The 72089-nt window shown below is 41.4% G+C and overlaps 1 protein-coding gene and 1 long non-coding RNA gene across 3 annotated transcripts; both read right to left on the reverse strand.

The window, feature by feature from the left end:
• Window positions 1–1126: 1126 nt before the first annotated feature.
• On the reverse strand, window positions 1127–24771 carry LOC120497600. Of its 2 annotated transcripts, none has more exons than XR_005626537.1 (4): window positions 24605–24771; window positions 4967–5067; window positions 2580–2614; window positions 1127–2005 (listed from the first exon to the last, which is right to left on the reverse strand). It is a non-coding gene; the product is annotated as an uncharacterized LOC120497600 (long non-coding RNA). The 2 variants fall into 2 exon arrangements; XR_005626538.1 differs by having other exon boundaries at window positions 2580–2666.
• Window positions 24772–66339: 41568 nt separating this feature from the next.
• On the reverse strand, window positions 66340–69244 carry RGS2 (regulator of G protein signaling 2). The gene is made up of 5 exons (XM_039699316.1): window positions 69134–69244; window positions 68872–68973; window positions 68709–68770; window positions 67694–67860; window positions 66340–67310 (listed from the first exon to the last, which is right to left on the reverse strand). Exons 1-5 carry the CDS (start codon window positions 69196–69198, stop codon window positions 67116–67118), a joined length of 591 nt encoding a protein of 196 aa, XP_039555250.1. The 5' UTR covers window positions 69199–69244; the 3' UTR covers window positions 66340–67115.
• Window positions 69245–72089: the final 2845 nt, after the last annotated feature.

Genomic DNA, 72089 nt, shown 5'->3' on the forward strand with positions numbered 1-72089 from the left:
TGGTTAACTGATAGCTGAATATTAAAATATGAGGCTGTCTTGATAACCTCCCTTGAATTAGAGCTGAGAGTGACAAATGTACAAAGCCCTGCCCAGTTTCTCTACAGGGTCCCAGAGGAAGAATTAATACATGACTGCACAGAGGTCATATAGCTACAAACAAAAACACGCCCATACCTAGGAGAACAGGAACTACAAACAGGAGAAAATTTATTTATAGATGAAATAAATGGGCAGGAGATCTTTCTCCTTTTTAATGCCTTTATTAAGAAGAATCAGCCTTTTTCTTTGGCAGCTAAACCAAAGGAGTCTGACCCGGTCTGACTTGGTTTTTTTAACTCTGAAACTCAAAAAAAAATACAACTTTCTATTCATAACAATAGACAGATCATCTCGATTGATAGATGGGAAAAGAAAATCTGGGTATGCCATAATTAGTGGAGAAAAACTAGAAGTAAAAGAATCTGGTCCCCTTAGTCTGTCCTGGTCAGCACAAGCCTGTGAACTTTATGCATTATTCTGTTCATTATTATTATTAAAGGATCAGGAAGGAACCATTTACACAGACTTGAAATACACTTTTGGAGTAGTGCACACTTTTGGAAAAAATTGCAGAGAAAGGGGACTCATAAGCACTCAAGGAAAAGGATTGATACATCAGGAATTGGTAATTCAAATACTCAAAGCTTTGAAAGGTCCAAAAAAGATAGCAGTAGTTCGGGCATCAGAGAGGGAGAGATATTAAAACAAGAGGAAACAATTTGGCTGATGATGAAGCTAAAAAAGCTGCCCTGAGGGAAAATAACAGTGTAATTATGACTTTTCAGGAAGAAGAAACACAGAATGAAACACCATACTTTTCCTTAGCAGATGTAGAAGCCATAAAGAAGCTAGGGGCAACTCTAAAAGGGGGTAATGGATTCTCCCTGATGGTAGGAATATAGTACCAAAACCCTTAGCCTGACAGATCTAGACAACTTACATTGACAGACTCACTGGAGAACAAGGGCACTTTGTGATCACTTTCTAAAATTTTATGGGTGTATAGGAATATTTGAAATTACTCAGGGAAGCTAATTACTCAGTGTCATGGTTTGACCCTAGCACAATGCCAGGGCCTCCATGATGAGGGATGTCTCACTTCTCAAAAAGTGAACAAAAAGGTGTTGAGTAGTCCTCCCTCTGGAAGCCACTGGACAGTCTACAGGCTGTTTGAAAAGATCCAAGTTGATTTTACCAAATTACCGAGAGTGGGCCAGTGGAAATATCTATTAGTTATAGTAGATCAAATGACTCAGTGAGTAGTAGCATACCCTGCTGCTCAGGCTACAGCTCAAACAGTAGCCAAGATTTTGTTGGAGCTTATTATTCCAAGATTCAGATTAGTGCAGGCTATTGATTCGGATCAGGGTACTAATTTTACCTCAGGAATAATTAAAAATTTAAGTCAAACATTAGGAATTTCTTGGGATATCATAGCTCATGGCATCCTGAAAGCTCAGGACGAGCTGAAAGGATGAATCAAACTATTAAACAGCAACTAAGTTAATGATAGAAACCAAATTGCCTTGGACCAGATGCCTTCCCTTAGCCCTGTTAGATATTAGAACCAAGCCCCACTCTGAAACTAGGATCTCACCATATGAGATGTTATATAGACTGCCTTACCCTCAAGGGATGATAATGGATCCCTCACTAATCGGGGACAAAACCACCCAGGGGTATATTACAACTATCGCAAAAAATTTGAGGGAGCTAAGAGAGAGGCATTTTAGCTCAGACAACTCCCATTGATTTTTCGATACATTCTGTTTGACCAGGACAGTACATGTTGATAAAATGCTGGATTGGAGAAGGTTTAGAACCTTGGTGGGAAGGACCATTTCTTGTTCTTTTAACCACAGAAACCACAGTTCAAATGGCAGAAAGAGGTTGGACTCATGGTTCACGGGTAAAAGGACCGATACCCAATAAAGACTGGAAAATGATTCCAACACCAGGACACCTGAAAGTAAAATTTAAAAGGACTTTAAATTGATTAAACCTTTTTCACTAAGGTCCAAAAGCACAGTATAAAGTGAAATTGTAATTAATCCACGACATGACTGAAGAGAATACTTGGCGCCCAGAGGCTACAGCTCATATGGAAAATCGTTTTCAGCTGTGGATTTCACATAATCCTGCAATAAGTTTGCCACCCACATGTCAAAAGAATAACACAACCCCAGGATATCCAAGATATCGTTAGAACAGAAAGGTCAAAGACTGTCATCCTGCAGAGAGTGGTGTCCTTGTTTCAACAGGGTTGAAAACATGGTCATCGGTGTGCCTCTTATTGTACAGTAAAATGTGAATGGTGTAAAGTAGTGAAAATGAAGGGATTAAGACAACAATATTGGCACAGAACAGCTGTACCTTGGGACCAAATAGATGTAGTTTTCATTATTAATTGTATGCAATGTTTTAGTATAGTAGAGCAAGACTTTAGAATGCACAATTGGGTTTTAGCACCAGCATTGATACTTACATGCAACAATTTCTAAGAGAAGATAAAGCACAAAGAGCATTTATTTACTTACCATATCACACGGAATGATTAGTGGCTTTGAGAACACTGCAAGAACAACAAAGAGTAATAGAAGTGAGATGTGGACACAGTAGGATACCTAGAAACAACAGAAAAAGACAATTGTCTCGCTTAATCTGTTTAAATTACAGACCATATAACTCCTTTGATAATTAACCATTAAAGATTTGTGTTTTGTAATCACAACTAACTTTAATACATTAGAAAAATTAGGCATTCTGGATTGCCTAATTGCAGCTGCCGAGCGCAACTCTGTTGAGTCCGGAGGCAGATGCTGATGAGAGAGAATTCAGCACTTCCTTGATCAGTGGGAACTGCCCAGATGGACTGAAAATTTTCTCAGAGGCCTCCAGCAATTAACACTAACAGATTTTATTGAGGAGCTGCAATTCCAGAAAAAGAGACTGTTATTAAGAGGGTCCAAAACCAATTAACACACTGGGAGTGTATTAAGCATGGCTTAGAGTGTCACCCATGGATTTGTGTTATTTGTATGCTTTGCTTTAATTTGTGGTGGAGAGTGACCAGAGCAGAAAAAAAGAGAGGCAATTGATTTGTTTAGCTTGCTTGGATCGCGTGCATGAACAGCTAACCTTAGAAAGCCTTTTTAGTGATTTTATTGGAACACCTTTGAGATGGAAAGATGGAACCTTTTATGCAGCAGTTTGACTAATAGAGAATTTAGACCAACGAATCCTTGCTGTATTAGTAAGTGGGGTAAGTGGCCAAATGATCCATAATATTATAGACCAGTGTATCATAATTAACAGTTGCTGTGGAGAAGGAATCTGTGTGCCACACTATAGACACATTCCTGATGCAGACTGGCATCGTGAGCATTTCTATTGGTGGTGACGAAGACACTTAATAACCAATCCCAACTTCAGAGCAAAAAACGCCAAACAAGGTGGATTTTTAGCTGAAGTAGTGTGAAAGCAAATCATATTGTGGTTGGCACATCTCTGGAGCTTTGGTGATTTCGATTAAAAAAAATTAAAAAAAAAAAAAAAAAAAAAGAAAAATGAAAAAAAGGAAGTAGCTGACTAACCCAGGGAGAGAGATAGGGAGATAGGGCAGTGCCACGAAACTGTAAGTAATTTGTGCCATTTTTGAAACAAAAAGAATTAAAATGGCTCATACAAACTTTATGAGGCTAAAGGTACCAGGGAGATCAAATGTACCAGTGACTAGATCCCAGGAGATAAACTTTGCTGCCAAGAAGATTGGCATCTCAGCCCTTGGCTGCAACCCCAAGGGGCCTTGAGGAAGGCAGAAAGTCAGAACTCCTGAGGATTGTTTTCACTGTGCTTATTATGATACCCTTGGCAACTGGCCAAAACCATAAAGCTGCATGGGACCGAGTCCAATAAATAAGAAGGGAACAAACAATGTAGGAACAATCGATGATAAAACAAGCAGCGCAAAAGCAAGCAATGAGAAAACAAACAATGCAAAAACAAAGTCCCAATACTTCCCATACCTGTGGCAAATGCAATCACTCTATGTGGGTCAGGGACAAGATGGAACCTGTGTTTGTGGCATATCCATATGTTAGTGCTGCCTGTTACAACTGCAGCAGTTTTATGGATGTTTACGTTAAAAATAGAAAAATGTATTGGGTAGGGAAAAACTTCGGATTCAATGGACAAGCTCCTTATCCTTACAGTGATCAAATTTGTCCTCGATATGAAACATTTTTTGTGTTTTGAGAAAGATGAGAATGGAAACAACCTAAGTACAAATGTAAGAGGTATAGCATTAAAGGAGAAAATAGAAGAAAACCAAAAGGAAACAAAATGGGATATGAAAAGAATCAAAAGAAAAGAATTAGAGGAACTGAATGAATTGTATAAACAGTTAAAACAGCAGTATAGTGACTGGGATTTGCCAACCTCAACTAAATGCTGGATTTGTGGGGGACTTAGAATGGCTGAAAGATGGCCGTGGAGAGGTGAGAGTCTACCTCCAGAACAATTTTGGAAATGGAATCATACTCAAATTTCCAAGACATTAAAATGACCTGAGGGATGGATTTTGAGTCATCAATTAATTGGAACAGTTTGTATAACTCAAGAAGAAAGGAAATACAATGAAATGGTAGGATATACTCCTTTTATATCTACTTTAGTAGTAAATTCAGATAATAATACCAAGACCTGGAGACCCAGAATTCCTACTGGATATTGGGGAATAACAAAAGAAATTGATTGCCAGCATAATCAAACTGATTTGTGCTGGCATAGAAGTCCTGGAGCTAACCCCTACCAATCCATAAACAACCTAAAATCATATTGGGAACAACCAGATAAAACAGATAACAAATGGAAACCCCTGATGGAATATATTTGATTTGTGGGCAACGAGCATACAGTGAATTACCTTGAAAGTGGGAAGGAACCTGTATCTTAGGAGTGATACAACTCTCCTTCATCGTACCAAGGTCCAGGAGCAATATACTAGGAACACCACTTGATGAAACCCTAGAAAGGAATAAAAGACACTTGATGTTGTATTGTGTTCTGTATGTATATTGGTTCGTCCAATGTACCCCTATATTTGTAATGCTTCTGCACTGGCTGTCTCTCCCCTCACTCAACCTTAAACCTCAACTTTCCAAAAGTAGGAGGAAACCAGAAATGGCAGGGAGATGAATGGCCTGAGAAAGAATTATAGCCTATTATGTCCCAGCTACTTGGGCTGAGGATGGATCTTGGACATATAGAACCCAAATTTATCTATTGAATCGGTTGATAAGGCTTCAGGCAGTTAGTTGAGGTTGTTTCAAATCATACTTCTGATGCCCTAAAACTGCTGGCCAAGCAGCATTCATAAATGTGAGCATTTGTGTATCAAAACAGAATTGCTGTAGACTATATGTTATTAGAAGAAGGGGGAGTATGTGGAAGATTTAACGAATGTGAGTGCTGTGTGGAGATAGATGATCATGGAGAAGCCATCACAAAACTTGCTGAAGAAATTAGAAGAGTGGCATACGTACCAGTTCAAAAGTGGAATTCTATTCTGAAAGCTGATTGGTGGGATAACCTCTTCGGAGGTGCTAGTGGAAGGAGTTGGGATTTAGGCTATTATGTTCTGGTTTAGGATTGTTTTTACCTTGTATGATTCCATGCATTATTAGACTAATGCACTCAGTAATTCAAGGAATGCAAATTACAGCAATGCCCATTGATCCAGAATTGGCAGGAAAAAATAAACTAAATTCTTTGATGATATTAAAAGCAAGATCTACTCACACTCAAGGGAAAGGAACTAAAAATAGGTTGACCAAATGCAAAGAGAATAGACTAGCACAAGAAATGTTAACCAAATTTGAGAAAGAGTGCCAAAATCTTGACGCAGCATGGAAGATGTTAGAAAAATTAGAAGCTGAAATGAGGAAATGTGAAAACCTGGATTATTGGGAATATAGAAGATACCAAGATTCAGTTTTTTAATAAAAAGCACAAATCAATATGATCAAAAAGATAAATGGGGGAAATTGTGTAAATGGATATGATTCGTGCTAATTAAATTGTAACCATATAAATATTTTAGAAAATAATTGTTATAAAGTAATAAAGGAAAAGTATCTGTGATTAGTGTTACAAAGCAGATGCACCCCTTTGCAGATGTTACATGTGAAAAAAAGGATACAGGATTTAGTATGGAGATAAGCTCGATCCCAAAACAGAATCGGCCTTGGAATGAACAAAGTTGGGACGATTCCAGGTATGGAATCTAAGTTGTGGTTTTATCTATGAAATAATAAAGCTTATTTTTGGAACACAATGCTTACTTACATAACACAAAGCTCAGTGCACATGCACAACCTGTAAGATTGTTGAGAGGACAGTGAGGAAGACAGCGAGCCTTCCTCTGAAAAGACCACCAAAAAGCCAGGAGACCCCCCTAACACCAAGCGGAGCATGCACTATGCAGTATAGTGATGTGGATTTTAAGAATCAAAAATAGGAGGAGTTTACAGAAAAATATTGATGAATATGTGTTAGCATACAGTACATAAGTTTAGTTTGGATTACCTTGTTTCTTACATGAGGCAGGGTGAGCAGTTCTCCCCTTACCCTGGCCGGTTTTACTTATGCTTTATATGATCCTTAATCATACTTAATTGTTCACTGCCAAAAATTTTGTATATGCTTGATAATATTTATTATACTTGATTTTATTCATTTATATACAATTTCTGTTCAATTAAAATTGCTGCTAAATTTAATTTTGTTGTTTATTAGACATATAGAACATCATTCATAACAAAGAGATTAAAAAAGACATTCTCCAAAACTCATCAATACAGATCAGAAGTTCTAGTACCAAACACAAATGTCCCCCAAATAAAGATAAAAAGTACACCCCACAAGCTGAGCTGTAGTTCTTCCTGCATGATTGTACATAAAACATGAAGAGATGAGATAGAAAATCTACTACTGCTCTAGCACAACATGTGCTTGAATTGAAAAACAGCAAGGAAAAAAGTTCCACCAAAAAAAAGTTGCTTCAATAGTCCATATCCAAACTGCCAAATATAACGATGATGACGATATGTCCAATCCCCTTAAGAAACTCTTCAAACATATGCCCAAAAAACCCCAAAACCAAGCTTAGAGGGGCCCTGCCTCCAGCCAAGTAGAGGCTAGAGAAAACCGTGGTTTTTAGACTGTGTGAGTTCATTAGCCTAGCACATCAGAACCACAGAAATATGAAGCCTTAGTCAACATTGGTGTGCAGTACGCATTAATCCCATCAAGATGTAAAGACAAAATCTATTTCAATTGCTAGCACGACAAGAAGATTACAAGATTTTACTTTAGTAAAAGGTAATGTAAACCTGACTAAAAATAAGTAGAAGAAACACCCTATTGTAACTAGCCCAAAAGTCCCATACATTTTAAGCATAAACTTCCTCCAAAGCAAATATTTCAAAAACCCAAAAAACCTCAAGTAAGCATTTAAAATACTAGCTATAAAACCTGAAAATATCAAACAATTAAACACCTTACCTAAACTATCAAAAAACCCATCTACAATAAAACTCCTAAAAATAAAAAAACAACAAATAGCAATTATCACTTCAACAATACCACACCAATACAAAACAGCTCAAAATACTATAATGCTCATCCATAAAATAATCCATCAACTAAAAACCCAAAAAGTAATCAACAAAACCCTTCAACAATCCGGTTTAGCCTATGCACAAATATAAAAAACAAATTAACTGTAGACTACCATACCTTAAATGAAGTAACTCCACTATTAAGTACTACTGTACTAAACATATTAAAACTCCAATAAAAACTAAAATCCAAGACAACAAAGTAGTTCACCACTATTAACATTACCAATACATTTTTCTCCATTCCTTTAACAATGAAAGACAAGACTCAATTTGCCTTCTTGTGAAAAACAGTGCAATACACCTAAAACCAACTACCCCAAAAATAACAACACTAGCCCACCATCTACCATAAACTAATCTAAACTACACTAAAAAAAAGTAAAGCTCCAAAACATCTGCAATGCATCAATGATTGTGTAAAAAACACAACAGAAGGATTTTTTTTTAAATAATCCAAATTCTCCTAAAAGTCAATTTCGCCATCAAAAAAAAGTCAAAAACCCTACTGAAAAAAATCCAATTCCTAAGAATAAAATAACAAAATAAACAACATTAAATTCCCACCAATATCATCAACAAAATCACATTATCTCCATCAACAAAAACAAAAACCCCATAAGCTTCTTAAGTACCATAAGCTTTTAGAGAATACATATTCCTAAATACAACCAAACTGTAAGCCCTCTCTACCTAGTTACCCACAAAAAACCTCTTTACAAGAGAGCCCTAAATAACAACAAACTTTGCCCAAATTAAACTAGAAATCACTCATACCATAACCCTTAACCCAGTCAAGACAAGATCAAATATAAAAACCATACTCTACAACCAAAAACCGTAATCTGTCTTAAAGCCTTTAACAAAAAATACCTAATAAAATTCAAAACCAACCGTTAAGATTTTAGAATCAAAATTTTAAAAAACCAAAAGCCAACTACACTCCAACAAAATAAAATTGTAGCAGCTTATAAAAAAATCCAAACCTCCTCAAAAATAATAAGCACTTAAACACAACTCCTCCTAATACCCCAACTCCAATACTAAAGTACATATTCAGAACAAAAATTCCCTCTACCCACCATACCACCCATCCCACATAGAGCAAGTAGATTGCTCTCATCACACAACTCACCCATATTAAAAAACTAATCACCCTAAGATTTTAGAAATAATTAACAATTAGCCTGAAAGTAAAAACTTTAGTCTCACTGCCAAAAAAACCCCAAGAAGTAGCATGTACTAAAGAAGCTCCACCATACAACCATCAGCAAAAAAACCACATTTCGCTCTTTTCACTGGCAGTTCTTGTTGCATTGTAGAAATAAAACAAAAGTAGAAAACAGCCATATAAAACCCAACACAACAAGCTGCAAAAGCTACTTAAAAAATCAAACCAACTTGCTAAACTCACAACTGTTCAATTAGCCCTAAACATTTCTAAAAAAAGAAGAGTAGCCAAAGCTCTATCTCTACACTAATTTGTAGATAGTAACAAATGCTCTATAGAGATAGCTAAAAAAAATTCAAAAAGCTAATTAACAGCATTTAAAAAACCAGTTTAGGCTGCTAAAGAGTAAAAAACATCACTACCAGAGTAGAAAAGCTACCTATAAAAATCCACCATATAAATACCTATGTGCCCAGGAAAAAACCTAATAAAAACCACCAAAACAATAAACAAGTAAACTACAAAAATAGAAGTGTCAAAAATGAGCATAGATTAGCAACACAAAAAAAGTTATTCCTAGCTCAATAAGTCCATGATGCCTCAAGTCATCAAGGTAGAAATGCCAGTTACAAATAAGCATGAGACCGAAAAATAGATTTAACCATAAACAATATTTCTCAAATTATCCATGACTATAAGACATGTGCTGTGATCAAGCAAGCCAAGCAGTTAAAACCCCTATAGTTAGTAAGCGATAGTCCAAATATAAGAATAAAGAAGCCTAACAAATTAACTACATCACACTACCTCCAACCCAAGGTAAGCACTATGTACTTACAATAGTCAAAACTGACACAAAATAGCTAGAAACCTACTCTGTGCCTCATGCTACAGCCCATAACACCATCCTAACCCTTAAAACCCAAATCCTTTAAAAGCATAGTACCCCTAAAAAATTAAATCAAATTATAAGACTCACTCATTTCAAGAACATTGTTATCAACACCTAAGCTAGAAAACATAGCATTGAGTATACCATATCCTCTACCATATCCTCTACCATATACAAGCTACAAGCAAAATAGAAAAATACAATAAATTAGTAAATTATTAAATGAGAGATCTACTTAAAAATATTAAATGAGAGATCTACTAAAAATTAAGAACAACATTTAGCAAAAGCCACCTAGTTAACACTCAAAATTCCACCAAACTAAGCCCCACCCAATCTAAACCCTTACATACAATAAACAAAACAAAGTCCCAATAATATATATCAAAAGCTTATTAAGAAAAACTATTTAGATTAATTCTGCCTCAAGTACAGACAAACCCATTAGTGGGATTTTCTTTGCTCAGAAACCAAATTGCACATAATAAGTAATACAAAAAAATAAAACAACATAATGTATACCTCAAAAAGATCTGATTGTTAAGTGAGAATTATGTGTAAATATCACTATTTGCTAAATATTACTACCATTGTCTATATATTACTATATACTGCATATATACATGTATGCATAATATATGTGTTTGTAGAGATAGTATATATATTAGTTTTAGTAGTAAGCTGACGATATAGGGATGTGGGGTGGAATGTCCTAGGTGACTTTATGATGCTGAATTGCATCCTCATTTATCTGTTTAGCCCAAAGATAAGTTTTACACCTTTAAGACTGGTTCGGAAAGCAAAAGAGGGGAAGAGAAGAAGCGCAGGGTTTGTTTCTGAAAATGCACTCACATTCCAACTCCTAAACTGTGTTGTATACAGCACAGACAGACAGCAAGACAGAGCTCTTCTTTGCTTTTTACTTAGTTTTTAGCTAGCTGAAGCAGAGAAGTTCCCTCGGCTATAGTTTTTGTTTTTCTTTAGAACTCTTTGAACCTACTGTAAACTGAAAAACAAGAAGAGCACCAACAACTTGTACCTGTAGCTCACCAAGCCCAGCCTAGGACACAACATTTCCCAACACCAGAAAAATGAATAAAAACTAAGTAAGCAAAAATACAACCCACAAAAAAACTTTCTAAGTTTGTCATCTCTTCAAGGAAACAAGTTTTATTCTTTAGTATTGTTCATTTTTTTGTACTAGTGAATACTTTGCCTATTAAACATTTTTTCCACTTTTCTCCAAGAAAATATTTTCCCAAACCAATTAGAACAAAAGCACACTTGAATCCGCTTTCTAAAAAAAATGCTTTAGAAATTTTCTCCCAAATTTGCCCTAAACCAAAACAATGATTCTCCCAACCACTCACTTTAATTCCAGCGTGGATCAATTCTGCTTTTGCTAGAAGAAGCATTGATGTAGCTTATTTAAGCATGTGCCTGGCATCCACTAGCCATGCAAATTATTTACCCTGCTTTACAAATATCACAGCTGGAATAAACACTCAAATATCAGCAGGTGTCTGCCCGAAGTACAGTCAAGCAGGAATATTTTACTGCTTGCAGGAACCCACATTTGTATGGAGAACCCCCTTGGAGTGTATAATATTATATTGGAATGGAATTTGCAACATTCATTGTTGCAATGTGATGTCATGGCTTGCCTCAGTTACCCTGGGTTTCTCTCTGAAGCCTCCTTCCCCAGGTGTCAATCACCCTTCCTTTCCCCACCCTGACTCCTACTGGGCACTGTCTATCAACCCAGAAATTCCAGAGGAGCATTCAGTGATTGCGCAGATTCAAAAGATGCTCTCCATCCCTGGGGGCCATTGGCCCATCCAGGTGTCCCTCTCACCTGAGACCTGCCCGCCCTACACCTGATTGGTGGTCCTTGGGTGCCCCCCTTGCCCTCTCCCACAGGTAAAAGGCCATGAGGTCGGGAGTTCTGGTGGAGCTGTTGCTACATTCAGAGGCCATGCGGCTCAGAACAAAAACTTTAGATTAAACCCTCCATCAGGACTGACTCCTTCCTTCACCATCGCCTTAAAGGCTTCTCCAGCACAGGGAGGCCTGAGGAGTGATGCTCTTCTACCAGTAAACTCCAGCCCGCAACTACTGAGCACAGGCATGCCTGGACTTGACCCTGCGTGCCCAGCTGTGACCCACAGCTAGCCAAAAGTGTCTCTGGGGTGCAAACACCACAGTTGCTGCTATTTGGTTCAGCAGCAGGGGCCAGACAAGCCAAGGCATGTCCCATTCAGCAATATTGGTAAAATCCAATAATTCACAGAGGGGAAAATTAAAAAAAAAAAACCAACAAAAATCAGCAATTTGGCTTGGAAGACATTTTGTGAAACACAAACTCCTAAGCAGTATCAGGAAGAAACATTTTGAGCAAGCTGACCTTCAACCACCTCACCTTCAAAGATTTAGGAGATTCTTGAATGTTAGAAATGTGGTTAGTAATTTGTGGAAATAAAAGATGTATAAAATATATATGTGTAAAATAAACGTCTGGTACACAGCGGGGGGAGAGATTCTTCCCCAGGATGGCGAAACCGTGGCAGATGGACAGAGAGGCATCACCACCTTTACATGTGAAGAAAACCTCGGCTGCACAGGAGATGGGCATTCACACCCAAGTGATGATGGCCCAGATGAGATACCTATTCTGAGATGACCAGAGTCATCAACACCTTCCACCTGAATGCCGGATTCCGGGAATCAGGGAAGTGTATTATTCTATTCCCTGATGAAGGCTTTGTGCAGCCCGAGCCAAAGAAAGAAACCAACTTGAATATGAAGAACTTAGAAAGAAACAAAGACATCCTGCCACGGGCGAAATAAACTGTATAAGAACTGCTGCTTTGGAGCAGCCAGTGTGGACGGGGAAGAATTGGTGCTGGCGAGACCAATTTCATGTCCACCCGGTTCACCTCCCAGGGGTGGTACGCTGTCCGATTGATTGGTGGCTGTCGGGACTGTATTATGGTCGCGAAATAAATTCTATTTTTAATTTTTTATTGAAATTGGCTATTTTTCATTTTTCATTTATAACATTGAACAAATTAAACTGACCTGTTCAGAGCCTGTTCAGAGCTCTACAGTCTATTTCAGCAGGATACATTTTCAGATATACAAGGAAATGCAACACATTCAGATAATTTCCATCCACATTGCATGGGATGGTAAACCATATTAGCCTTTTAATTTGATGGATCTAAACCAGTCCTGCAACTTCCAAATACATTCATAAAAGGCAGAAACCCAAAGAAAATAAATCCTTGCTTGGTGCTGCAAAACAGCTGCAAAGCTGTTCTGCAGAGTTCTCTCGCCCTGTTCCTCACACAAGTCCTGAAAGCAGTCTTCTCCATATTGATTGTTATAGGTAGAAATTGATCCAGCCAATTTAATAAAAATAAAAATAGAATTTATTTAGCGACTGATATACAGTCCCAACAGCCAAAAATCAAGGAACAGCACCAGTCCAGGGATTGGAGCTGGGTGAACACAGATCTGCCCTCTATCACAGCGAATGCCCCACAGTTCACGAATGCTGCTTGGCAGAGTCCATTCTTATGCCCTTGCAAAAAAATTATTCAAAGGAAGATAACTGATTCTTTCTTCTGGGTCTGGCCTTCATTCTTGCCAAAGTCAATGTTAAAAGCCCTACCCATTGCATCTTGGTTTCTATTACCAGCTTCAAAAGGTGTTTCTTTTTTCCCCTATTATTTTTTTTTTTCTACTCAATACAAGCTCTTGGAGTGCCAGGGGTATGGAGGATCCATTGTTTTCCTAAAGTAGCCATAACCTCTTGAAGGATTTTTCCTGTAAAATGAGTGCCCCTATCTGAGTCTATTGCTTCTACAATCCTGTATCTTGGAATTATTTGCTCCAAAAATACCTTAATAACTGATGCTATAGTTGCTTAAGCAGTTGGAAATGCTTCTGGCCACTTTGTTAGTTGATATACTATTACCAGAAGATATTTAATCCTTCCCACTTGGGACATCTCAGTAAAATCCACTTGGCTTCTTTAGAAGGGACATACAGCCCAAGGCCTCCCTCCCCTGGCAGCTTTCTTTGTAACTCTGTTACTGGCTTCAGCACAAATCAAGCAAACTTCAACAGCTGCTTTTGCCAGACTAAAAAGACCCACAGCAAAATACATCTTGAGGAAGGAAGGCTTCTGCCAGTCTTCCAGAATTCCAGTGACTCCCTTCATGGAGTTGTTCTAATACTTGTGTAAAAAATATCAGTCACTTGTTTTTAAAATTTTTAAAAGTTTAATAGTAATAAAATGGTTATAACAATAGTAATATAAAATTTGAACAATTGAGATTAGGACAATATGAGACAATAAAAACAAAGAGTTACAGACGTCCAGGTACCTTTTTCTGGTCAAAATAAGCCTGGAAAAGGACACCCGTTAACAGAGGATTAACCCTTAAAAACAACAGCCTGTTGCATATTCATACACCTCTTATATGGGTGATGGGTGTGGGAGAATTGGCACAGGGATGCCATGGGGGAGTTCTGTTGTTTAAGTTAGGGTAAGTTGCTGTAGTAATTTCTCATACTGTTATGCTAATGTGTATGAAAATGACAAAGGTTGTATACATCCCCATCCAGAACATTCTCTGTACCCCAGTCTCCCATTGGTTGTTCCCCTGAAGCCGCTCTCTCCTCATTCCCCATTGGACTGTTCTCCATCACTCCACCCTTGCCCCTCCTCCTGCACCCTTTCTCATTCGATCATTTGTATTGTAACCCCTCCTACCCCTATCCGTATATAGACCCTGGGCCCTCCCTCAACAGTTGGATTCTCTCGCCAGCGCCCTCCTTCACAGTTGTCTCCCTGCTCCTTCAACACACCACTTTTCCCTGATTTCACCTATACTTTGAGTCCTACAATAAACTTGTTGGAACTATCCAGGATTGAGTCACCTCCTTCTACCCTGGTGAGCCGAGAATATACATCCAGGACCGGGCGGAAGGTGGGCTGAAGGGTAGTGCTGTTGGACAAGGGCACACTCTTCATCCCTCTGGCGTCCCGCCAGCACTGGCCCAGGGTTTTCCCTTCCCCATAGACGGAGAGGAAACTGATTTCCCCGCCACACTCATACATGATGCATAAATTCCATTCAAACACAGCATTTTGTCTGGTCATTGTCACCTTCTTCCTCTGAATCCTAACAGTGCCTTCATGGTGGGAAGAAGTTAGTTTCTCCTAATAAGGAAGCAATAAATTCTCTTTCTCTGAAAGATTTAGGTGTCTTGTGGCTTCTATCTTGCTGCAAGTCCTTTTTTTTTTTTTTTTTAAGTATCTTACATAGCATAGTTTCTATTTTAACATTATTAGAACCTAAAACTATATTTAACACACCACTTAAGAAAATTAATACAGCATAACTTTCTAACATAACACATATAATATTCATTTTAATATTTGCAGAAAGCCAATCATAAAATATGCATTTTTCGCACTTGTATGGCCAAACCTTCTGGTCTCCATTCTTTGCCATCCCTTGTAAATCACTTATTCCCTTTTTTTTCTTTGCCCCACCATTTTTAACTATCTCTACCTCCTTTGGTGGAAAAGACAGTTTCTCTGGCAGTGATTGAGTCACTGGGAGCAAAGGGAGGATCTTGCAGATCTCTGCTAGAAGAGTTGCTTTCTGAATTTTTTTACCTGCCAATCAATTGCCTTTTGTCTACTCTGAGTACCTTGCCTGATGTCCCGTAATGTACATCATTCCCCCCTTTTTGGTAAATTCACTACCTGCAAGAGAGGAGTAATTAAGCTCTCATGCTCTAGTGTTTTTTCCCCTGCAGGTTAATAAACCTCTTTCCTCCCACAGATTTCTAAACACGTATACCACTCCACATGCATGCTTAGAATCATTCGAATCATGTTAATTCACAGGTTCTTACAAGCACATACAGCTCCACAGTCTGAGCTGACCACGTGGGCAGCAACATCCTCCCTTCTTCTAATTCCCACCCCTTAATAATAGCATCTCCTGTAACTCGCTTCCCTTGTACTACTACTGAAGACTCAGTAATAAACACATTTTTTCCCTTAGACCAGGAAGTGTCTCATTAAATATTCCCTAGCCTGGGTCTGGAGATCTATCACTTGGGTGGCAGTCATGGGTTTCTTTCCAGCCCCCCTCTCCAGGACTGTTCAAAGTCCTTGTTTAACGGGAGGCTGGGTTAAACCCTTCCCCTCTTCTCAAGCCCATGTTGTATCTAGAGAGCATTTTGGGCCGACACCGTGGCCTGCTCGCATAACCCTGCAAAAGGCATTCTGTAGATTTAGAGGCATGCTTGCAGACACTCTGTGTACATGTCTGCTAGCAGAAGTATACTGTCCTTGGGCAAACAATATGAGAAAGTTTGCCAGCTGTACCCAAGAGAAAAGGATGTGAAGAACATGGTCTGAAGATGTGAGAAGAAGATGAGAAGCAAGATGTTCTGATAATGATGCCAAGCTGAGCTACGTGACCAAGATATGTTAAGAAATGCTCTTTTTTTTATGCACAGTACTCTGTAGCCAATCAAATACATCACCGTGTCACGTGAACCCTGTATTATAATATAAATGTACCCTTAGATTTAGAATAAACGAGCACTGATCACACCTCTATGAGGATTCGATCTTTGTCTCGAGGGCTCCTTCCCCCTCTCTTTCTTTAAGCCCAAATCTTTTTGTTCCGTTAAATACGTTCTAGACTGTAATAACTGGGTAATGGACATCCACTTAGAGGCTTTTTTGCTTCACAAGATTTTAATTTGGTGACACTTTCATAATAAAACATTCTCCCGTCATCAGATTTTGGGCTTCAGTTACCATTAAAGCTGTGGTTGCACAATTCTGCAGTGAGGGCAGCCTCCATGTCACTGGGTCTAACATCTTAGAAAAGCAAGCAAGAGGCTGCAGTATTGCCATATTTAAATCCTTTTACTATGGTCCTGTTTAGCAACCACATATAATTCAAATTATTTTTCCCTGTATGGAAGGGCTAGAGTAGGAGCTTCAGTAAATCTGCCTTTTTTTTTTTAACTCTTTAAAATTCTGTGTTCCTTCTGGTGTCCATTTATGCAGTTTCTTAATTGGCAGGACAGGAGTATTATAAGGAGATATGGCATGGCTCCAAAAGACCTGCCTTTAACAGGGATTCAGTAATAGGCTGCAGCCCCTTCTTTCCTTGCCTTGGAAAGAGGGTTTGCCCAAACAACTGTTGCTGGACATTTGCATTTTGGTACATTTTTCAAACAAGGCCCGTGCTATGCCACTTCATTCTTCGCCTTATGTGATCCATACAGAATGGAAGCCCAGCCATGGCATTCAGCTTTACCACTCTTGAGTGAGTCCACCACATAAAAGTACTGTATGGTGTGCAAAGTTTTTCCTCAGCTCTAGGTGCACCTTGTTTGGGATTGGAGTCAGCTGAGAATGCTCTTGCTGCCTGAAAAAGTAATGTGCAGCAGTTGAACTTCATCTCAAAAAGTAATGATAAGCTCTTTCTTACACCTTTGGTGTTGTAGAGAGCTGCAGAACAGAAGCGTTCATGAAGTACCTCTTCTCCAAGCAGTCTTGAAACTGTGTACAACACACTTCCTCTCTGTATCATGCTCTTGAGATAGACATGCCTTTGACATTTTTCAGTCTCGCATGTCAGTTGCCAACTTTCGGCAGCTGGTCTCATAGCAAAAGGCTCTAGAAGTAAAAGCCAGTGCAGGGCAGGACCTTCTGCTTTCCCCATGTATGTCACATCAAACTCACTCAATCACTGTGACTATCCCTTCATTGCCTCTACAGCTGTGTTCTCTACATCTCAGAGCCTGAAGCCAAGCCCATATTTTTCCACAGAGGTCTGGAACAGGAATAGGGTAGCAGCACAAGTAGCTCTCATTGAACTGCTTCCTTACAAATTGCCACTGTGCATTCAGCTGGAAGGGCAGTTGCCACAGCCACGCTTTTCTTGCAGCAGTACATTGCAGCCTGATACTATGCAGCTTTCTTTCTTTGTTGTTTGTAGTCTGCTGTGATTTTATTGTCTCGGAGGCTAATCGTCATCTACCTCGTGCATAGACCACTCTGCCGGCAGCGAAGCGCTCCTAGGTCTTCCTTCTGCTGAAACATGTGAAACACCTCTGGGTCATGCATTTTCCCTCTAAGAGCTATGTAGCCTCATATCGCACCTCTCCTGCTGTCTGAATCTAAATGGAAAGCTTCTTGGCTACATCTTGTGCAGAGAACTGTGCCAGGACAGCTGTGCACACACGTCCACTGTTCTGATGCTTCATTCTTAGCCTTAAGTGATCCAGAGAGGAATGAAGCCCAGAGATGGTGTTTAGCTTCACCACTTTTCAGCCCGTATACTATACAGAACTGCTGTGTTTTGTGCATGGTTTTTTCTCAGCTTTAGTTACATGCATATCTTTTCTGATCCTCAGAGTTCAAACTGTCCTTGTAGCTCTCACTCAGTGAAATGTGCCAGGAGAGAAGCCCCTGCTGGATTCAATGTCCAAGACGTTCAACACAGCACCACCATCTGTGCAAGTAGAAAGGGACATGCAGGACATGTTTTTGTTCTGGCACATTTTTCTGTGTGAGAGTTCTCTCTGCATCTTTGGTCCTTTCGAAGCTTAATTGTGCGCAAGGCTGTAATGTGGTACTTCAAGCTGAGAGTGTCTGTGTAGAGAGCATGGCGATGTGGCAGTGTTTGGAAGATTGTAAAAAAAGAGGATTGTGCCTTGACTATGATTCAAATAAAAATTTCCACTTGTTTTGGGGGCAAGCTCAGGGCAACCTTGTCCTGGCAGAGTTCTCTGCTCAAAACATAACTGACAATCTTTCTGTTTAACTTCATAAGAAGTTAAGCTTCAAGAAAAGCAAACTGAGGGGGTTGCATGTTTCTAACTATGTTAAGTTCATTACCTGAGCGTCTTTCGGCAGAAGCAGTTCCCTGGCACGGTTCCCTGCTGACAGACTGTTTCGTGCATGAAGTAGAGGACGATTTGCCTCTGTGAAGATGTAAGCGTGACAGGTTACACAAGGAGAAGAATGAAGAACAGAGCACTGGGCTATGCTGAGCATAGCTGACCGAATTGCAAAAGTCCAGAAACAGCTCATTCACAATCAGAGTCAGCTAAGATTGCTCTTGCTTCTTGAAAGAGTAAAGTGTTGCCACTGGACTTCATCACATGATTTGGAGATTAGTTCTTTTTTAAACTCTTAGTATTGCAGAGCCTATGATCGCCCAATCCATAGATTACCCAAAAACATGTGCCGAAATAGAAAGCATTTTTGAAGCACCCCTTCTTCAAGCAGCCATGGTACTGTGAACAAAATAGTGCTGGTTTGTACTTTCCTTCTCAGATAGACATTCCCTCATATTTTCCACTCTCACAGCTCCGTTGCCAACTTTCAGGAAATTCTTTCATAGAAAAAACTCTAGAAGTAAAAGCAAATGCAGAACTGCACCATCTGCTTGCCATGCATAAACTGTATCAAACTCACAGATGTAGCCTATTTCCATCCTTCTCCACTACATCTATCATTGTTTTGCCTGGGTTTCACTGCATAAAATAAGCACAATTGTTCCCACAGAGGTCTGGAAGAGGAACAGGTAGCAGCATAAGTAGCTCTTGGTGAATTGCCCCCTTAAGTTCTGCCAACGTGAATTAGGAAGCCATGCTCCTCTGGTAGCCCTCCAGCCATGCTCCTCACTGCATCCACCAGCCTTGTGCTCTGCAGCTTTTTTCTACACCTTTTGAGACCTGTGGCTCTTTCATTCTCCCATAGGCAACCTGTCATCCACTTTTAGCACAGAACATTGTGCCAGCAATGAAGTGCTCCTACTTAATGCTTCTGCTGAAGCTTGCCTGTAGCTTTCCCTAAAATTTGTGGGAACTTCTATTGGCACCACATTCAATCGTCAGTCCTTTACTGTGCAATCTGTAAAGCGCTACCAGATCACCACGCTCTGTGCACAGTGCTCCTCTGCTCAACGTACCACAACACACAGTTCAGCTTCTCAGGACTAAAGATCCGCACAGACATGGCTGTGCTTCTGTCCTGTCTGGATCACATAAGGCAAAGAATGAAGCTTTAATGTGTGAGCAATCTTTTTGGATCCTCATTTGGTGAAACTGAAGGCTTAGGACAGTACCTAGAGCTGAGAAGGAAAGGGCCCCAAGCAGAGTGTGTGCTCACAGTTTGATGGATGCAGTTGAAATTGTAGGCAGCAAGATCTTTCTCAGCTGGCACTTTTTTGTACTCTATTTTTTTCAAGTTTGTTAGCAGACTCTGAGAGAGTGAAAAACTTTGCTAAGGCAAAGGAGCTCATGTTTCCCTTTGACTATGGTCTAAAGAACAGCCAGAAGGGGAAGATCAGGGAAATCTTTTTGTGCAAGGACCTTCCCAACTTGGCTCTGTGCTCCTGGGTTTCGACCTGTGGCGGTTCATTTCCTTCTTTTGCCAGCCGACCGCGCCATCGTGTGGTTGTATTGATGAGCTCTGACAGTGCCCACGAAAAAGACACGCACTCTCCTGGCTCGGCCCCATTCCTGTGGGGAGGAGCTCTGCCGTGCTTCCCGGCTATTAGGGACTGACAGAATGGGCTCCTGCATGTAGCGGGGAAGGAAGAGGAATTGTTGGCTGAACAGTTCGTAAGCTGCAAAAATAATGCAATTGCAACACCGCCTCTTCGTTTTAGAACATATTCTGTGTGATCAGCTCCTCAACATGTAACTTACATACACTGAACTACAGGCACCTCCCTAGAGATATGCACTTCTCTAAAGTTCTATGTTCCATCCTACCCTCTCAGTCTCACAGATCTCAAACCCTTTCAAAAGTCCAGCAGCTGCTTGCAAAGAAAAAGTCCTAAAACAAAAAAGCCAGTGCTGGCTTTCATAGTCCCGTTGCAGTCCGTAAACTACACAAAACACACTAGTGATTTGCCCTTTCCTTCCCAACTATAATATATAGCATCAACACATTTTCTCAAAGTGGCAGACTTCATAATTACAATGAAGCATTTCCAGCTGGAGTGCAGACTGAGATAATGCCAGGACAGAAAGTATTTGTTGCCCTACCCACTTCCCAGTGAAACACAGTATCTGCAGCTCAATTACTTTCACACAGTTCTAGTGGGCTGAGTCCAGGCAGCTAGAGATTCCACAGAAGTGTTAGGAGATTCCACAGAAGTGCTAGGACAGATGATGTTCTTAATGTATCCCCTTCTCTTAGTTGAGCATTTAAGTTGAGCACAAAGCACTGTGGCTCTGTATTTTCTTTTCCAGCTAGACCTGTTTTCACTTTTTTCATTCTCACTTCTTCGTTGCAAACTTCTAGTAGCTGTGCCTATAGATTAAGGCTCTAGAAGTAAAAGCCAATGCACAGCTGCACCTTCCCCTCGATGCATATACGCCACATAAATGCACTCTCTGTATCCGTTTTCAGCTGAATCCACCAAGGCGTTCGCTGGATCTCATGGCCTAAATGGAAAAATTTTTTCCACAAAGGGCTGAAAGAGCAATAGGTAGCAGCAAAAGTAGCTCTCATTGAACTCTGTCCTACCAACTGATAATGTAAATATGGCAAGCAGGGCAGTGGCACACATGCTTCTCTTGCAACAAGTACTCTGTGCATACCATCCCGGTCCTCTCCTATTTATTCCTCGTCTTTGGAATCTGTCTCTCTTTCATTCTCCTGGAGGTGAATTGTCTACTTCTTGCAAGGAACACTCCTCCTGAAACGTAGGGCTCCAGTGAAGTGTTTCTGCTGAAAGATGCACTTATTTACTGAGCACTACATATTCTCTACTCCCACCACTGTTGTGTCACAGAGAGAGGGACACTGGGGCTGCCAGAGCCTCATAGGGATACAGCACCTGAGTGACAGGGTAAGAATTGCAGAAGGGGCTGAGCTGGAAGGGAAACCCAGCAGAATCATCGAGTCCAGGACCTGGCCCTGCACAGACACTGACAAATCCAGGCTGTGCATCCCTGGGAGTGGTGTCCAAAGGTTCGTGAGGAGCCTGGTCACAGCTGGAGGAACCTCTGGGGGGAGGGAGGGGGAGAGGGAGGGAGGTGTGCAGATCCAGTCCTTACTGACACCTGGAGCCTGAAATTTGGTATTTTTTGCCACTGCTAGTGCCCAGATTCAGAAATTTTCCAGTGCCAGCACAGACCAAGTCCAGCTGTTTTCCAGCACAGAAAGCCAAAATCTGGCAGTTTTCCAGTGCAGGCACCAGTACCAGCAGCTCCAGTGCCCAGATCTGTTTTTTTGCTGGCACTGCTAGTGCCCAGATCACACAACCTCAAAGGCACTGAACACTATATACTCACAATAATAAAAGCCACCACTAATATTGAACAACCTATACTACACCTTGCACTACAGCCCATAACACCATCCTAAATCCTAAAAACCAAATCCTTTAAAAACATAATGCACCTCCCAAAAAATTTAATCCAACAACAGAACCCTTTTCCAAAACAACCTTATCAACCTTTTCAACACCTAAACAAAAAACCATAACATAAAATGAGTATACTATATCCCTTATCATACACCAACTACAGACAAAATAAAACAATACAACAAATTATTAAAAGCCACCTTAAAACAAATTTTAAAAATCTTTCAGAAATTAAAAACTGCATCTAACAAAAGCCACCTAATTAACTAACACCCAAAACTCCACTGACCCTGCTCAAGCTGAACCCCTACGCACACTAAAGAAAAGCAAAATCCCAATATTACATATCAAAAGTTTATTTTAAAAATTTTAAATTAATTCTACCTGAAAATTCTACAAACAAATCCATTCAAAAAATTATCTTGACTCAAATGACAAATTACATATAGTAAATAATACGAAAAATAAACCAACATACTATATACCACAAAAAAATCTAATATTGAATGGAAGCTATATATCAATGCCGCTATTTACTAAATATCACTACCATTATCAATGTTTAACTGTATAGTAGATATATGTGTATATATATAATTAAAATACATTAATTTGACCATTAAGTTGATGATATAAAATAAAAATTAAAAAAAACTAAAATTATATTACAATATGATATCCCCTGTAGTCTACTTTATGCCCAAGCATAAATTCTATAACTTTAAAATTAAAAAAAATAGTTCAATACACAATTTGTATACAATATTCACATCCTGCCCCATATTATCTCTAATCTATATTGTCTAGCACAAAAAAAAAAAAAAACCAAACAAACCATGTTTTGCTTTTTTTAAAACCAACCTCTCATTTATTAGCTAAACCAAAAAATTTTCCCCAAATGGTAACTTCTTCTTCTAAAACCATTCAACTTTACTCCAATCCAAAAAACCAAGCTATCACCAGAAATCCCTCTGCCATGACCCAAAAAAACCCACGCCACACCCCACCTCCGAAACAACCAAAACCACACCTGCAAAAAAAACCCTCTACATCTACTGATTTTTTTTCTCCACAACAAAAAATTTATTACCTAACATTATTAATTCTTTTTTTTTCCTCTTACCTACATACACTGCATTTACTAAATAAAAAATTCTTTTCACTTTCTCTTCAAAAAAATTTCCTTTAAAGCACATTTTAAAAAATGCCCCTCTATCTATCTCTCAGCTCCTGCTCTGCGGTGTCCTGCGCTTCCAGGCTACAGACGGCAGGGGGCGAGATTCGTCCCCGAGAAAGTCCCACTGACTCCCTCGGGCATTCCAGCTTCTGCGGGTACCTGCCGCATGCCCTTCCCCAGTGCAGCAACAAGAAAGTCCTCACGCAGCCTGTGTCTTCATAAAATCGTGTACAAGTGTTATGAATAGAAAGTTGTATTTTTTTTGAGTTTCAGAGTTAAAAACAAGTCAGACCAGTCAGACCTCTTTGGTTTCGCTGCCAAAGAAAAGCTCCTCAATTACCCGTTAATGGCTGGTAATTAACCATTGTCCCCCTGATGCTGGCCGCTTGCCAAGAAGACACCAGGACAGACCCTCCAAGGTAAAGAGAACAGCAGTGACATCAGAGCCAGTACGCAGATGAGAAATGCATTGTGCCCCGAATTTTTACAGTTTTTACAAGAAAAACCCCTAAAATCACGAGCCAACAAGTGACTTAAGTGATGTCTAAGGATGGGAGCGTAGTCCCGTACCTGGACTTGCTACGTACCGTAGTCCCTGCTTGGACCCTTTTGCTTCTCACCCTAACCTGAAAAGATACTGATTAAAAAGACACCCCGGGGTGTTAAACAAACAAGCCAGGAATCTGCTAATCTCCCGTGAGGACGGAATCCCCAGCTCTGCCTGCAGACCAGCGGACAAAGCTGCATCATCCTCCTCCTCCGTGCCACGCCTGGGAGCAGCGGCGGCGTGGGTGCGACCCGTCGATTTCTCCCCACCTGAGCTGATTCTTCTTAATAAAGGCATTAAAAAGGAGAAAGATCTCCTGCCCATTTATTTCACAAGGATCAACAAGCCTTGAGGTCTGAGGGGCACTGTCTGCCCAAAAAAGCCCAACTCTGCACACCAAGGAAATGAGCACCACAAATAGATCAATGAACATCGGATGCACGGGACACTGTCAGCTCGGGCCTGCAATTAGCTCAGCAATAGAAAAACATGAGCCCGAAGTTCTCATTAGAGAATGCAAAACGTATTGAACGCTGTTTCTAGAAGGTGCCCATGTCATTATTTAAAGCCGTGGCTCGGTTAAAGAGCAATACTAACAAAGCCCACAGACCAAAAGCCTGGGGTGTCAGGGGTTTCCCCTCATCCTTTCAGTGACTTACGCAGGCACACTCCGAAGCTACAAGTGTTCCTCAGCGCCCCTTGCTGGGCGCGCTCCCGGGCTGGCGTCGCTCCCGGCGGCGGACGGCGCGCGGCTCCCGGCGGGAACGCGGCTCCTCCGGCGGCTCCTCCGGCACGCAGGGGCCGCGCCGCGCCGGGAGACCCCCGCCCGCTGAAATTCCCTAGGGAATGCCAGGAGTGCTCCCGCGTGAGACATTTGGTGTTGGGGCACGGGCAGAAGAAGCGCCTTCAAATGCAGCGGCACAGCCCGATGTCAACCCTGCAAACGTTGGGAGAGCTGGAAGTTCCTTCAATGGAACCCCTGAAACTGAGGCAACAGGGCGTGTTCACCTCACCTTAAACCAATACAATGGCAAATAAATATGTTCTCCCCTTCAATTTAATCCCCCAAAATAGCAGAAAATAAGTGTTTTTCCTTAAATCTCTCAAACCATGGGGAAAGGAGGATTTTTACCTCAATTCAAACCCTTACAAAGCAGGGACAACCAGGCTCGTCATGAGCTGTTTGAAACTTTAGTGTACGAAGAATGCTTTTCCCCTAGAGTTTGACTCATTTTTTAGTTCTGAAAGTCTTTGCATTTGAACAGTCCTACTAAAGTGAGTTTTCTTACATAAACAGCTCATGTAGGCAGGTAGAAAGGTTCATGCCTGCCTGTATAGTTTGATTAGATCCTGTCTCTGAGGAACTCCTCACTGTATTTCTAAATTGTTTTCAAATGTGAGATCCTGGTGTCAACTGCAGAGGGTGAGAAATACCTTCAACGTTTTCTTTCACACTGTCAGCAAAACTAAGTTCAAAACGGCTCTGAGAGAGTGATGAATTAAAAGTGAGATGTTTAATTTAGTCTGGGCTTCAGTTAATTTTGTTCTTAGTCCATTATTTATAAGAGGTTTTATATTTTGTTGTAAGCACTCAGTGTTTGAAGTCAGTATTTTCCTGATAAACCATCTATTGAACAAATAAAAAAATCTTCTATATACTGTTTCCATTCCTCAAATTTATCTAAACTTATCCTTATTCTTTGTTTCTCTTGTGGTTGCTTTCCTGACCTTTTTTTTCTTTTGGAATATGGCCAAGCAAAATACATCAATTTTATGAATTCCCAATAGTAAGAGGTTGAGTAATATTTATAGGTGCAAAGACTACTTCAAAATTACAAAATATTAGACTAATCTGCTTTGCATGAAGGACTACTTAATTAATCCAGTCCTAACCTATGCTTTTGCATTTTTATTTCTTAAAGGGTAAAACATGCAGTAACTGAGGTTTTTAAACTTCAGAACCCCATTACTTGGATGCCTGGGATATGCCTGCGATATAGAACTGGATATGTCAGGAGCCTGGGAGGATGAGCTTGCTGCAGAGACTTTTCCTTCCCCTCATCCAGGCGGGGGAGCACCAGGTCTGGATATTCTCCTGCAGCGGAGCCACTTCTGGTTTTTAAGTGCCTTCAGAACACCCTGACCAGAATATTTTGTCCTAAACTATGAGAAAACAGAGCTGATTGCAATGGACCCTCTCTTGCTGTTTGCTGTTCACACTTTCAGGCTGTACCTGCATAAGCTGGCTACAGTGTAACTGTAATTTATTGTGGTTAATTGGAGTGAAAATACAGAAACTGGAGCTAGCAGAAATTGCCACAGAAAGCACTTTTCTAGCACTTTGCTTGTAGAAGCTACTTTACTAGGGTGGACTGTTGTGGTGCGTTTTATATGCTTTAGCCCGGTTAAGTTGTAATTTGGTTTGTTCCATGTACCCTTTATTTGTAGTGGTTCTGCCCTGGTTATCTCTCTCCTCCCCCGCCCCATCAGTCCAGTGTTTCCTCCTCGTTCCCCCTAGCAACCCATGTATCTGTTCCTTAGTCCCGTCCCCCCCCCCGCCCCGGTGCCCTGTCCATCACTCGGCGGCCCATCCTTTTCCTCTAGAATCTTCCAGCCAGGGCATCGAGTGATTGGTTCAGGGGCCAGGACCCCTCCCCAGGTTTTTCCCTATTGATTGTTCCACTGTGTCCATCACCTTCTCCCCACTCCCACCCTCTCGCTGATTAATTGAAGACCAGACTGTATTGAGTTTGTTTTTCTTGGACCAGGTCTCATAAGCTTTCAAAAAGAAACATAATGCACCCAAGGATAGCTTAGCTATTACTTTGGGGGCACAAAGAAGCAGGATGACTTCTGCTGCAGTGTTAGAAACAAAAAAGGTTTCATAAAAGGCCAAATAACAAACAGAAAAACTGGAGCCAGGTGCAGAGGTCTGCTCCTGGTATAAACACCTTACAAAAGCACTTTAGTTCTTTTGTTATCTTATTTTCTACCTGATGGGCCAGGCAGGACTTTTTGGCTTCTATCCTATTAGATGTCCTCAAGTTTTTGGTGAAGTCCCTGAGGTCCTATGAGGTGGCTTTTCACCTAATCGTTGAGAGGAACTTCTGGGCTTCTTTCCTTTTTTGGGGGACAAAGGCTAGTTTTGCCACTCTTGTCATTAGGGGGCACACTCCTACAAGACTCCACCTCTGTATCCTCCCCTCTTTAAAAGTTACTGTCAGACCCCGGTTCGCAGTCTTCAGCTGTCAGTTCCCCTTGACCAAATAAATCTGGATTACACTGCAGCTGGAGTCCGTCTCCTTTCCTCCTGTTGGGTGGCAGCCCTCTCATCGCTGATCCTCATCCCTCAAGGCAAAAGCTGACTGGAGCAAGGATTGGGAGAGTGTCCCAGTGCTGCTGGTGGTGCTGGCCACAGCTAGCAGGGTCGTCCCGAACGGGCAATCGTTTTCCCCTTTGAGGCCAGCTGCTGCTGCAGTGGACAATGTTTCTGGGTTTTTATTGTGCTGTTATTTTCTGTCTTTATCTAGATGGAGGTACATCTGCCCCTCCTGTTATGCTACTCCCAATTCCTGTGGAAAAATGAGAGGATTTTTGCTTTCTTCCTTGCAGAATCCCTTAACCATGAGGAGGTTATGGAGGAGGTAAGCACCATCACTGCTCTCTTCCTCTGCACATCTTTAGAAGAAAAGTGTTCATCCTGTTCTTGTTTGGAGCAGAAATTGTGGGATCGTGTTCATCAGGTGTGCGCTGGACTCTGCACACAGTGTCACCCTTTGTGATAGTACACTGGGGGTTGGATAGACCACTAGTATGGGTTTCCATGTTCTTGATGTGTTTTTGACACTAAATTCCCCCTCAGTGTTGTAGGAGTGAACATTTCACTGGAGTTTAGACTAAAAGACCTGACTAAAAGATACAGACCTAAATTCTCAGATTTGTTAATGGAGTTGGATGCCATGAATTTCTCTGAAAATCATTGCCCTCAGCCATTCTGGGTGTCTTCCTTAGCAACACGTATTTTACATGATGTTCTGTTTTTGGACCTGTATCTCTGCACTGACAGCAGTGGGGAGAATCACTGCACAAAGCAGGACTGGGTCTGGGTAAGGCCAGGACTGCACTCAACTGCTGCTCAGTACCTGCTTGATATGCTCATGGCCAGTCTCCACAAAGCACTGCTGTAGTATGTGGGATTTGCCTAAGGCTGAGTGCTGTTTGTAATTGCTTTCTAATTTACAGAGCATAACATGGTTTGGCTTTAGGCAAAAAGAGAAAATAAAAAGAGGTTTTAAATTGCAATTGGAGCAAATCATAATAAGGAAGTTGCTAGCAGTAGTCCTTCTGGTGGAGAGAAGTCTTATATGCAGTGATTTAGAGAACACATTAAATTAATCACAAGCACTTAGAAGTTAATATTAACTCGATTAGACTGAAATCACCCTTATATTTTATTTCTTGAAATTCATTAAATAAGGATGTTTGCTCTCATGTTCAGTTGCATCAATTGTCTTATGATCCATTTTGCTTTAATCTTTTTCTTTCTACAAGTCCTTGACACCTACAAATTATTAATGACAGCAGTCATGCTTATAGTTAAAACATTGTCTAAATCCTTAACAGGATTGAAAAAAATCACCCCCGTAGCAGCATCCCATTTTTGCCTCAAGACGTACAACTAATTGCTTTCTGGTTTTCTTTGGTTTTTTTAAATGTAATTTTCTTTTTTTTTAATCTTTATTTTGTTGATTATTTATGACTCTTATAAGCAGATGTTGCATTTTATGTTCTTAAATAGTTATGTAAATGTATTTACATAGATTAAAAAATCTGGCCTGCAATTGTCAATATCACTATCTTGGTGAGCAGCTTGATAAAATAATTTTTTTTCTCATCAACCTTTAATTTGCATTTAAGATACTACATAAACATTGATATGATTTTGATATGTTATCACAGATGAAAGGTGCTCCTCCCACAAAAAAAAAAAAAAGAAACCTTATCTTGTCACAACACTTTTTTAGTTATCTGCAGTCACAGAAAAGCATAATTGCTTGTCAGTCACTGCATTGTTTCCCAATATCTGGGTTTGAACACCTGTATGTCCAACAAACAGCAAGAACTTTCATTATTCTACAGCTGTTTTGAACAGAAAAATGTCTTTTAGTGACATTTCAAGTGCAATAATCCTATTTGTATTGGTACGCATAGCTCACATGGTGTTTTACTTGTTTTCTCTCCAAAATAACATTCCTTTGCAAAGTTTAGCTTTAGATATGCAAAAATACAAGGGTTTCAAATGCCATTCACAGACTTCAAACTAACATCTACCTTAGAGCTCTTGAGGAATTGGAAGTTGAGCTTAGCTGTGACTGCTTCAGTTATGGTTGCTGTTGCTGAAGTTGCTGGATTTAGTTCACTCAATCCTTAGTGCATCTGCCAAAAAACCGTTATGACAACTTCCAATTTTTATTTCATTTCAGCAGGAAAAAAATTACCTGTGTTATGAACCTATGATACATTTTAATTAGGAAATATCAGCTACCCACTGTCCTGAAAAGACTAGAAAATTCTAATTTGTAACGTTTAATTTGAATAGGTACATTCAGGAGGAGTCCTTTCTTGCTGATAGTGCAGTGGCCTCTGAAAGACTCCAGTTAAGGCCTAATAGACATGGCACAAAATATGTAGCATAAATTTAACAAAATAAATTAACAACAGTTTGCAAAAATCTCAGATGGCACCAATGAGTTTATCCCCTCTGCACTCAGTCATGTGAAGTCAGCCTCCATCAGAACTATTTCCCATGTGTTTATGTAATTGTGGGAATAAAATCTAATGAAGCCACTGAAAGCAAAATTATACCTTTTGTTATTCATTTTTGTTTGCTCCTATTGCCATTTTTGGGTCAACGAACTCAGACAGAACAAGAGCAGAAGCAGTAAGAATATTAGCATTGCCTATTACTATTGAAATATATATGTGAAATATAGGAGTGGGAATATTCCTATTGTATATGTATATGTGAGTGATTTAAAAAAAAATTAATTTTTTTAAACCAGTTTTGACTGTTACATGTGCTTGCATGTAAACATTGATTTGTGTAAATCAAACCTCAGATGAATAAAGACAATAACAAAGATGCAAAGGGATGGTCCCTCCTCTCTTTCTGATCTTAATTTTGATCTTAAAAAAATCCTCAAAGTTAAAATTTAAATCTTTTAATTATTGTGTCAGGAAGAAGAAAGAAACAGAAGAGCAAGTGATCTTCTGCCTTCTTCTTTCATCCTAAACTTTGTCTAAAAACCTGATGGTGCTTCTCACAATATTGCCAAGTTACCTAGTTCAGAGGGATGCCCGGGATTTATAGTAATGGTTCCCTGGAAACTCAGGCTGAGTCTCTTTTTTTAAAAAGCCCTCATTTGGTTACTGAAGAGCTTCTCTATTGATGCAGTACATGTTTGATAAAGAATCCATACACTTATTTTAGATATACCTCCCTTTCTGTTACAATCTGATTACTTTTGATAAGTACTGCTAGAGCAGAACCTCAAAAGGAGTCACTGCCTTACTCTTCTTCTTCTGAGTTGTTGTCAGAAACTGCATTTAGTCTAAATATCCATGCTCAGCCCACCGTTCCAGAACTGTCCATAACAGTACATGTTTTTCCAGTTCTTTATTTTAAAAGGGAATGTCTTCTGTTAAATCCCTTGCATGAGACTCTCATCACTATGACCTGAAGCAAATGTTTGTCTCCTGTTTTCTAAGAGGGCTTGGCTCATGGGAGAAAGCAAACCCCACCAAAGAGAGACCTGTGTGTCTTGCAAAAGTAACTGTAACATATTTTTATCTTTGTCCTACTGTCAGGATGCAAACCTATCTAAATAGGGCCTGCACAGATTCTGACCTAGACACATTCATTATTTACAACGTGGGTATTGGAACTTTTGTGCCCTGGTCCAAAACTTACTCTAGTGAATTTCACAGAACTGAGTAAATGGGCTGAATTCAACAGCTCCTGGAAAATCAGGTATCATCTTTTTACGCATGAGGGCAGGAAACATTTTTAGGAATTGCTACCTTTGCCTTTCTGCAGTATTGCACCCAGGGCATCTCTGGGAAATGCAGACCTTACAGTGGAAAGAAATGCTATCACAGAAATGTGACTGCTGAGCAGCAAACCAAAGGGAGAACAAGTCCTGGCATAAATAATAATAATAGACCTGAGCAGGGTTTTGTCCTTGGCTGCAGTTTCAGGCCTTCCCTTGGTGCCTCAGACAGTCACTGTTTGAAACAGTGACCTGTGAGATGAATAGCGCAGGAGATCTTTCTCCTTTCTTAATGCCTTTATTAAGAAGAACCAGCTCAGGTGGGGAGAAGCCGACGGGTCGTGCCCACGCCGCCGGTGCTCCCAGGAGTGGCATGGAGGAGGAGGAGGGTGATGGAGCTGTGTCCGCAGGTCTGCAGGCAGAGCTGGGGATTCCATCCTCACGGGAGAGTAGGAAATTCCGCTTTTTCCGTCTAACATTCCAGGTCCTGTTTCTAGTTAAGACCTTTTGAGGTTAGGGTTAGAAGTAAAAGGATCTTAGCAGATACTGGATTAAGTTCCTCGTCCTTAGACGTCACTTAGGTCTCTTAATTGCATGTTGGCTCGTTGTTTTTAGGGTTTTTTTCCTGGAACGTTACAAAATCTGGTGAAATGCATTCTCATCTGCATACTAGCTCTGATGTCACTCACCGTCCTGCTACCTGCAGGGTCTGGTGTCACTCCCTGGCAAGCATCAGGGGGGACAATGGCTAATCACCAACCATTAACAGGTAATTTGAAGAAGAACTCTTAACAATAGGTGGCTGCAACATGCAGGTAACCTTCCATTCAACAGCAACTGGCTCAACTTAACTCTGCAACCTTAAAAAAATTGATAACTTTTTATTCGTAACAACCTGCAGGTTGGGTTTGACAGCCAGGGCTCTCCATGGCCCCGCTGCCAGCCAAGAGGAGAGCAGCTTCCCAGCTTTCTTGGCCACTCTGAGCAGCTCTGCAGTCCTCTCCCTGTGCTTTCCGACACAGCTCCAGCGTGGTGGCCGGGAAGGAGGGGAGTGTGTGTGGGGGTGTCTGCATCTATCCCCAGGCTTCTCTCGGGAAATGGCCCAGCTAATTTTAGAAGCCAAAACAGTCAAAATAGGCCCATTTCAAATGCAGCCGGAGTACCTCCCCTCTAATCAGCGCTGAAATCTGATTGATGCTAAAGCCTTTCCTTAGCAGAATGTTTATTGGTCTTGAAGGGGGCTGGGAGAAAAACAACACAAGAGACCTTTTACAAGGCAGGCATAAGTGAACAGAAGCTCTTTAAATATGGAATTGTAGGAACCGGCTGACTGATGCAATATATCACGGGGATAGAAAGGCCAGAAGACAACTTTCCGAGTACATGGCATAAAATCAGATGGGGAGAAAATAAATTGGTTCTTTTTGCCGGACATGAGCTGAGGAAAATTACTGGCTGTTGTGTGGCTCTTGCATGGTTGTTTTAGGCATATCATGTTCTGTAGTGATTAAAATACAACTGGTGACAGCAGGAACCCAAATGCCCTCTGAATTGTGTGCAAAGTGTGACAGTTGTTCCTTCAACCCAGGTAGTTTTCAGAACATGCTTCAGCTATTGCTTTTTATTGCATTTGATTCCTCTGTTGTTGTACTGAATGAAAACACAGGAAGTGCAGAATCTTGTGGCAATATTCTGTTTATAAGGGGAAGGGTCAGCTGTTGTCAGGGTCTGTGGGTGTTGTATGGATTCACATCGTGCCAGGAAGGTAGGGAAGACAAAACAAAAGTATGCACATTTTCCAATATTTCACCTAAACTCTGCAGCATAAATTGAATTTTTTTCACTGAACAGCTGTTGGAGAAAACATTTTGCTGCAGGAGTAAACCAGTGCTGTTTTCATTATTTTCCTAGCAGGACTACCAATGAAGCTCCTCTCTTCCTCACTGACTACAGGAGCCTGGGGCATGAAGAAGGTCCTAAATAGAGGGAGTCACATCCATTTTCTGCTGTCTGCTCCTCAACAGACCTTTACCATGCTTCTTTTCACAGAGGGAGTGTGGAGGGGGGGGGGGGGGGGGGTGCGGTGTTTTTGCACAGTGTTTTTTATCTTATTTGCATCTTACATAACTATTACTAGCTTTGAATATGTTACTTAGCTGCAGACATGAGAAACAGACTTCAACCTAAACAGAGTAGGCCTGAAACTGATGTATTTGGGCCTGGCTTTAAACGCTCACATTTTGGGCTGCATATTATAGCTCAAGGTAAAAGGTGCTTCATTGTTTCTAACTGTATGTACATTTCTCCTTTGATTGCTACATGTGAAAGAACCAATTCCCTCTTATTTTTGGTAGGAAGGTACTTCCTGGTCTTCCTTGTAGCTTCAGAAAAAGAGCAATTTTTCTCTGTACAAAATATCTGCCACAAACCTAGTGCCATTCTAGAACATTTTGTTACAGCTGATTGTACCTCAAATCTCATCTTTGGGACATTTTGGGAAGACTTCTTTTCTCTCTTTAGTCTGGACTGACATGAACGCTGGTGAGTGATTTCTTGCATGATTTAAGTTCTCAGAGCAAAGCTGATAAGAGCAGCAGCAATCATGTAATGTACAACTTGTGACAACTGTCTGCTCTAGTGGGTTTAACCAAGCTCTTGCCACAAATTCTTGTAGGAACAGATGAGGATGTGCTGAAGGCTTTTGAAAATCCAACCAGGAACATTTTTTGAGAACTGTAGGACCTTTTTGAGGATGTATGTAATGATCTAATTTGAGGCACGGAAGTGAGAGCCCTAAAGCAAGGAAACTGCTCCATTGTTTGTGCTCTTAAAATTGCTTTAGGGCTCAAGTCACTTCTGAGCCAAAACCAGTAAGATATTAGACCTCAGTGAACTTGTGGATGTCAGAGCTATTTTGAGAAATTGGAATACTTCATAGTAACCACATATTTGGCCATGATATGATGTGTGGCCCCAATTCAAAGAAATTGTAAATACTGCTGTTTGTCCAAATTATTATTCCCTTGTTATGTCTAAACTTCAAAGAAAAACAGTTTCTTAATAGTTTGTATTCTGCTATAAATAATATTTCTCTTTATTGCATACTGAGAAAAGAATAGCATTCAATGAGTCATACTTATTGTGGGGTCTGTGGACAAAGCTCTCAAGACTTTATGAGATTCCACAATGTGCAAAAGCTTTAAGGTTCAACAGTCTTGCTTATTCCATCAATAAATCAAAGTCAGATTCTTAAAATACTTCAACATGAGTAACTGAACTTGCTTTAAGAAACACCTTGGTACTAAGTTGCTCTCAGATTCAAACAGAGGAAAGCAAAACCTCCTCCTTACAGGTAAGGTGAAGGAAAATCTTTGTCCGGAGATTTCTTGGGTGTTATTGGTGTTATTATTCAAAAACAGGTAATAAGTTCACTGAATGCTATAATGCAAAACTGACAGGATTGGTTTGGGAGTCTTTAATTATTTACTTGAACTGAAACCTACTTAAGAGAAGTGACACTTGGCCATCATTTATTGCAAGTGACACAAATCCTGCTCTAGTCCTGTTGAAATGCATAGTAGCAGAGGGAAAAAATTTACCTCCCTGATTATAATTTACAACTTTGAGCCAAATTGCCAGATAAGCTGCTTCAATACAATTTTGATCATTTTGATATTTCTCTTGTATGAGAATTGCAGTATGTGGAAATTCCATTTGGATTGTATCTTTTGTAAAATGACAAACCCAAAACCTGAAAATACAGTGATTTTGAGGTGTGCAGTTCCTTGCCTACAGAATTATCTTTTGCAAATAAGTACCTTTGAGTGGCCTGGGGCAGCAGACCTGCAGTTTTTTGCTCTCCTGTGTAGATGTCGAGAGGTGTGAAGTTCGGTGGATGTATCTCAATGTTTTACCAGGCCTGGCTTAGCTGGAAGGTTCTTGGCAGTATTGTTCATTCTGTCAGAATAAAAGGTGAAATAATAAGGCCACCTCTGTGACTGAGCACAGCTTTATCTTCAGTACCCATGTGATAGGAGAGAGAAGCAATCACAGTAAGGATGGGATCACCAGGAAACTATTGAATAAGGCTCTTTGAAGAAATTTCCTGTGTCTTCAGATACTTCATCCAGAAATCTCTCTCCATTTTACAATGGCTCTGAGAGAAGCATATGATACACTGAAAGACACTGAATAATTTTCTGACTGACCAGATCTATTCCATAACATTGTCAAAGAGCCCAGTAAATGCATATGGGAATCATTTCCATTTGTGTGCAAAAGCAAATATAACTGACCTTTTAATATACTTCTGCAGTCACGTCTGTGAACTTTGCAACCTCAGAGTTTGCATTCAGATTGCCTCAAAAGCTGTGCCCAAACTTGGAAGATGAAACGAAACTCTGAAGTTTAAGTTTTTTTCACCCTTTTGAAGATGAGGTTCTCGTGAAAAGTCTTGGTTTGGCTTATCCTCTGCTTTGGAGCAGAGGTTTCTTATCCCCACTCTGCTTCCAATTTCTTCTTTGCTAAAATGTGAGAGTCTTACACCTTGCAATTTGGAGATTAGAGAGAATGATGCTATGATACTGAAGAATATATTTTGAATTTGTCTTTCATTAGACTTTTACAGGTGAAACTACTATAAAACTAGTAATTGATCCTATTTGATACACTCAGTAAGGAAATGCAAGATTTAAGATTTCTAGGTGAGAGCACTGAGATTAAGGATTTTGTTACCGATGTTTCAGGAACTATTTAAACACAATAAACACTGAGAAAATGGATTGCTGCAAAGGAACTGTGGTATTTCAGAAACTCCATGTCTGCAAGGAGAGCAGCTCTTGCACCCTTTTCCGTCTCTGCTTTTGCAGAATTTGCAATAGTTTTTGTAGGACCTCATGAAGACTCCTCATGCTGCATTCTTTTTACTGTCTCTAAATATGATTTTACTCTGCATACTAGACAAATGTCAGATGAACTACAGGGAAATATTTGATTACATGGGAAATCTCTCTTAGGGCTAGTGGATTTTTTTGTTTAACAGCACTCTTAGGTCCATGAAAGAGCAAGATATTCAAGCACAGACCTCTTCATTGTATAACTTATTTACAAATAGTGAGTTCCATGGCATCCCACCTAACACACAACTGTCCATAATTATATATATATATAGGGGGGGTTCAGTCTCTCGTGGGCTACTAAAAGCATTTTCTTGCGAGGGATCAGGATTTTCCACCATCAAGAAATCTAAAGCTTTTTATTGTTGTGGGGTAGGACATACTGGTAGCAACTAAAACCAGTGCTAGAACAGTAAACAAAGGTTAATTTTGTCCATTTTTCACAGGCATTCATCCAAACCAAACCATTTCAGGTTCAGGCCAGTTGGAGTAGCTGAATACAGACACAGAGGTGCTACTTAAGGACAAGATGAAGCAATGAGTAAGTAAGGTGTATGTGTCCTTCTCTAAGAGACACACTCATATCTGTAAAAACTCAGATTAACCTTAATAGAAGACAAATACACATATTAACATGCCTTGAGTAACCAATCCAATCCCTGTGATCCATAAAATGAAAATAAGGATTTAAAAAAATATTACCTATGAAATTATTGCAAATATTATTTCAATATAAAATACATACAATGGTGGGACATGTTGGAATCTTGAATTGTCAGATTTAAATCTAGTAAATGTTAAATGTCAATATAATCTCATAAATAAGTCTGAAGGACTAGTGATGATCTCTTGGCTAAAGTTGTCTTCTACATTGTAGGACATTTATCAATTAACTAATTTTTTATTGGTCAGGATTATTTTAAGGGCTGCTGAGACCATCTGCTCTGCTGACTTAGAAAGATTTAGCACTTTGGAAGTTTTGACTTCAGAAGTGAATGCTGTGGGTTCTCCTAGAGATATACTAAAACCTGTATATATTTCTGAGGGACAAAACAGGGACCGTTTGTTTTTCACTGAAACTAACATAAATGTCACAGGTTTGTACAAAATGCAGGTTTTTTTGTTGTTTTTTTTTTGGTTGCAAAATGTATCAGCTGATGATAAAGAAAGCGAAGAAAAAAACTACCTCTATATATTTCATATTATTCACCTGCAAACCAGCATGAAAGTTATTCCTGTAGCAGAGCAGAAGGGATTGTATTACAAAATCATTTGTCAGAACATTGTTTCTGACTGAAATTTTTATGACGAGGTTGAATAGAGATTTCAGTTGGTTGAGATATTTTTGTTTCTTGCCTGGAGGAGAGCAGAGGGAGAAGGAGATGTGAGAGAGAACTAAGACAATAATTTGTTATTATATTTAAAGAGCTCAGTCACAGAAATCAAGTGCATCTTGTCCTGGTCTTTTAGTTTGAAGATGAGGATAAAATATGGAATCACCAGGGTCAGAACAGAGCAAGGGCAAAGGAAGCCAAACCCATTGTCAGCAACTAAGTTTCCAAATACAGAATAGTTTAATTGTCTGTCCTTGTTAGGCCTGTTTTCTAGATTTAAAAATAGCCAAGATTACTCTTTAATCAACACTTGCTAATTATGATGTGGCAGTGACCTGTGCTGGGCATCCTGCATGTCTGTGCAGTTTGGGTGGTCACAGATTTATGAGTTTTCCTGAATGCCTCCTGGATAGCTGGAAGGAAGGCCATATTCTTTTAGGCACATAAATAAATGCCAGTTGTGGTAGTGGCAAAACTGAAACTTGGATTGTGCCCTTTACCTCCTCTCTCCCCTCATGTCTAAAATACAGGGAAATACCACAATGTAGTGACCTTGTTTTATTAAAATATTTCAAATTTATGTTTACCAAACTCTGAGGTTTAGACCAAGCTGGTCTAGAAGTTGCTGTCCTCCACTGCTTTTGGGGGGAAAACTGCCCTTGATTCACAAGGTATTTTTAAAAGTTTGATATAGTGGATACAAAAGAATTCTGCCTACCCCTTTAGATTACTGTGTTCACATATGTGATAATATTTCAGTGTTCCTCCTATTTATACACCCCTTAATATTTTTTATGTAACGAAATGAATTGTTTTTCTCTAAGTGTTTAAAAATAAATAAAATAATTTCTTGCTTACAGGTGATAGTGTAATTAGGCAAAACTTAATCGAATGTCTTATCTGTATCATTCCACTAGTTTTGATGCCTTAAGCTTTAGCTTTCATATTTTCCAGATTCTGTAGTGCATTAGTTTATAACTCTGAATTTCATATAAAGTGTTAGCAAGTTCTCTCCACAGCTCAGTCACACAAACCAATCCTTTTCCAGCCCCAGAACCAAGGACACCGCTGCAGCTTCAGGCCCAAAAAGTGCAACCAACAGGGAATGGAGGAGGGCAGACTGGGAGGGTGGGACTGCATCACCTGAGCTGTAACTGGACAATGAACCCCAATATGGAAATGGATCAAAACTTATAAAAGTGTGAAAACTCGTGAGCCAGGGTCCATCTTGGGTGTAGCCACGGCTCTTGTACTGCCCAAGGTGCATCCTGTGAAGGCCTTTTAATAAATCCCTACTTTATTCCTTGAACTCTGCCCAGCCTCTGTTCTAGTAGCCTCTCAAGGCATCAGTTTCAGTGGAAAAACCTCATTAGAACTTGTAACTGAACTGAAACTCTGCTGATTAAAAGCAGCTGATGACCCATGAACAATAGATATGCCATTATACATGTTTATAATGTTCTCTGAAATTGAATAAGAAATTAAATGAGGAAGAGTCTGGAGAGAGGAAAATATTGTATTATCTCTGCATATTGTAATGTCATCTTCAAAAATAATTCTGAAGAATGACTCATTTTGGAAATAGACAATGTAATGAAATACCCATGAAAGGTCTGAAAACTGAATGGTTACAGTGACTGCTATAAATAGGTTTCCATAAGCTTAATAAAGGGTTTCTGTGAAATATCTAGGTGCTGATTTGGACAAGTCATTAAATATGTTGGGAGATGGGATTGCCTGAGTTTGAGCTCCTGGAATACCTAAGAATTCTTAAGTCACAAGAAGTATTACAGTATGGTCCTTATTTTGGCTACCATTGCTCCTCCTGCATCTCTTCTTTCTCACATCCTCTTGTTTGTAACTTCTTGTGCATTGCAGAGTAGTAGAAATGTCTGCACCTATTGTACCTTTATGTTTAATTAAAGCAAATGCTACCAAAGGGACATTTAGAAGAATGCTTTCATAATCTGGTAAAATATTCTCAGGAAAAGAAAAAGTAATCCCTGTGAAATGACTCTGTTTCTAAAACAAAGGAACAACTTATTAGACCCGAATGGTTCTTCTCAAAGATGAGCCAGTCATGGAGTTCATCCATCATTTCCATCAACATCATGGCAACAGGAGTTGTGGAAAGGAACTCTCAAATACACATTTTCTGAACTTACCCTGTGGCTTTATGACAGTAACCCTGCTATTAGGTAAAGTTTTGCTTCTGCTCTGGTCTTTCTAACTCTTGCTATGTAGTGAGAGGGACGCTGGTAAACACGGATGAGAAAAATAATAGCGTCCCACTCACATGAGTATTAGTTACTGCACAAATAACTTTGTGGGACTGCTCAGTTTTCTTTTCTCTCCCTCAGCTTGAAAAGTTCTGATATTTCTTAGTCTCTATTGTTTCATACTATTTATAACGTGTAGTTGCCCAGATCAACTCATTGTAGCTCCCTTGCTACATTAGAAGAATGTTATTGCCGCCTTTCTGTCTAAAATTACCCTAGTGTGCATTGTTCCTGATGCTATTTCTAATAGTAATGTATTGATTTCCTGTGTCTCTCCCTGTGTTTTGATTATTTAGATTATAAATGTTTTAAGATCATCTGTCATTTATTACCTGTATTGTATCTCTCTTACAAGACAATTGCTACCCTGAATTTAAGAGCTGAATCACAAGCCTAATGACTCCAGAACAGCCATCAAACACCTATGTGTTCTTCATTTTATTATTTTGTTTCCAAGGTCCTGGTAACAAAGGATTACTTTTTTTTCCATGAACAGCAAGATGACGGTTTGTATTTACCTCTCTGAAACCACCATCCACTCAGTGTCTATCAGGGAAACAACTTCTAAAAAGAAGCTGCTGTAACAAAAGCATTAATCTCATTTATTTTAGCTCACAAATCTGATATGTGCAAAGCCTGAAAGTTTCAGGTCCATAACTATGCTACTGCTTTACCATTCAAGCTTCAGAGTCAAATGATTCCAAGACAGAAGTCGACTGCAGCTCATGAGTTCATGAGGTTTAAACTTGTTAAGCTTATGAAACCAATGCAGTTTGCCTACACAGAACCCTAAGCCAGCCTAGGTTTCTTCAAGCTGGTAAACTGTCACATACTTTAATTTAAAAGGGAATAATTTGCATTTTTGCTTGCTTAGAGTCAACTTTGAGCTGGTGAGAGCTCACACACCTCTGCTGCTAGGGGAGCCTCCTGCCTCAAGGGCAATGCCCTCTCTGCAGTGCATTGTCTTTGACTCCAACTGAGTTATCTCATGTTTCTCTGATTCTGCTGATATGCTGCAGTTAAAATTCCCTGGAGAAAGGCAGCCAAGGCTTGTCCTGCAGGATTGTCTGGTCCTTGGGGACATTGGAGCGGAAAGGGGCGCGTGAGCAACTGAAGGCCTGTATGAATCTGGGGATGTGGAGAGAAATAGAGCTATGAAAAAGAAAATTGGGTGAAGGGCATGAACCACGGGAGTGAGGAGAGGTGGACACTGCTCCCTGTGAGCTCAGCATCCCAAAGTCTTCTGCTGGAAGCAGAGCCTGGCATGCCTACACCCTGTGTCTGAAGGGCAGTGTGGGCAGTGCTGAACTTCAGTGTAGCTACAGCCCTGTTAAGGATGTCATTTAAAGATTCAAAACAAAAGCTAACCCAGCCCACATGTTGGAACATTGCTGGATACTGTTGACTTGAGTGGAATTTCACTCCAGCAGAGGCTTACTCCAGTCATGATCCTATATTTGGAAAGATAAACATGAATGTATGCTTACATCCTGAACGCAAGTTATTCAAGGGAGATAAGGCAAGAGAAAGTAAATATAAGTCATTCTATGGACCAGGATGCCAGCTGACCTCGTGTTTTGTCAGCTCACTTCCCAATATTTGCTTTGCTGAAAGGAAAACTTGAGTATTTCTTTGCAATGTTTGTGAATGGATTGGCGTGGTCATCTTTACGCCTGTCTGTCTCAGCTCTGCAAATAAGATATGGAGTGATTAATGTACCCTGCTGACTACGTGGGCACCCTGAGCGACACCCCAGTTGCTCCCATTGCAGCCCAACCAGGAACGGGGCCAGAGCAAGATGCTTGATGTGCACAGTGTGTGAAAGGATCTGTGGGGAGCTGAGGATGTTTATCCAGCCATAAAGAGAACAGGTGTGTGTGTGTGACTCCATATAAAATTCAACATCCTGTTTATCAAAGGAAGTTTCTTGTTTTTCGTGGAACCCGTCATCCTTGCATTTGCATCTTTGGACAAGAGAAATAAGGAGCAAAAGTAAAAAATAGCTGCAGTATCAAACTGTCTTCCTGAAAGCTGCTTTGCATGGGGGGTGGTTGAAAGGCTGGGCTCACACAGAGAGATGTAATTATGTGGCCAGAGCCTGGGTGGGAGCTCTGCTTTACCTCTGAACAATAGAATATTTTCCATCTGCTTGGTTGGAGCAGAAACCTTCTCCATTTCTGACGATATTTGGCATAGTCTTGACACAAAAACTACAATTTTCCATTGTTTTTTGACCCTTGGATAACTTGGTTTGTGGGCAAAAATTAACTACCTGCATGCTTTGTATTTTATGGAACTGACATTCTGCCACAAATTGGCTTTTCTGCTGCATTTTCTTTAGGAGGAGGAAGTTGCAGGACAATGACTGTGTGCAAACATCTTCATTCATTTCTAGTGAAGCCTTGCTGAGTGGCACTGAAGGCTGATGTCCTGGTCACTGGAGATGGAGGCTGTAGAGTTATCTCCTCATAGCAGAGGAGATATGAGTTTCCAGATCCATAATTCAGATTGAAACCTTTGTCACTTTTAGGCCAGTGAAAGTCATCTCAGGATCCCAAGAGTCAAAGAGCAATTTTCCCACCTTGTGTATAATAGCAAACAATAAATATTCCAAAAAGCCCTACCAGGGCTGTAGCAACAGCAATGCAGAGGCTGTGATGCACATGTAGAGCTTTGCAAATGGTTTTATTCATGGGCTCAAGGTGGAATAAAGTCACATTCCCTCTTGCTCAAGGGAGCTCAGAGTGGAGATTTCTCCAAAAAGAAGGAGCATGTTTGGGCAGGGGCCTTGAAGAAGGAAAATTTGCAGGTTGAAGTGGATTCAGCCATAGAGCACCTACAAAAAAAAAATCCTTTAAGGGAAAAAACCCCCCAAACCAAAATGTCACAGTTTCGCTAGTTTTAGGCATGTGTTACTGTTCCCTATGAGAACCCTAGTATTTTTTGCCAATTTAGTGGCAATAGTAAAATATCTTTAGAGATTTTACCCACACACTTTTATATGTGCTGTAAAACTATTTGACCAAAATGCAACCCCTGACATCTTTGAAATGCCTTCTGCTAGAAATACAAATCAATGCCTTTTTAAAGTAACATACCGACAAGGATAATTTATGTATTCTACAATATAGAAAATACTGCAGGCAGTGCTATTTTTAGCTGTGTAACCATTAAACATATTTAACTGTATAGTAGGAAATTGAATTTTAACAGGCGAATAACTTAATATGGCAAGGCAGATGGATTACAGATGTGGACAATGTCTGTCCAGATCTCTGTTTTTTCCTGGCTCTAAATTATTCATCTGGGATGGCCAGAAGCCAGCTATGGGGATTACTGATAAAAGTGAGTTAAGAATAGATTAGAACATTTCTCTTGTGCAGTATAATGTTTCTCTGTTGACTGTGTTATTTTCCATCTTCCATTAAGCACTGCAAGCCAGACTTTTTTAACCAAATTTTAAACTATTCATGTTCTATATACGTAATATTATTATAAATACTTGAGTTCATTGTTTTTAGGGCAAGGGGTGTTCTTTTAAAAAACATAATGTTGTAAACAAGAAGACAAACATTTCAGCATTTTGCTTAGGCATAGATTTTCTGGAGAAGTAAAACTTTTCTTCCAAAGTCTTGCCAGCTGTCAGAGCTGGATGGCTGAAATGTGCAATGCCCTTTCATTTTAGTTGGTGGTGCCAGTGCCATTCTCCTGTGACTGTCAAAATGTTAGCCCAGCTGTGGGTTTGTGTATTTTTTCTTGTTCTCTGTCACTTTTTTCACAATTGCTCTTTCTTTTTAATAAATCTAGATTACCAAGAAGATTAAAATCTTTGGCCTGTATGAAAAGATGAAGAGATGGAGGTACATATGGGGAATTAATTTGAAATGTGATAGTGGAAAAAGCATTCCTTCTAAAACACAAAATAAATGAGGTTTACTCTGTAGCTGTGCAGCATAGCTCTAATAACTATGAAAAGTAAATGAAGACTGGACAGTGGTGTAAGAAATGTGAAGTGACTATGTCCCTATGAAGGCCATAAGAGCATTTTCCTACACTAACAGTGTTTTGCTGCATTTGAAATTCATTTGAGGCTAAAAGAGAAAAAAAAAAAAAAGAAAAAATAAGTTTCACTAATGAGGAAGGAAAAACATATAGAAAGAGTCCAAAATATTGAGGTTTATTTTGGAATTGAAGTATTTTAGTCTTTGGTCACATTTCTCACCTATGTTGTAGTAAATAGCTGTAAGGAAGGAGTGGTGAAAATAGTAACATTGGATATTTCTGGTGTTCTGAGAAACATGGAGAAAGGACAGCAGGCAATAGCCAGGTGAGCACTAGAGATTAAAGATTCAGCTCTAAATTCTGAGTTTGCCTTTTTCTGTCATCAGGGTAAATTTCTTTAGTATTTTTCCTTGGTGTAATGAAGATAATTTTCTGATCTATATTGTCATAACTATTTTATTTATTTCTTTCCATGCATGCTTTTTATAGTCCCAAGATGAAAGTTTCCTGTTGTGTTCTATATTTCCATGTGACTTTTAACTGTAAAACAAACTACAATTCACCAATTTTGCTGGTAATTTTAGAGAAATATTGTCCTAAACTCCTTTCCTAGCATCCTTCTGGCTCCTGATCTTTCTCCAGCTCCAGATTTCTGAGCTATTGCACATGTTGTGTAGCTTAGTCATGTAAAAGTTTTACTTTAGATGAGTGGAAGCTGAGGTACAGGTTGCATATATGAAGGTACTGTTTTTAAAATGTCCAGCCACTTTATTTTTATTGCTCCTGGCTTTGCATTTGTGTGTAACTGGGACAACTGGAAATACTGAACGGTGGTGGTGCCTCTCACTGAAATGTCATTGCCATTGCAGTATTGTTTAAATAGTAATGACTTCAAGAGAAGGGGATTTGGTGAGAACAGCAAATGGGGTGTCTGTGGGAAATAGAAACATAAATGACAAAATGATCAAACATGCACAGCATTTGTAGAGGCTGTGCAATAAATTATCAGAGTTAACAAAGTGTAATCACAGAAACCGAAGAAAGTTGGAAGTAGAAGATAGCTCCAGTGTGGTTTAAAGCTGATACTGTCTCTCAGATGATTTTCTGTTTCCATTTGCTAACATGCTAACTTATGGTACAGAATCATATCATTGTACTCTTGAGGTTTTTAAGATTACTGTCTTCATTCCACTAAGGCTGACTGTTTCTTATATTTCCTTGTTATTCTTCATGTTCCTGCCAGGGTATATCTTGATGGCCAGGATGAAATCTTTGAGGTGTTGAACTTTGTTTACACTCTGGGCATTGCAACAGCTTGTTTTGCTGCCTCTTCTTCATTCCTGCCCTACCTCTTCCTTCCTATATCCTTTCCTGTGCTCAGTCTTGGCTGGGCAGTCCTGCCCCATCCTTGAGCGACTTCTGAGCTGTTAACTGAACTAGTTTATCTTTTTAACTAAATATAAAATATAGTAAAATCTTTTTTTCTGGATCATTTTCTGTACTTTCAGTGAGTTAAAAGGAAGGGCCTGATGAGTGCTGGAGCCCAGCTGGCAAGCTGGCTGAGAACAGGGAGAGGGCTGGAAAATAATGGTGTGTGCAGGGGGATTCATAGTTCTGTAACGAGACAAGTCCTTGTGGCTGTTTGCATTTCGTGTGCTGAGGAATATATTCAGTGCAGGTAGTTTGGGGAGGCAGGAGGCCCAGGAGGCCTTGAATTGCTGACCCTTTGGATAAAAAGGGCCTGGGGACCTGTGGCACAGCCAGATTAAGGACACTTGGGGACAAATGAGCTGATGGCCCCACACATGTAGATTGTGAGGCTATAGAAGCCCAGGGTCTCCTTTGCTCAGGGTCCCTTCTCAGAGATATTATTGCACTAAAATTAAACTACTTTAATGATCAGGATGTCTGAGAGGCTGCTATGGGGAGCCTGGGGCCAAGCCAGTGAGGAAACCTGGTGTGGCTGTGTGAGTGTGGGGGGTGTAGCTGGGAAGGAACTTCGATTCCAGCTCAGGTGGTGCTGGCGTGACTGCCAGAGTAGCTCCTGGATGGTTGGACAGGGAAGTGTCCTTAACAGGAACTTGTCCAAAACACACCAATTTGGTGAAAATGTGGGGTTCCGAGAGTCCATGTTAGATGAATCAGCCAGAGCAGGGAGCAAGCCCTGTGTGACACAGCGGAAAGCACTTACCCATTTAACCTTGACACTTCTTCTCCTTTTCCCCTGTGGGAAAAGTTTTCTCTTCCTGGGCTTTGCATCGTGTTTCCCTGAAAGGTTTCAGTCTCCCTCATGGAAATTATGCAAATGTCACTGTGCGCAAGTAAAAAAAATCTGACAATGGCGCAAAAAGTACAGGACCAAAATAGGTTTGGGTAAATAAAAAAAAATAAAACAAACAAACAAAAAAAGAAATGGTCTGTGTAGCAATGAGAGATGTAATTTCCTTTTGACATATTTGAATTATTAGGAGATAATTCTGTTTATCAGTCTGCCAAAGTCTCTTTTAAAAATGAGCTATACATTTTAAAGGGAAATGTGTGTACAAATGTAGTAACAGTTATGAAGTAAAAAACTCTGGGATGTATAAGCAGATTCATTTGCTGCCCCAGATCTTTAACAAATGAAGGAGTTTGGTTCATGTTGCAAAACAAGCTGGCCTTCTAGCAGAGGCCAGGCATGAATCTTTTGCCAAAGGTGAATGGTTTGGAAAACTGAGCGTGTGTGAAAAGGGAAACAGTGGAAACTATTCCACACTTGGAGCGCGCCTGGGCTCTGGAAAGCAGCTCTGTAAAAATGTCAGTCTCTGACTGAGTAGGTCTGTTTTCTACGTGTGGCAGCAGCCTGAGCCTGTTGCCTGGTTTGTGTCCTGCGTGCAGGTTGTGTGCACATCACGGTCTATATATTGGTGTTGGGGCTTTGGTTGCTTGGTGCTTCACAGCCAACAGTACATGCAGCAGATGCTGTCCCAGCCCTGGCCATAAGTGGAAGTCATGCTTTACAGACTTTTCTCTGCAGATCTCTCCTTCTTCACCCTTGCAGGTGTCTGCAATGCCACTGGTCCCAATAGAGTTCCTTTCGGGGGTGTATTTGGAAAGCTGGGGTTTTGCAGTATAGATCTAGAGGCTACCCTGCCTTGTGGAGTGTGAGTGTCCCTTTGCCAGAGTGCCAGGTTTCTCTTCTGTGTCACTCAAAAATTCCAGAAATTCCACTTAGGTCTAGCAAAGGGAAGTAATGCCACTGAGTCACTATAGCTTTTCCTGATGTGATGGCTTGAGGTCCTAACTTCTCACAGGAGGCATCCACAAACAAGTACTTGGATGTAAATATGTGTATTACACATTGCTACATTTATACTTCAGTTTTCCATCAGACTTTAAGCTCATATAACAACTCCTGAAGTGTAAGAGACAGGTATAAATGACCTGAAATTGAGTGTCACTTGTCTGACAGGGCAAGTTAATAATGTTAGTCTCTGAGGAAACTAGAGCAATAAACATAGATAGGATCAGAACACTGTGTTCCTTCTTGGGTGTCTTGCCTTAATCCTGACACGTGAGCACCTACCAACACAAATAATATTATCGGGTCAGAATCGCCAGCCAGTAATAAATCAGCCCTGGCACTAGCGAGGCTCTCACTGCTGTACAACAGTATGACCTCCGGTCAGGATGAGACTTTATATTTGGGCAGAGATGCTTGTGCTTGGTAAGAAGCATCTTGCACCAGTACCTGGGAGATGTACATGCAGGTTGGAAAAACAGAGACATGGGAAGGTGTAAATTTATATGGAGTCTCTCTGGATGATGTGCTCTTCCAGCTACCCAGAATAGCTGCAAGGCCCCTAAGGGTTTCCAAACATGGAAGAAATGGGCAGACAGCAAATGCTCAGTGGCATATGGATTATAGTTCAGAGTTGGACATTACTGGTTACAAATGGTTCACTGCCGGCATACACTGGAAAGGTAAACCTCTACTTGTAAATGTGTAACACTTGAAAAACTGAACATAGGTAGATGATAAAACCTACTTTTGGAGTTACTGGCATTTCTGTCTACAGAAAAGATTGTCTTCTCAAAAACTACTTGAGAACTCAGTGGAGAATACAACATGAGGTTAGAATTTGCCTCCTTTGAAAAGAGCTGGATGTGGAAGAGCCAATTTCAGTATTCTTTTATTTATAGACATCTTGGTGCCAGTTTTGCTGCAACTGTGTTCCTGCGTGCTATCAGCATCCATCAATGCATTTCAGGTAGATCCCAAGCCAGCAGCTCTAGGGTTTTTCCATTTCCTCCCCTGCACTTTCCAAGCCTTTTTAATCCCAGTCAAATGCTTTATCAAGAGTCATGATGGGTCGATAAAGCACTAGCAAGAGTAGCAAGAATTATTGTTTCTGTTGGAAAAACAAGAAGTATTTGGTTCAAAATATTGGTTCTACTGCTCATATTTAAAGTCCTTTGAAGTCAATAGTGAGAATCTACTGATCCTACTGCACGATTAATTATTCCAAGGGATCCAGTACAAACATTCAGAACTACTTACCTAGAAGAAGCAGACTTTCAAAACCAGAGACAAAATACCACATTTAATGCACATATTTACTCTTTATGTACTAAGCACAAAGAGGAGACCATAGGGCCAGGAGTGAGATAAGGTAACTTCTAGTTTATGCCATGAAATTGTATCTGACAGCATGGTGTATCTATTTGTGAACAGTGTAAATGAGTGTGAACCATCTGGGGAAGTGAGTAAGAAGGGATCTGTGCAGATGTACAGCTGATGGCAGAGAACATCCCCTGTACTTTCTGCAGTGTACAGAGGAGGAAGGAAGGGCAGGTTGCACAAAGGCAGTGCCAAGCTGTCAGGATTTCCTCCCTGAGAACTTCTGATGAATGTACAGAGCATTGTGTGTTACCAGATATTGCATCGGTGCGTAAAAGACACAGGTACATCTGTGACAAAAAAGGGTAATCATGGCTGTAAAACTGAGCATGCAAAAGAAATGCTTGAATTATGGTTGCTTGTAAAACTTTGCTTAGTCTTCCATCTAGAATTGAAGTACTGCTTTGATTTCCAGAGACACTTTGAATGCATGCCGCTGTCCTAATTTGGGCAGGCTGTGGCCAGGTCATACCCTCATCCCTGTGCAGATCATTCACAGGTAGGTGGCATAAAAAATCCGCATGGAACTGGTATATTTTGGTGCCCTTGTGCATTCTCTAGTTTCTGTATGGCTTTGCTGCTGCACAGAACGTCTATAAACATAACCCACAGTCACCTTTTGTACTTTTTCATTTTCTCCCCAAACAAGAATGGTCTGGTCTGGACTTTGCAGTAATCTCTGATGTACAGGCAATCTATCTCCAGTGATGCAGGAAAGGAGCAGCAGCCTCTGTCAGCGATCAAGGCTGGCTGGCAGGAGGAGGTGAAGGATCTGCCCAATATTTAAAGGCAAAAGTGCAAAACTTTGCACAGATCAAAGGGAGTCAATTATTCACTTTACTCAGGCAGAGGCCTTCTGTGGTTTCAGGACAGTGTCAGAGCTGGAGCACCCAAAACAAAACCTGCATTTCCATGAGTAGGGCATGGCTGGTGATGGAAATGTTTTTTTACCTTGCAGTGTAGTGGCTTGCAGCACTGCTGTCTGCATGTCGTGCAGGAACAAGCTCTTTCAGCTGCTATCAAGCTTTTCAGTCACTTTGAAATTCATCCATGAGCAACTCCTCCGTGAAACCCAGCAGCAAAGAGCAAATCAGCATTGGAGAACTTTCTCATAGTGCTTTGTGAAACTATCTCAGAGATTTGTATGTGACACTGGCAGTTTTTCTGAAAGAATAATCAAAACTCCTCAAAGTGTTTAAGGAAAATATGGCAAGAATTTAAGCCTTGTGTTAGAAAAGTTGTTTGTATCATTCCTCAGAGAATTTATTTATAAACAATGTTGTCGTACATTAACTTCTTGTGCACCCAGTCCTACCCAATCCTCTTTCTATCTCTTGAAATGTTTAGATAGAAAATATAAATAATCTTATAATGCTTACTTATTGTCTGCCTCTTGCATTTACAAAGATGCAATCAGGTTTAGAGTTAAACTACAGCGCTTGTTTAAAAATGTGCTGTTTCAGGGACTCTTACGTAAATTCTGCTTGGACTTTACTTTTTCTTTCTCCAAATTTTTCACTGCCCTGTCATCAACATGGAAGAATGATGTGTGATCAAAAAGAGATGTAGGCCAAACATATTTAGGTCAGTGACATCTGTGTGCTCAGATCCTATATCCACACAGATGCAAGTGTGAGGGCTGGACAATAGGAAAGAACTACTTCAGGAAAGAGCTGCGTTTATCCTGGGATTGATTCAGCATTTGTAATATCTCCCTGTCCAACTCCACGGGTAGTCTCTGGAAGCCTGAATAATGTGCTGCTAAATGTGAGTAATGCTATTTGTATCCCGCTTATGGTAACAAAAAAACCCAAACTGACACTCCAAAAACCCTGAAAACCTTCAGGCCCTAAAAACATTTAAAATTACATAAAAAAAAAATTAAAAAAAAAAAAAAAAAAAAAAACCCCAAACCAAACCCAAAAAAAAAAAAAAAAAAAAAGAAAAGAAAAAGAAAAAAGAAAGAAAAAAAACCAAACAAAACCCCAAAAAAACAAACCCACAAACAAAAACCCCCAAACCCCTCATTGTTGGGACCTTACACTGATTGTACTGGATTAAGTACAAGCTGCTGCTGCGAGGGGCGGCACAGGCCTTGCGACACTCCCTGAAGAGGGGACAAACGCGGCAACCTGTTTCGTTTCTGTGCTAATTGAGCAATCACTCCATTGCCATCATGGAGGCAATTCCCTCCTGCTCTTGCAGCAGTGTGTGCTGGTCCTCCTGCCCCTCGAGCCCCTGGGAACTGCTGTCCCAGCTGCTGGTGGCAGGGCTGGCATGTGTCTGTTTACGGTGCTCAGGGGCTTTTTCACCCCTGGTGCTCACACTCCAGTAAGTGTTGAATGAAGAATGATCCAGTGCCTATTTCTGGGTCTGTGCACAGCTCCACGCTCGTACGTCCCTCTGTTGTCTGTCCCTAGGTTTTTCCATGATGTGCCTGTATTTCGTCAGTTTCATTTGATTCTTGCAGCCTGAAACGCTAAGTTCATACATCAAAGGGGGCTCCCACCCCCGGCTGAGGGATTATGGCCATACATGGTATTTAGATTTATAAACTCGGTAAAACTGTTGCTATTTTAAGAAGATGCTGCCAGAAGTCTGGCTCTTGCCCTCTGGAACTAGGGCTAAATAATAAATTTTAAATGTTCCACTGTGGTGAATCTATCACCCTCCAACAGATTCTCTGTGCTGCAGCAACAGGGGCTCCAGACAAAGGCAATGGCGTTGCACCATTTTATTTTAGTCCTAAACACTCAGTAAGAATTAAAAAGAAAAAGCTAAGATCTCTTAAATAATAAGAAAAAGGGGATTTGGGGAGGAAAGAGGAAGTTATTAGCCTTGCAGTCTTTTATGCTTTTGGAAGTCACATTTCAGCCTTTGCTCTGCAAACCACAGATGCTATAGATATGCTTTCAAAAGAAGATTGAATTAGTTTTATTTTAAACAACTGCTCCAATAGCTTATACCTCCCATAAAGCAGAAAGGACACCAGAGAAGTTAAAAATGCTGCCCACGTGCAATGGGCTTTAGATCAAAATCTGGTTTTAAGTCTTGAACTTTCACTTTCCATTTTCCTTGCCCAAACCTTGTCAAATAATCTCTCTACAGCACGTTACTAAATAGCCAGTTAATTAGCATGTCCTGTATGTTTTCTGCCACTGCTCTGGTAACAGCAAGGAGTTATTTCCTCACTGCCCTGCTTTTACTGCTCTGCTCAGGAAGCTGTGTCATGAGGATTTGTCAGTGCCACCACACTGACACCACAGCTGTGCACGATGACATCTCCCAGTGAATCAAAAGGGAAAGGCAAGTGCCAATATGTGTATCCTGGGGTGCAGTACTGACTGATATGGAAAGTATTAAGAAGTGGCATAATGAGCAGTGTGTGTAGGAGTGCTGGGTGTAAGAAGGGCTTCAATAAAAAAAGCCTTGTGCTGTCTGACAATTGTTTGAGTAAGCCTTAAATTGACAGAGGGAGAATAAAGACTGCACCTCCACTTTTTGGGCTGGCTTTTGTGAGCAGCAAATTAAACAAGCAGGGAGCATCAGGTTTCTATTTTTAAACCAAACATTCCTTTTGGTTTTGTGCAGAATGTATGAGCAGTGAAGGGTGCACCTTTCTACAGTGTGTGATGATGGGGACTGGATGTGAGTCCCTGGTCCTGCAGGCTGGAAGCAGGACCTGTGGGAATGTGCACAGGTACCACAGTGTAAATAACCCCTTCATGCTCAGGGAATGTGCAGGTAAAGTGTAGGCGCTTGTTAACCACCCTGGTGTGCTGTCAGCACGGGAGGTTATCAGAGCCCACCCAGCGGGTCAGGCTGCAGGAGCAGTGCAAACAGCTCCTGTGGGAACGGTGCACACGGGTTAACACCATGTGCGTGCAAGTGTGTGACAGCTCTGAGTCACTCCTTAACCTTTCTTTCAACCACATAAGTAGGTGGAAGTGATGGACAGCCATCAAGCTCTGCCATGTGTTCGCACACCAACCAAACGCTGATACTTGCAACACTGCTGTGGAAGGAGATGCAAGAGCCTGCTCCCTTTCTGTGCCAGGAATGCCAGAGCTGGCATCCTGCTGGGGGTGAGGACGTGTGGGCAAAAGGGTAGCATTGCAACACCCTAAATATAGATGGGAAGTCCCCAGCTACGCCGCTGTGGGACTGCATTCCAGTCTCTGACAATAGTGCATGATTTTCAGACTGCTTTTTTGCAACATAGTGCTGGGTTTGCCACTTTGTAAAGTGACGTGTGCTGTGCTTTTCAAGCCCTGGCTGTGCAAGCAACATTGTCATGATATAGAAAAATATCCCTGACATAAAGCTGGACAAGTACTTTCATGTTAAGAGTGCATGTCTGTGATGATAAACAAGCTTGTCCTGGACTCTGCAGTGATAATTCAGAAAGAGAATTTTTAATCACATTGGCTTTCTTACCCTTTGTGGATGGCTGCATTTTTACCCCTTCCTTAGCTTGCAGAATTCAGCAAGCACCACCAGCTGTGTGTGCTTATGAGAGTGTACGGGGAGGACATATAAAATACGAAGCTCCTATGTCCTGGTTACAACCTCAGCAAAAGTCTTAAGAAGCTTTTCAACTTTGCTTTAACTTATCCCTAGATCGACATGTCAGCTGATCCCTGTAACTCTTAGGTGGGCTCTGCACAGTGGCACAGATCTCTGCTCCTTGTTTTCCTCAACATAGCTGAAAGGAGCAAAGACAAGATCATTCCTGTCTCTGCACTGTGGCAGCAAACTACTGCTTGGAGATTTGTTGCAAGCAGGCCATCAGCTCTAGTAATCACACAGCCCAGTTTTTTTTCTTGGTTTTTTTTTTTTTCCCTTTCTTTTTTTTCTTTTTTTTTTTTTTTAATCTTACCAGTCATATCTTAAAGCTGTTGATACTTTTGATCTGGATGATCCAGAGTGTAATTACAGAGTGTGCAAGGATGTGTTCCCTCTTGTTTGTTTTAGATCTGCCTCCCGGCAGATGCAGTTGGGTGCCAGACGCTTCCCACATTGTGTGAAGCAGGGAGGGTTTGTTTTGTTGATTTTTTTAAACTCCTCTGCACTATTTGCAAAATTATAAAGAGGCCCCTCTGCCACTTTTTTTTCTTGGCTTAAAATATTAAACCCTGTCAAAACTGGCTGTTGGGGTACAAGGTGTGAAATCCCTCTTGAGGACAGACCCTCTGCCAGTTCCCAGAGCAGCGTGGAGATGAACATCGGTCTGATTTCACAATCTGGGGCTTTCTGCTTTTCATCCTGTTTCCATGGGCTTTTCTGTGGGAAACAAATCTCTGAAAAGGAAAGTTGTCCACTGTGGTAATGGGATTTCTCTTAAGTGCTGCCTGCTGAAGGCAGCGAGAGCACAGGCAAGCTAAAATTGCTTTTGAAAGCTGTTCTAATGTCTCCTGGGCATTTCATACGTCTCTCTATTTTCCACCTCCTCCCAGTAATGTATGACAATAAAATCAGATCTAGTGTTAGGAAATTGCTTTAGAGTTAGCTCGGGTTTGTCCAAGCTTTAAAGTGATTCCTGAATGTTTGTGTTCCTGGAACTTTACTCCATATGAAAGTCCATTTTAGATTAATGTATTTCCCTGAATAGGCTAAACTAAGTAAGGAAATGACAGCTGGATACCAGCACCTGAATAGTTCTATCCTGGGCTGAATACTCTGATTTATTTTATTTCACATTAAATATTCCAGCAAAATCTCTGATGAAAAAAAAAGTCTAGTGGAACTGTAGAAAGAATTAAACCTTCTTTTTTCCAGTAAATCAAGTCATCACTGTAACCTCACTGAATTGCTTCATATTTTCCAAGACTAAGGGACTGAGAGGACATTTTGGATAGAAAATTCTGTTATGCTGATGTTTATAAATGCCAGTCTTTATACCAACCACCTCTTTTTAGCAAAATCATGTACTCTTTTTAAAAGGCCTCATTTTAGTTTGAGAAGCAGGAAAGATACAGCAATAACTTCTCTTTTTGTAACAAAAATGTGCCAGCCTTGTTGTAGGGCACAGTCAAGTCAAAGCCAGGGTGTATTTTCTTATTTCTTTGTATTTGCCCCCAAAATTAGGTTTCTCATCTCCATTTCTCACATGCCCATGCAGGTGACTGGGCACGCAGGAAGCTGAAAGATCTATGTGTCACTCACATTTTCCCCAGACTTTAATTATTAAACACAGTCACCGTTTTTCAGGCACAACTTCTCAGCAAATACCTTTCTGGAGGAAAACCCACCAGTCTGCAGAGCTGGAAATCTGATGTTGGCTGGTACAGCAGGTGGAGTAGAGAGGAAAGCTTTTTGATAACCTGGGGCTGCTCCAGGACAGGAGGAAAGGTGCCTCTTCTGCCAAGGCTGTCCATCATTGTACCACTCTGGCTGTGAAAACATGCCAAGCTTTTCTCCAAGAGGCGAAGTTTTAAGTGACAACTTTGAGTTTGCACATATGCCCAATTAACTCAAAATTAATGGCCCAGAACATGGTACAACAGTTGTGCTTAATGTTGCAGAACAAAACTTTCCCTTTTATGTCCAGGGTAATACTTTTTTCCCTAAAACAGTGTTGGTTAGTCTTGAATACCAAAGGATTGTAAGCATAAGTATAATGTATGCATTTAAATTGACTGTTTCTTGTGCCCTTTGTTGAGCCTTTCCTAACACCCAGTATTGTATTGCTTCAAATTTTTTTGTCTTTACAGTTGTAATTTTAAAAATAAATAAATAAATAACTCCCTCTTCAATGTGTTTAGCTGCATGCTTATGAAGTCCCCGTACACATGCTCAGATGGAGCAATGAGAAAAGATGGAGTTAATGCTTCTGTGGCTGATTGCTTGATTTGCATTTCAGGCTTTTCTGAAAGGCTAAACTTGAGGGGAATAGCTATTTATTCAAAAGAGTTGCTATCTCATATACGGTTTATTTTAATATTAATGAACACTTGTATTTTAAACACAGACTTTACAGATTGTAACTCCTCTCCAAGCACTAGATGATAGGTAGATGTATATGGTCAGTCATTAAAATGAGTGTAATGATTTCCATTGGCACCAGACCTAGTTATATATTAATAACTTGGATTTATTACATAATACCAGCTGGAAAGGAAAATGCTTTAAACCACCTCAAGAGTGCTCTGGTATCTTGTAATGTAACTTGCTGTGCTTTATTTTGGGTCTAAATCAAGAGCTGCACCTGTTAGCCTTTTGTGCAGAGACTTTTTATTAGGGCATGTCGTGACAAGGGAAAATGGCTTTGAACTGCAAGAGAATAGGTTTAGATTAGATATTAATGTGAGGGAGGGCAGATCCTGGCACAAGGTGCCCACAGCAGCTGTAGCTGCCCCTGAATCCCCAGAAGTGTTCAACGCCAGGTTGGACTGGGCTTGGAGCAGCCTGGGATAGTGGAAGGTGTACCTGCCCATGGAAGGGGGTGGGAATGAGGTGATCTTTAAGGTCCCAGACCAAACCACTCTATGGTTTTATGACAAATGGAGGAAAGTTTTGAAACTGAGACTTCCCAGCAGAGCTGTAGGTCTTGGAGCACTTGATCCTCACCCTGGAAGAAAGCAAGAGGTCATTACTGCAGGTGTGATGTGACTGAAGTGATGTTAGCTGAGCTTCCAAAACCAGTTTTAGACAAAACCTGACTTGTTGTCAAAGGTTAATTGGGAAATATAAATGCTGCTTGCTTGAAGAATCTATTTTGGAAAACACCAGATGCTCTCCCTGGGAGGAAGGTGGTGGCTGCTGAGGCTAATGGAAAAAAAGCTGTGCTGCAGCTCAAGATGTGCCCGTTAGCAACTGCCATCATTTGGTGATACAGAAAAGTTACATTTCAAAGCATTTCAAACCAGAAACCTGGCTCAAGGTCTCACTGTTATTTTCTGTACATCAGATCGAGGTCTTAGTGACCAAGGACAGAATAGGTTCTTTCTTCATAAAAGGATGATGGAGGGAAAAAGATATCTGGTATTGCTGACTTCATTTACTTCTGCCAAGGGGAAAGTGTGGGTGAAAAGGATTCCCTGAGTTTTTTAATACTGCAGTTTTGGCAGTAAATAGAAACGGTAGCTAGGGAAGACTGCAAGAGTAGAAATCATTATCATCAGTCTTCAGGCTTTGGGAAAGGGAAATAATCTGCTATGTCAGCTTATCCAAGTCTTTTGGCATTCCTGAAACTGCATCAGGGATCAATCACAGCACTGCCTTGCTTTATCCCCATTCTTAAGTAATGCATCTCTGCCTCTTTGGGAGAGACTGAAGTAGGAAATACTGGTTGGTTAGGAACACACATATGCTGTAAATAAAATTTCCTTGAAACTTGAGCAAATTTAGGTGCAAGTTGAAGCTGTTCAAGCAAGAGCAGTTGAAGTCCTTGCTTCAATTAGAACTGTTTGGCCCCAGTCAAAATGTAACTAGTAACTATAGTCAATAATAACATCAGCTTCAGCTGCTGCTGCTGAGCTGTGCCTGCTGCCAGTAAACCACTTTCTGTGTTATGAGTAGTGCCTGAGAGGGGCAGAATAGTTATAAACTCTGCAGGAAGAAAGATGCAGCAACACAGTAAGTTAGAACTAACCCTCATCTCAAATATACTGGACCCTTGAGTAAATCAGTATGATCCTAACTAGTTTAGGAAGGTATCACTGCTTGGTGAAAGCAGGAAAAAGTAGCAGAAAAAGGCTACTTTAATAACTTTAAAAAGTCTCCTGGCAGCAGATTTGTAGTCTGATATTTTCCTTACAAAAATCAATACACTGTATGCAGTGTATCCTATTCCATAACAGCATGAGTTTTACTTGTTCTGGAAACTGCTCGTCATCAGAAAGCCACTAAATAAATGAAAATGTACTGCTGGAAGATATGAATTTCCATCAGAGCTTTTCCAGCTCTGTTTGGAAGCCAGGTAGGCTGCTTTTGGAAAAGGATGTTGATGTTCTGAGTAGCTTTGTCCATTGACACTTTTGCCCATTTGAATTACACGAGTGACTCAGATCAGGTCATGTTACAAATGTACTAAAATTATTTCCAGGCCATAATTGAACCTTGTACCTCCTGAGCAGGCTTTTAAGCATCAGTAGTTGCTCAGGTGATCTGTAACATGAAATTATTTATTGGATGTTAAACCAGCCAACCAGCTCTTCTCTTTCTTAGTGAATGACCCGAGCTGTCCCTTCTCTGTTTGGACATCACCACATTCACAGTTTTGCTGGTGATATCATCCATTTCATCTGCTCTCACGGTCTGTAAATATCTCCTAGAGGTGCTGCCCTGTGACCAGTCTCATTGGGTTATCAAGGAAGGAGGGGCAGAAAATCAAGAATGCCATTTCCAGATGAATGGCATTCCTTGTGAAAATGCACCAAAGCAAGGTGGAGGTGGAGTCTAAAGGGAAAAGTATGACAAAGCAGTGACAAGGGACTTGAACCTCAACGTCAGTCAGCCACACCTTCCGGTGTCTCAGGCTGTGTCTCACCAGTATGTCCCTCTCTTCCTTGTCACCCTTATTTAGCATCTGGATGGCTGCAGACTAAGTCGGATTAGTGATCTGATTCTGTGGAAAACAAATCCACCAAAAAAAGAACAGTTTCCTGCCTGACCAGCTTGTTCGTCTAGCTCCACAGCAGCTGCACAGCTGCTAAATCAGATGCAAGGGCAGTGAGGGACAGGCAGGGAGCGGGGGAGTGTGACAGTGTGACCATCCCGCTTCTCGGGAAAGCAGCTGTTCTGGGTGCGTCAGACCACAGCATAACAAGAGACACATCCTTCATTTGTCTGAGCAGAATTCCCTGAATCCATGCAGCTAGCAACACCCAGCGGAAAGCCCAGTGAAGAATGCTGATGCTGTCCCAGCACAGGCATATCCTGTGCCCTGTCAGTCCCCTGCTGTGGTGGGACTGCGGAGGATGTGACCAAAGCAGCTGTCACCCAGCCGGTGATGTCACTTCAGGTCCTTTGATACACATGTTAACAGCATGTTGAGATTTTCAAAAGCTGCCCCAATGTGGCTGGGGTAAACTGCTATTAAAGTAACCCTGTGTGTTCATTTGTGGTTATGTCAGTTCTGCACGTGACTTGTCCCCGGAAAAAGTAATTTAGGCTGTACTAAGTCCCACAGGTACAAGCTATGCTTTGTTGTCAGCAAAGCAGCAAAGCAGCTGCATTATTTCTACCCTTGGGGAGTGCAAGCTCCCCTTGATCTGAAGGGGGGAATATTTCATATCTGCTGGCAGTCTGCTGTCAGCTACACCCACACTTCCTGAGTGACAGTTCTTCCACTCTCTTCTATTGTCCGTGGCACTGAGACCCCATGCAAAACCTGCAGCTGATATGTTCTTTGCTTGTAAATAGTACTTTGTTCCCCTCATGTTTGTTTGTTTCTGGTAGCATTGATTCCTGGCCCTCCAGTTGTCACAAGCAGCATCTGCCTGAGCCCAACCCTCCCCCCTGGGCAGCTGCAGGGCAATACTCCACCATCCTCTGCTTATTCAGAGGAGCTGCTGCTGTCTTTGGTTATTATTTCCTAACTTGTTGACTGCCATCATCATTAGTCACTTACTATTTCCTAGTGGAAAACATGTTCCACAGGGACTCCTCTCCAAGTCCGTGCTAATTCTACCTGATCATGTGGAAACAGGGGATGACTCCCATCCTCAGCCTGACCTTGAAACCTTCACTCAGTGGTGATTCACGGGGCTGAAGCAAATGCTTGGCAGGTTGATCCCCTCACTAGTGGCCAGCTGTCCTCTGCAATGTCCTGTTTTGACCATGCTGCCAGCCATGTGGCTGGCTTGGCGGGAATACTCTGTCTTCCCTAGGGAATCCACTTCCCATGCCAGGGGTGCTTCTCTTCAATCCCAGTACTCCTGTAATTAGGCCAGGCTGCTGGGCTAGAGTCATACTCCTGTTCTAAAAAGCGTACCAGTGACTGCTGCAGGGTTGTTTCAAAGAGACTCACCATCCTCTGGGGTTTCTAGGTGCTATCTTTAGGAACTGGCTATTATAACCTGATTATGGGTATAATTCCTGCTTTGCTGTTTCAGTTATATTGCATTAACTGAGATTTTCTGGATGCTCTAGATTGGTATAATTGCCCCACACAAAGCTGAGGATCTGTATTTAATATTTTCTAATATGTGATTCGAGGTCTTGCGTACATCCCTTAACTAACAATCAATGATTTGGTTTGCCTATCTCTATCACAGAGTGAGGCTATGGGAATGAACCAGGGGTGTCCAGGCCCTTGTTCAAAAGAGGCTGGAGAAGGGCTCTGATTATCCCTGGATGCAGGGATATCCCACTGGTGGTCAGCTGGGCAATGCTGAGCTGGTTTTCCCTCTGCAGACTCTTAACTCTGCACAGGGCAGGAATTCCGCGCTGCTCTGGGGTAATTTGGCACCAGATCCAACACTGTGCTCAAACCCTTGATGAACACATAAAAACCAGACTTTGCTCAAGTAGGGTTTATGTAATAATTAGTCTTGGTTAAATGCAGCAGGCATGTCGTAGGACAGGGGCATTAGCCAGGATGTGGGCTGCAGATCATGTAGCTGTTTCTTGCTGCTCCTTTTGATACTGGGCATTGTGATTAGTTTGTTGCCCTAAAAAATGTTTGGTTTTCTCACAGGAATGAAATTACTGAATGAGATTAACTGTGGTGTCCAAGAGAGCTGATAAAGAAACATATTTCTTCCTATTTCAGCCATGAAAAGGGAAGGCAGGTAAAAGCCCCTTTCAGGAGGTTCTGCCAAAATTAGCAACCTTGACAAAAAAAATACAAAGAGATTTGCTAAAGTTCTTGCATGTGAGGTGTAGGTACCTTCTCCAAAAGTTACAGGGCAGAAGACCAAGAGACCTTGCTTGTTCCAGAGCACAGTGGGGTTTATACCACTGTGACTTTTTTGTTGTTGTTTTTATAAGGAAACATGCAAAAGGAGAAATTGTTTACAAGTGTGTTTGTGTTTCAGAACACTGCACTTAGGAAAATTGTGGGGTCTTGTATTTCCTCAAACAGCTACAAGAGAGCCCCTTCTTACAGCCAGCTCTGTGCAGCACTTTGTGTTTCCCTCTAAAAAAAGTGAAGCCAGGAGCCTTTATTGGGAATATTCTGTGTATTTGCAGTAGTGACTTATGCATTCACACAGACATTAGTCTGTTGGAACATGCGTAATCTCCACAGCATCACAGAGCCGCAGCCAGTGGGACTGTGTAACTGTGTCACTCCACCCTGACCTCCACAGAGCTCTGTGACTCTGTGCTCCTGAAGTCACGGCTGATCTCTCCCTCAGCTCTCAACTGTGACCCATTTACGCTGCACATTTATCTGGCATTTTCATCTTGAAGGGCTGCTGGCTGCCGAGCAAGCCGATCTCTCCTTTTGAAAACAGCAGGACCCGGCTCAGAAAGCTATCAGCCTGCAGGGGGGACAAGGGACAAAAATGACATCTCGGTGTGCCGATGGCACCGAAGGCAGCCGAAGAGTGCTGTCCTGCCTGGCAGGCATTCCTCCGTGTGTGCCGACGGCTGGACCCAGCCCACAGCAGGTATCAGGGACAGCAAACAGCAGGAACCAAGCACAGAAGACAGCTCAGCTCTGCCAACAGCCGTGCTCGGGCTGGGCAGGTGCCAGGCCGGGCAGCCACACCCGGCACACAATCCCTGACACAGTACAGAGCCTGCTGAGAGCGGGGAGCACTGCAAGGTCTGCGCATCCACAGCTGTGATGGCCCCAGGACGCTGGGGACGGCTCTCCCCCAGCACCCCTTCGCCTCCCAGGCTCAGCCCCACCAGCTCCGGCTGGTCCCAGCGACCCTGGTAATCCCAAGGGCCTTCAAAAGCAACAGTCAAATGAAGAGGGTGCCAGCACAGCCCCTCTGCTGCGCTCCTGGTATTTCCATTTCCCTTGGACACCCACAAAGACAAAGGGTGTCCAGCTCATTAAACTGCCCACTCTGCTCCCAAATGTCTTTTCCATATTGGAGTTTCCGAGCCCTGTAAAAATCATAATCATACCATGTCCCCTTGAAGCCCAAAGGCAGGCTCCCATCCAAAAAGCCAGTAAGTTGCTTTCTAGTCTAAATCTGTAACACAGAAACTCAACTTCACGCAATCCCAAGTGGGAAAACTGGCTGGGAAACATTAGTACTAATTTATGTCAATTAGATTATCTTGAATGGAATATTTAATATTTTTAATGGAACATGTTTTAATTTATGCTCATGGACACTTTATATCTGTTGGAAACTCTGATCTAAATGATTATTTTAATGAACGATTGCCAAAGGACTCACATTTGAAACTCCTACATAGTCTAACAGTGGGACTGTTTTCCCTGGGCTGGCCAGCTCTCATTTCCCAGTCAGGGCACTCAGGGTAATGCCAATTAGCACAGCCACAGAACTCAATGAGGCAAATTGCTGAGGGTGTTCACCACAAATCTGACTGTGGAGCCCCCTCAGAAACAGTCTGAACTGATGGGCTCATATGGATGGAACAGGAACTTTCAGAAAAGGATAGCTGCATATTTGTGTCAGGACCTGAGGGCACTGATGGTTTAACTGCCCTGACCAGTCCCTCCTGTACTTCCCACCTGCTGCCCATTGGAGGGGTCTCCATTTAAGTTCAGCCTTGAGATGCCTCTGTTACCCCCTGAATGTTGCTGTAGGTGCAGCCTCCCATACAGCTCTTGCTCCCAGATGGATCAACACCCTAAGCTGCAGATAGGCAGATAGGTCTGTCACCAGCCCTCTTTCTGGACTGTCTCTGCAGTGCACCTTGCATTGATGTAGAAGCCTTGTGGCTCCCTGGCACATGTTAGCTGTGCCACCTGAAGGAAGTTGAATTTGGAATGCTGTCCCACCTTCTGACCAGTTCTTCCATCTTGAATCACAGTAAGTTAAATCTGGACCAAAAAACCCCAAACACATGAAAGCCCTAAAACTATTTCTAAATGTCATGTTTCTTCTCTGTTCAAGTTGCCACATCAGAAAGTTTCATCCCAGAAACCCTTCCACACACATACATGCGTGCCTATACAGCCCTGTAAACCATCATTAGTGTCCCCTTTCCCAAAGGGAGAGATTCAATTTCAAGTGGAGAAGCAGATTGATTGTATTTATAGTCTGGTTTTATTTTTCAGCCACAATACACAAATCCATGGAGCAAGAACCCTGCACTATCATTTGTTTACTGCATGGCTTTGCTTTCCCATTCTCCTGGAGTGGTGAATCATCCTTGCTGCTGAGCTCGCCCTGCTCTCAGAGGCCCTCTCCAGTCTTTGCGCCACAGAGCACTTGATGAGGGTCAGCAGCCTTGGTGTTGTTCTTTAGAAGGTTAATTTACACATTACCTCTTGGCAGCACAGAGGACTCTCCTTCAACTTGCCTTGTGCTGTAGTGTCTAGGCAAGCCCTTCAAAATCCAAATTGTTGCTGGATGCAGTCAGTTGAAACTCCTGACCTAGTTTCTCAAAATGATGTGGTTGGCTTAAAAAATTAGATTTACTGCTTTTTAAATGATTGTGTAGTCTTTGCTTCAAGTTATTGTTTGAGGAATTGCTAGAGATACTCCAGTTGTAATTTTGAATTTCTCTTCGTTGTCATAAAGGTAAGAGGTGTATTTTTATGTGATATGCAAGAGGGAAACCGCTTGCCTCTAGCAGCTAGGAAAAACACCAGCTATTTTGACATTGTGATTTAAAAACAGCAATATGTGGATAATTAGAAGTTGCCATTATTCCAGATTTGCTGGGTCGCGAAGGCAAAGAGTTCAAGGTACTAAAGTCTGTGCTAAAATCTTTCTAGCATAAAGTCCTGAGCAAAACCTGCAGCAGCAGCAGTAGCTGCTACCTGGCATAGAGTCCAAAGTTCTGAGAAGGAGCAGCAGCAGCAGGCTTCTTTCTTCTTGATGATGATGATGGTGGTGGAGGAGAAGAAGAAGAAGCAGCAGGAATAACAGCCATTATTCTTGTTTCTTCTTCTTGTTCTTCATTCTCCTTGCCCCATTACAGGGGCATTTTATTAATAAAATATCAAATCAGCTAAAAACACAATTCTCAAACATTCTTCCTAAACCAATCTAAGCATAATTTTAATGTACAAAAGTAGTATGAAAGTAATACGAAAGTAGTCAGTTATTACCTAAATTTTTACGCATATAATTTTATCTATTTACACATATAGCTTTATCTGTTTATGTGAATAATTCTATCTATTTTATCTAGAAATGCAAGCAATGTTCTGCTATGTTTTCATTATGTCTGGAGTTAAGTTACTGAACTTTAAACTAGGTTTTAGAGCCTTACTAGCTAACACAGTCTCTCTTTACTTACTTAAAACTATAACTTACACTTCCACTTACTTAAAACTTAAACTTACACTTCTACTTCATATCTAGGTGGCTTAATATATTTCAGCTTCTCTAAAGGGTCTAATTCAAACCCTGCATTTCGTTCTCTCTCTGAAGGACTCTGAGAGATTTCTGTCTCATGCACTCCAACAGCAGGGGTGCTTCAACAATTCCAGATCCTCAGACCTGTGTGCAGTTATCAGGTATGTTAGGACAGCATGGGCTGGCAGTCACTTGGGATAAGTCTGGGCTCGCTGTGTGGCTGGAGGCAGCACCCAGGTGCTGGGGTGTCCTCCTGCAGATGCCCACTTCTCACTCCTCATTTTGCAGAATGTGTGTTCCCTATCAATGCTAGGCTTGTTTACACATTTGTCCAGGTTCTGTGCTCCTTTGCAGCTATTCACTGAGATCCTTTTTATTTTTCTACCTGGGCAGCTCCAGCCCATATCCCAGATAGTGAATGTTGGCAGGAGCATTTTTATAACCTGATGGAAGCTAAAAAATGGACAGTGCTCTGGATAGCTGCTGAGCAGTGCCCAGACCTTGGCCTAGAGAACTCCAGTTCTGTCACTCTCCCCTTGCCATTCCCATGCCAGTCCTGTCCCCATGCCAGTCCTATCCCTGGCATCACAGTGTGTTTGGTTGTGTTGTGGGCAGCCTGGTGGAACTGGGTGTGTGTGAATGTGGACAGGCTGTGGGAAAAGGAGCGGTTTATCATTTTTTGCCATTGGATACTGACACCAGAGTACCAATTTTAACTACAGCTGCAAGGCTGCCAGGAGTACAGAACCAGCATCTCTTAAAGCAATCGTTGGGGTTTTATTTCTATAGGAAATGTTCATAGCAGTATCTCGGGTTGCAGCACTCCCAATATGCTGGTTTTCTAGTGAATCTTCCTCCTAGAAGTTGAGAAAACAGATTAAAAATGGAAAAGCAGCAATTGGAGGGAACATTGTGTGTTGGATTTTACAAACAAGATGTTTTTAATTTTTTTTTTTTTCTGTTGATACCGGGTTGTTTTGCTACACAGCTTGGCTGTGGAGCCAGGCCTCTCTGTGCTGCAGACAGACTGTGCCAGGGACTCCGCATGGCTTGGTTGCTTTGTGAGTCCAGTGGCTTGCTCTGTGGCAGCTGCAGAGCTGCCTGCATGGCCTTCCTAATGCTCAATACTCATAAGTCAGATTTTTAAAAATACCCCAGGGCAGCCTCAGGCAGGGATGCCAGGACTAACAGCCCCACTTAATTTCCCCTACATAACTGTGCATAAGTTGTTCAGGCACCTGCTGAAACTAGAAATGTTTATTTCCTTAAAACAAAACACCAGCAAATGTGGTTAATTACCACATCCCAAATTGGCACGGTTGAATCTTCATGGAATTATTCCTGCCCCAGGTCTGAGTCTTTAATAGGTATACCTCTGGCTATTTATATTGTTTTGTTATATTACAAAAGCAGTTATTAGCCCAAATCTGTTTTCCCTTGTTAGCAAAAAACCACTGTTGTAGGAAATTACTGGGATGAGGGTTTTTTGTGTTTTCTTTATCTGGACTTAACTGATCAGCAAATGTAGCTGCATGAGAGCTGGCTCTCACAGCTCCAGCCACCTATGGCAAGGTGGGGGCTGTACCAAATAAATTTCTGTGCACAGAGTCAGTATAATAGACATGTATATCTGTGGATATGAATGTATTCACTGTACATAGAAACCTCATGTAATCATAGACTGGTTGGGGTTGGAAGAAGCCCTAAATGTGAACTAGTTCCAGCCCACCTGCCATTGGCAGGAAACCTCCCACCAGACCAGGCTGCTCAAAGCCCTGTCCAACCTGGCCTTGAACACTTCTAGGGATAGGGCAGCCACAGCTTCTCTGGGCTACCTGGTCCAATGCCTCTCCACCCTCACAGCAAAGCACTTCCTCCTAATATCTAATCTGACCTACTCTGTTGGAATCCATTCCCCTTTTCTCCTCACTCCATTCTCTTGTGAAAAAGTCCCTCTCCATCTTTCTTGTAGGCTCCTCTCCTGCAATGCATATATACTGACCTGAAGGAATTGCTTTTGAACATCTTTTTGGATGTGTAATTGGGAGTAGAAAAAGCCATAGTTAGAATTTTTTTGATGCTTAGAAAAGTATAGTGTTATAGAAGCAACTGCTGTGGATATATATGAAATACAAAAACAATTAAAGCTGAGAAACTGAGCATTGGAATAAAAATAGCTGGAGCCAGGACCTAAACAAACCTGAAATGCAGATGCCATAAAGCCAACTAGAGACTGGTTTTGGGAAAAATAATACATGGAATAACTACAACCAGTAGCTTTCCCCTAGGGAACTGTCACCAAGCTGGGAGTCAAATACCTTTATTGTACTATTGCCTCTCCTGACTTTGCACAGGTTTTATGCTAAAGTCCTCCTAAACCCCTTCTGACTCAGAGGTCTTGGGAGGGTGCAGTACTATGGGTGCCTATGTTCCCAATGGCATCCTGTGAGCTACAGCAGCATTGCTGCTCTCTTTTTTTCTGGCATCATGGGCAGCCGAATGTGTGCCTTGCGTGTCTTAAGAGATTGGCTTCACAAACATGTTGGGACAGAGGATGTGGCTGAACATGTCTCTCTGTTAAGCTTTCAAGTTCTGAAGGTTTGTATTCTGTTGATAAAACCCAAACAGAAAACTCAATTCATAGATTAGGAACTAACTGCTTTAAAATTAGCCCTATTAAGATCTCACCCAGGACCCACAGTCCCCACACTCTGGAGCCCAGTACCAGACAGTGTTTATCTGTGTGTGCAACACACACTGGGCAACAAAACAAGCTTTGTAACAAAATAGTTTATTAAAAACAATAAAACTTCACTGAACCTTGCTGTCTTCAAGACAGAATTATGACATTGCAGCATTCAACATGATCATAATCCACATATAAATATAGTACTGCACAGCTCCTGTTCGCCTTGGCCAAGTTCTGCCCTCAGTCTGGCCCCAGCAGCCCTGCTAACACAACCCAGCCCTGCATACTTTAGCTGCAGAACCTGTTCCTCTGGGAACAGAGTTATTCTGTCCTTTCCTCCCCTCACAGTGCTGTTACTGTGAAGAGGTTGCACAGAAACCCAGCACAGCTCTTGGCAGCTCAAGGCAGTAACAGAACGGGTGTGAGCACACTGAGCCACCGACAACAGCAACGCCCGGGGATGTTTAGGAAAAATAAATAGGCAACCAATTACTCAAGTTCCCAGCAGTGCCCAAGTGCAGAGAGCAGCTTCTGTTCACAAGAAGGAAGCTCTGTCCGGACCTGCCACATCGCTCCTTGGCCGTGACAGAAGGGCTTCTGCACAGCCACCTCTCGCTGCAGCACTGGCAGAGAAGGGCAGTGCCGGCAGCTGGCTGGCACGCTTCTGCCATCTCCCCTGAACACCCTCCAACAGCGTCACTCTGGGCCATCAGCTCTGCACCGAAGTCAGTATTTGTCCTTGCACTGTGACATACAGACTGAGTGCTCAGTGCCCCAGCCTTTTGGGTCAGGATGCAGCTCATGAGCTATGGCCTGGCTTCCTCGCCAGCCCAGAGGTTGCTTCTCTCTCCTCTCCATCGCTCATGTGCCCTGGGCTGCTCTGCTGATAGGTGTCTTCTTGCACAGTTCCTGGTAGAATTCAGATTCCAAAAACCGCGGGTAGGAGTTATTCTCCATTAAGCTGTAAACTCTCTTCTGTGCCACACTGAAGCAGGTATGGGTGGCTTCCTGGATGCTCTGTGCAATCATGTTCTTGGTCTGGAAGTCTATGTTTATCTGAAATACAGAAAGAGGGACATTACTCCTTAGAGCAGAATTCAAGTAGGTGTTAATACACAGTACGACTTCTGAAGAGGTGAAAAAGGCAAGACCCCATTACTGCAGGGTCAAATTACTGGAGAATTTTCTTTAAGAAAATTCTTCCTTTGCACAAAACCAAAACTAATTCAGATACGGCTTTTCTCAGTTAAAATGGAAATTCTTTGCAACACTGCTTGTGCCATTTTCCAGCTTGGTGAAAAGGCACTTGTATCCAGACCCAGATATTAACAATGAGGTTATGTACAATGCAGTTTGACATCTGTATCTTGAGTTCAAAGAAATAACGGCTGTGAGAACTCATAGAGCAGAGCATTTATATATACGCAACTTTTCTTTACCTCTTTGGGAGCCTCCTTTTCAATGAAGTCATTGTAGATTTTCTTTGCTTTCAATGTCAGCTTTTGGGGTGATTTTGTTTTCTTGAAGTCCTCACAGGCCAACCAGAACTCAATGTTCTCTTCACAAAACTCAGACTTTAAAAAAGCTCGGAAAGCAGCAAGACCATCTAAGGAAAGAAAAAAATACCATCAATTAACTATTTCAGGAACCTTGATTTTACCTATTGGTCATATGAGCTTCTACCAGAATGTTTCATTGTAGGTCTATTTTTTTCAGTAATATAATGGCAATAAAAAAATTCCAGAATTTATGTTTGCAAGCAAGTTAATGCTTTAGCAGCTTGGGAGATTTCCCTTTGATTTTGCCATTTCTTAGGCAAACACAAAAACTAAAACCATATCTATGGTTATGTTTCTTTCTGTAATGCCTGAGAATGCATTAAAAAAACCACTTTTCTCTAGATAAGCTCTCCTCTGTTAACCTTTACACTGCAGTAAATGACTGCTACAATACTCTGGAATATTCTTTCAATGGAAAGGATGACTCAAGCTCAAAGAGCAAACAGTAATATTATTTCTCAGTCTTTTTGTTTTGCTAGTGAATGCTGTTTCTTGCAGAGCTACAGTAAAACCCCAAGATCACTGAACCTGCATTGCAGGATCCTTCCCACATTACTGGAAGGCATTTGCTTTGCTTATGCAATGAGCTCAGGGAATAAATGCCCTTCTCCCATTTGGTAAAGTCAAGCTAACAGGTATGATTTTAGCTACGGGGATTTCGAGAAAGAAACACAATTTACTGAGGTATTCTTTGTTTTATTATTAGTTTACTTGTTTTAAAAAAAAAGTTTCTATGTATTTTGGCTTTAAACTGTCAAAAGCATTGAACTTTCAAGACCAGAATCAAAGCTCTTTACATGAGAGGTACAATACTGACATGGAAGAAAGCAAACTCTTACAGACAAACTTCTCCTTCCCTTTGCTCCCAAATGTTACTTTTTCAAGAGAAACTTACATTTGCTAGCAAGCAGTTCATCAAAGGCTTCTGACCACAGCTGGGCTTCTTCAGGTGAAGGTCTGCAGAAAGAGAGTGAGAACATTAGATTACACTGCTCAAGGTTTACTGCTTTTGAAGAACACTCAAGTTATTTAAACAGAGTCTCTTTCTCATAACTTACCTGAAGTAGTTGCGGTGTTTCCCTGCCTTCTTAGATTTCCTTTTGTTAGAATTGGAAGAGTTCTGCAGGAAGTAGCTCAGTCTTGTTTTCCAATCTTTAATGCTGGAAAAAAAAAAAGAAGAGGGAGATGCTCATTAAAAATGACAGCTCGCAGAGCTTTAGACAGCAGCGCTTTCCCTGAGGAGGCTCCTGCAGCGGCAGTCACCCACAGCCGCAGAAGGCAAGGAAAATGCTTCCCGTCCCTGCGGGCGGGGGGACTCACATGGTTCTCTTCATCCTGCCCTTGTCGGCCTCCTCCGGCTCGCTGCGGCGGCGGCCCCGCTCCATGCGCCCGCCGCGCCGTGCCGTGCCGCGCCGCGCCGTCCCGCGGGCGGGGCCGGGCTGCGCCGGGGGCGGCGCCGAGCCAGCCACGGCTGCCTGTCTTTCCCAGCACGGCGGACTTGGCGCTCCGCCGCGTCACGTCTGCTTTTTCCCCTTTATTTTGTTTTTCCTTACTCCCCCTCTTCTTGGAAATCTTTCGGCGTGTCACACCGCCAAAGGGCGGGCTGTCCTTTCCGTCAGTCAAAAACATACCCTGATCTTCTGGTGGTGCTTCTTTTAAGGTTATTTTTGAGTGTGGCTAGTACGTGAAAAAGGAAGGACTTAGCCATATTTCTTGAAAATTTGAAGTAGCTCTAAGTTTGAGCTTACGGCGCTTTTGGTGTCGTCCCTCTGCTAGCCTAAGCTGTGGATCCCTTCCACCCCGTGTCTGCACAGGATTTAGCTCTGGGCACTGTTGTCACCTATCAGTGAATTGTGTAAATTACTCCCAGCACTGGAAGCTGAAGTTGCAGTGCCTTACTCTAGCCCTCGGCTTATTGAATAGGCCATGTCGTCCTTCTCAGCAGTATCCAGCTGGAGGGTGTAATGTCCAAGCAATTTGGATTTAGGAACCATGTGAGTTTCTCTTTACTCTCTGCTTTTCTGCTCTTTTCTGTGCATGTATCTTCCTCTCCATAGTACCCTAGAGCCTGTCTTTACTGCCACAAAAAACAATGTCCAGAGAGAATGACTCCCAAAATGCTGGCTGACTTCAACATAATCGTGTAGCATAAATGTCTGCTCATTTTAGATAATTACTGTGTCCTTACAACCTCTGCTTGTTGAACACTCACAAACTGCACTAAAGCATTTTGCTTTAAATGAGATGTCTGGGGAAAACGAATGCCATTTAATTTGTGACAGCATTTAAACAACTTTTCACTGCTTCTGGTTGTACTTTGCAGTATGTATTGATGATCTGATAGGAGAATAAAGTTCAATCCTATACATTTTAACAAATCACTTTAAATTATTTTTGCAACAGGTAGCTCTTAGTCCTGTATATGGTATGTACATAAAGTAAAATTATTGTGAGGATCGTTACCATGGGAGAGAGTATGGAAAAAGGAGGGCTCTAAGTGCTGTAAAAGCATCCATTCCAGAAACTCTGCGGAGTGAAGTTGCTAAAGCGAAGAGCAGGGCAGGCAGTGCCAGGATGATGGATGGGTGTGTGCTGGCTGCCTTCCAGCACTTCATTTGTCCCTGGTGTGGAGAGCCAGGGCCAGGCGAGCTGTCAGTGCTCCGGGGCTGCGGGACAGCCTGTAACACGCGGGAACACCGTCCACACGTGCGGGCCTGGCACGGCAGGCTTGGAACAACGCAGGGAAACAGCCCTGGCCTTCCCCACGCTGCAGCCCCTGCAAAGGATCAAATGATCTGCAAAGGAGAACAGCATGTCCCCACCTGCCACGCGACTGCAGATTTCCCTGATTTGGATGCTGGTTTTGAGTTTCTTTCACCTGATTCTCAAAGCTGAATGGGGGAAAATGTGCCAGCTATTGGCAAGTGGGAAACTTCAGAGTCTAGCAAGCTACAGTAAAGTTTGGTCAAGCAATTATATTTTGGGAGCTTATCTGTAGCACACCAAAGATCCAGCAGATGTTTAAAGCCTGACAAAATGTTTTCTTGTTGGTCCTAGAGGAGCATTGCAAGGGTAGAGCTGGGATATTCCCAGCATCTGCCAAGTTGTAAAGTTGGCAGTAGTCAGCATATGGAAAATTGCAGCATGAATCATGTATTTATCTGATGCTTTCTTTTCAAACTTTTAATTGCTTCTTTTGGAAACCCTTAAAAAGGAAATACCAGTAAAGGAAGGCAGTTATAACATGTTTAATATCTTTGAAGTGTATAAAAAACAGGTAAAAAATTAAGCTGAATATGGAATTGTGGGCTTAGATGACCTTACAAAAAATTCTTATTGTAACATTTGCTTTGAAAACTATTGAGATTAAAATTGTCAGCTGCGTTAGGTATATTTTGGTTTATATATTTATTACACTTTTAAAGCATGGATATTACTGCTTTTTCCCATAAAAGAGATGCTTTACAAAATACTTTTTCACTTCACCGTGGTGAATTTTCCAGCTGGGACAGTTACCTTTGCCAGGACATAAATGACACATCTGCATGATAAAATGTGTTTTCATATATGTTCAAAGACCAAGAAAAAGCATCTGACCTCCCACAGTGTCACCAGTGTGCTGTGCAAGGACCCAGTCAGGGCTGGGATGGAAGGGAAGAGGCTGCTGGGAGGTGACCGGCTAAGTTCTCCCCTTGAGAACAGCCCTGCATGGCTGCACTGCCTGCAAGAGTGTTTGGGCTCACTGAGCAGTTTTAAAGGTACTAAACTCAGGCATTACTTCATGTTATCAATTTCTGATTTTTCAAAGCAAGATGGCAAAGTTGTTCAGGTCATTAGCTTGCCTTTCGGAAGGGGGGTCTGTTTCACACCAGTGGTGCCATGCATTGACTGGGCAAAGAAGATTTGGCATCTCAGCCCTGTCCTATTCTGTGTCTTGCAAAAGGATATTGAAATATTCCAGGAAAATTAGGAATTGGGGTTATAAAGAAAATCACTGAGTTGCAAGTGCAGCACAGGTTCAGGTGTGTTAGCACAGAACTATATGGAGTGCTGCTGGAAAATCTATGTCTCCAAGGTGTGATTCCTGTCATTGGGAATGGAGGTGAGTGGCTCCAAGCAGTGCCCAGCACAGCACTGCAGATCTGCCTGTAGATGTGCTGATCTCTGCCCTTTGGAAAAAGAGAAGCTCTTGGTGGCTGAGGACAAACGCAAGCACAGTACTCAAGCTTTTCCTTTACGTCCTCCTTAAAGCTTCTGTATATTTCTGTCCCACTGG

Source organism: Passer montanus, unplaced genomic scaffold (assembly GCF_014805655.1).
Source record: "Passer montanus isolate IOZ18808 unplaced genomic scaffold, ASM1480565v1 scaffold131, whole genome shotgun sequence".
Lineage (NCBI taxonomy): Eukaryota > Metazoa > Chordata > Aves > Passeriformes > Passeridae > Passer > Passer montanus.

What these genes read in the sequence shown, in the direction of transcription:
- RGS2 (XM_039699316.1), bottom strand. Translation starts at nt 69,198, where the DNA reads ATGGAGCGGGGCCGCCGCCGCAGCGAGCCGGAGGAGGCCGACAAGGGC. An exon ending in GGCAGGATGAAGAGAACCAT is followed by an intron (nt 68,974 to 69,133) that starts GTGAGTCCCCCC and finishes TTTTTTTTCCAG; the next exon opens with CATTAAAGATTGGAAAACAA. An exon ending in AAAAGGAGGCTCCCAAAGAG is followed by an intron (nt 67,311 to 67,693) that starts GTAAAGAAAAGT and finishes TCTGTATTTCAG; the next exon opens with ATAAACATAGACTTCCAGAC.